General features: G+C 48.2%; 1 protein-coding gene across 1 annotated transcript; it reads left to right on the top strand.

The window, feature by feature from the left end:
• Positions 1 to 21,652: 21,652 nt before the first annotated feature.
• On the top strand, positions 21,653 to 55,073 carry LOC128948614 (serine/threonine-protein kinase pim-1-like; the record flags this gene model as incomplete). The annotated part of the gene is made up of 5 exons (XM_054293386.1): positions 21,653 to 21,895; positions 53,500 to 53,580; positions 53,704 to 53,754; positions 53,952 to 54,318; positions 54,961 to 55,073. Coding segments are annotated over exons 1-5 (855 nt in total), but the record flags the coding sequence as incomplete, so codon positions are not given.
• Positions 55,074 to 71,465: the final 16,392 nt, after the last annotated feature.

Raw genomic sequence — 71,465 nt, 5'->3', positions numbered from 1 at the left:
GTCACATGGAAGCAGTGAAAAGGTTTGGCAACCCAGAGCAAAAAGGAAGAGCCCCATACTTGGGACACAGAAAGGCACTGAGTCAGGCAGTTCCTGAGCTCACAGAGCAGCTGGGGAGGAGAAAGTGGAAACTCCCCTTGAAGACCTGCCTCTTCAACACTCCTTTTTTCAGGCATATTCCCCCAGTACGGAATTTTCAGAGCTGACATAAATGTGTGTGGCAAAGGAATTTACAGCAGCCCTTGCCTATGTAGGTAATTGCTGTGGCCATCTTGCCCCATGCAAAACAACATGTGGAACAAGGCATCACTGACAGCTGGGTTTATACCTGTTTGTTCTAAAGAAATGAACTTGGTGAATCATCAGTTCCCCTTTGAACAGAGAAGACAAAGAAGAAAAGTGGAAAATAGGCAGCTAATGCCTCTAATGTAGAGCCTTCCAGGTGGCTGCTCTGCAGAAGCTCTGATGGGTCAGTGTCCCTTCATGCCAACCGCAAAGCTGTTCATTTGGGAAATCAGACAGGGCCCAAGCAAACTCCAAACTCCCTTTGCCTCTGAACTGTAGCAAAGCTGTAGCCCAGGACTTGCTCTTCAGACAAGCAGCAGAGAGCCAAGGGCTCCTGGGACTGTTGGGAAATGCTGATCCCATTCCAGCCTGTTGGGGATGGTGCATAAGGACTGCACCAGCACAGCCTCTGGTGGGTGTCAGCTGGAGTGTTCCACAGACAAGAGCAGCTGTCAAGGCACTCAGCGCTCTCTTGTGCAGGAGAGACAGAGACGAAGCTGAGGAGAGTCCCTGCCAGGGCTCAGCCTTACCCAAATGAGCAATGGATTCTTCCAGTGCTTTCACAGCTGCTCCACGAACCCTGGGATCCTTTGAGTTCATGTTCTTTGTTATTCCTTCCACCAAACCAATGATCACCGGGTTCAAGGCATCTTTCAGGGCTCCTGTGATTTCAGCCAGCACATCCAGCGCCCTCTGCTTCACTTTCTTGTGGCTGTCAGATATTCTCAGGACAAAATAATCAAAAATCTGTGAAGAGAACAAGCCACATGAAAGCTGGATTCAAATGTTCTTGTTTGAAGAGTGGATGTAGCAGTCAGAAATGTCACAGATGAAAGTGATCCTTTCTGTCAGGTCAGCACTCGCTTGCACTATTTCACTGTTTTCCTGTAGGCCACTCACTGGAATGGTAGCACAGCCTCATGCTGGTTGAAAGCTTTTCTTCTGTTTTTAAGAGGTTTGGCTGGGGACAGAATAGTTCTTATGGTATTTCTCTCCATCTATAAATCATTAAATCAATTCCATTTATTAATGCTAAAGACTACCTTTGCTTTGAATGCAAGCAGATGTTTACAATGCCCAGCTTTCTATACAGTTGCCTCAAGTACTGAGGGCAATTATGATTTTGCCAAAACTATGGCTGGCGGAGATCTAAGTTTTCTTTTGTTTGTCTCAGAACCAGTGTCTGGAGAATTGCAGGGCTCTGATCAACTCTTCCAGGATCCAGACCATTTCTGTAAGTAACAGGCGGACTTCTGAAATGTAAGGTGCTGTACAGCTCTCATTAGAGCAGGTTCAGTCCCTTGACAGCCTCATTATCAGGCACCTTTTCCTGGAAAAAGGGAAAAAGCAGCTACTGGGAGGAGAAGGCAGAGATGAGTCCTTAGCTGTTTTCCTCCTTTTCCAAAGAGAAAAAAAGACCTCCAAGAAGGGTGAGCACTGTCTTTACCAAGAGGAAAAGGAACAAGGATGGAAATGAGTAGCCAGAGCTGTGCCTGTGTAAGATAAGATGGAGTATATAGAAGTATTCTTTAAAAAAACATCTGGGTTTAAACCAACCCAGCCTGATACTTCTCTTCCCTATGCAAACCTATTTTTGGTCTAGAGAACAATTGCCGTGCTTTCAGGGGCTGGATTCCCTTCACTTAACCCAACTGGAAGTAGGAGAGAGCAGCAGTTACACCAGCAGAAAATTCTGCCATCATCTGATGAACAGCATCAATATGCACCTGCCAGACAAATACAGCTGGACTGAAATAACTTGTCCTGAAGCCTGAAACTGAATTACATTTGTCTGGGTAAGACGGACCAGCGGGTCCCAAACAGACAGGATGGAGTGCCAAGACACACTGAATTAACTTTGCTGCTACAGGCTTAGGAAAGGAGCTAAAGGAAAGGAGCAGTGAAGATACCTTACATACTTGGGCAATGTTAGTGGAGATGAGCTGGGGGCTGGTTTTGCACAGGTCTCGGAGGAGTTCCACTCCTTCCATCCTTGTCTGAAACCCCTTGGCTTCCAGGAGATGGTAAAGCTTCTGGAGCAGCTCTGTTTCTTCCACAGCTGGAGGTGACGTGACCTGGGCTTTTGCACGGGGTAGGAGGTGTCCATCAGAGGGAGATTTCGCCCTGGAAAATAAAACCAAATGAGGACCTGGTGGTGATAATTATCGTAGCATGGCATCCCCATAGTGGAAATAATTAGCATTGACTCCATGATTCCAGAAGGCTGATCAATCACTTTACTATACTATACTATACTATACTATACTATACTATACTATACTATACTATACTCTACCATACTATACTATACTATGCTATGCTATACTTAACTGTACTATACAGAAACTCATCGCCCTTACAGACACTCTGATACAGACAGACCAGATTGGCCAATTGAATCCAAAACACCATCACCAGTGGCCAATTAGGAAATCACCCTTTGGTAAACAAATCTCCATAACACATTCCACGTGTTCACAACAACAGGTGCAGCAAGTGAAGATAAGAATTGTTTCTCATTCTTTTCTCTGATCTTCTCACAGCCTTCCCCAGGACAATGCCTGGCAAAGTTGTGCCTGCTGTTCTCTGTGGAGAGAGCTGCAGCCACACACAATACCTTCAGTTAATTGTGAGCAAAACATCTTGAGCAGCTTTCCCAATTTTGTGATTTCAAGCTGGAAAATCATGAGGCTCTGAAGAACAATGTGGACCTCATGACAATCATTATGGGAGACAATCTGCCAGTGACATTCTCACCACTGCTCACTCAGGAAAACCAAGGTTGAGCTGCATCTGATCTATCTTCAGATGGCTGCCAGGGCACACAGGTCACATTACTTTGTGCAGAAAGAGAGACACTACTTCCAAGTTTAAATGCCTCCTCATAAGGGACGTGTGTGTCTTAGAATAAGGAAACTCATCACTCTGGAGAAGTGTCTCTACAACCAGGCATGACAATCTGGAAAAGTGGCTCAGATGCATCTGAAGAGATGAACAGGGCCATATTTGAAGGATTCAGAAAATCAGTAAGGGAGATAAAAACAGAAGCCAGACATCCCAGAACTACACTTACCTTTCATTTGCTTCCCTAGAGACCAGATGCACAGCTTAACAACCCCACTGGGAACAATTCTCCTGGATCAACCTGTCTCTTCCATGAGCACAGGAAGATGCTAGCTGTGCTACTGAGGCATGTGGTCACTTTCCTGCCACTGCTGAGCAGGACAGAGCTAAATAAATCCCCTCTGCTATCAGAGGAGAACAGGTAAAAGCAGCTCTGCAACTGCCATGAAGAGACAGCAAGGAGCAAATTCCTGTCTTAAATGCTGATTGCAGCACAGGGGGAAATAAACCAAACATGCTGTCCATCAAGCAAATTACATGAAGGACAGGAATATCAAGACAAAAAGTCCACATTGAGACACCTGTTGACTGAAGTTTTTCAGGAATTGCCTTGCTCCTTACTACTCAAACTTGGTGCTGTTTGAAGATAAGAAAACCATGATTCAGCCAGGCCAAACCACATGGATGAGAACTGCATCTTTGTAGAATGGCATCTTGCTTCCAGACTGAGATTTCTCATGAAAACACCCATCTGAAAAAGACTCCACTCAGATGAAAAAAAATCCTGTTTGAATTTACTTGTCCCAAATCAGGCAGCAGAAACTTGGCCCTCTCCCAGCCTCCACAACACTGCCCTTGCCACTGCACTGGATCGTCTGAGCTGCAACCAATGGGTGTCTGTTTGTCTCTCCATTTTTGTGGAAATCCCTCCAGAGAAGTTGTGTTCAGCACAATGCACAAGTAGACATTTTTTATCCTAGAGCATTTGTAGGGAAAGGAAATAATCTGTGGCATTGGTCATCTCTGCCAGAAAGTTTTTCCTGAGGAAGAGGCATGTAAAGCTTGTCATGTGCTTTGTCACATCTGACAAAAGTGCTCAGTATCGTTTGCTAGCAGACAATGTGGCCTGGGGCTCTTCTGAGCCATCGTTCCTCTCCTTCACCGGCTCCTTGACAGATGGGCCTTCAGCCTTCTGGTTTTCCATCCCCTACAAAGACACAGAGAAACCCCATCAATCTTTGGAATATAAAACAGGAAATTCCCTGTTGAAAACACAAGTTAGAACCAAGATCACTGCTACCAAGGCTTAGGGAAACATTTCCTAACTTAGAGATGAAACAGACCAGAGATTCAGTGATGCCAACTCTTTGTTTTCAATAGCCCAATACAGGTTATGGGTGCTACCAGACTGACAGCAGTCTAAAATCCCAAATTCCCTAGTCTTGAGCAGAAATGGGAAAAATGCAAACTGGCAGGCAACGAGTGTTCATGAAGGAAGCAGCAGAACAAACTGGACTCTTTGGAGGTTGGCCCAGTGTGTTGGAAGTTGATTTGGTTCAACACTCACTCTCCCTGTGCCTGCATAAAGGCAGGCTTCTGTGGAAAAATGGCTACATGACAGAGGTCACGTAGACATTCGCATGTTAGCCGATCAGGAGCTGGGAAAGTACCAAACACAGTTAGTTTGAGTTTTTGCACCTGCAAGATAGCGTGTCCTTGGGCCTAGCTGGGTATGATAACAAGTAGACAGAGAGACATGGGAAATAGGGAATGTAGGCCCAAACGAATGAGGAAGAGTTGATGGTATAGTTTAACCAATAGATCGCTTGGCTTACAGAATATTCATAAGCTTATTACTTGCTGTATAAGTGTCTGATGCTCTCTTCAATAAATGGAACTTGCTTATCACTCATAATGAGTGTCCGAGTCTCCCCTCACCAACAAATGGCTCATCCCCGACAAAGGCCTCATTCTGCAATAGGTAAGCAACAGAAAAAATTAAGAGCATATAGGAGTGAGTGTAGTCACAAGGACCTGGAGAAGAAAGAGCCCCAAAAGGCCAGACATGATGTAATATCACCCATAATAAGGGTAAAATATATGTTGCTATTCATCGTGTATCCAAAGAATTATGGAATGGTTTGGGTTGGAAGGGACCTTTAAAGGTCATCTGGAATGACAGAGTACTGACAGCAAGAGAAAAGTATCTTAAGTGCCAGGGAAAACTGTGTTGAAAGCAACCTAAGATTAGAGCCAAAACAGCAACACCTTATCTTTGAACTAAAGATTTATCAATCACTAATGCTGTCTGCCACTAAACCAGGGGCACACTCAACCAGAATCCTCCACTCCAGCTTTGCCATGCTGTGCTATCAGAGCTCTCCATGCTCCCCAGCTCCTGCAGAAACTGGACTTTGTGATGTGACCCCAGCATGGCAGCAGCCCAGGTGAAGCATCACCACTCCTACAGAATAAAGCAGTTTTTACCTGACTATCAAGCAACATCAAACTTCTCTGGGAAGCACTGGGTGCAGGAAAATCAGGGACAGAAAAGGGATGTGTCTGTGGAGCAGAGGGCTGGTAAAAATTCTCATTAGGTTGTTAACAGCTGGTTTCATTAGTCTGCCTACAGACAATCATAATTACTTAGTGGCTACTGCAGGGTGAAAAGCCATTGCAGTTTATTAATGTTCTCAGAGCTGCAAACCTGGCAGTGAAATTATTTTTAAAGTGGCTTGTAAAGTTTGTCTCTTCTCAAAGAACGTGTCAGGCTGATAGACCAGGCTGTGAAATTTATGCCCCAATAAAAGAGAGTTTGAATGCAGTTTAATGGCACCTTGAAATGTTCTGCTCTGAGAAACTGTCCCCAAAGTCCAGGTGGACCTTTCTCCATTGGAACTCTTAGAAATTTGTAGAAACTATAACTTAGGCATTAATTTTACAGGAGCATTTATAGCCCAAGGGTCAAGAGCAAAGCCATAAAATGCTGCTCAAGCCCTGAGCTTTCTCGAACCAGAGGTAAACTTGTATCCAAAGGTCTGTCTGTAGACCAAATTTGCTCTAGTAGAATTCTGTTTTAGAGCTTAGCCTGCAACAAAGGTAGACTTTTATCTCAGCTTAGTTAAGCTGAGTTTAGCTTAGTTAAGCTTAGTTAAACCACCATAAATTATAATTTCCCCACTATAATACATGTTTTGTCCACTCCTAATTACTCTTTCTTCTTGCCCTAAGCACAATCCTTACTCATACAATACATTTTATGACTCTCATTAAATTTATTATTCTACAGACAAATGTTAAAGTTTACCTGAATGAGAGCTTTATCCAGTTCCTGCCAGAGCTAATGGAGAAGATATTTCAGTTTATTCAAAGCAGCTGTTATCTCAAAAAGAGGATGATGCTTAAATTATAATAAAAGTTCTGCCAGAAACAGTATTCCTTTGTTTCCCCCAACCATTCACTAAAAGCCCTCAGTCACTTAGGAACTTTTTAAATAATTTCTAGTATTCACTACATGGCCAATTACTAAAGGAGCTCTGACCCTGCAGTGCAGTTAATGACCATCTCTGACATATTTCTTACATGTATTTTTTTCCCCACCATTTTCTTCAACAGCAGCTAACCAGGTGCCTTGCCCTTTTTATCTCCTGTTTAATCCATTTACTCTCATCCTCCATGGCACAGCACACGATGTTTCCACAGAACCAGCCTGCACCAGACACTATTTCACAACTCACCCATAAAATCCCAATCTTTCACACTTCCACCTCTTCATCTTCCCATCCAGGGAGGGCAGTCAAGGTCAGCCAGATGCAAACGAGGTGTTTGAAACTGAGGTGTGATGAGGCACTGATTGCTTGATGAGCACAGGAGGAGGAAAGGTCTTGGCTGTGCCTTAGTTCTTAAATCATCCTCAGTTGTGCAGGAAAATTAAGGACAGAGCAGTGATGCTCCTCTGACCAGCTTCCCCTTGGCATTGTTCCTGTCACGAAGTCAAAGACAGGCAGGTCACACGTATTCTCTTTCTCTGACTCCTGCTGGGATGACAACATTGAAAAATAAAAAAAAAAATATAATGATCAGGGCTTTTCATAGTGTGAACTCAGGATTTCCCACACTCTTGCAAAGGGGGAATTTTCCTCAGGCAAAGGATATGAGAAGGAGCCTCAAATTGTCCAAAATCCCAGTAAAAATATTTTTTCCTATGGAAAGCTTCACCAAAGCTGGTCACACTTCAGGCCCTTTGTGCACCCATTTCCTGCTGTGCATCTCCCAGTGGGGTGTTCCCACTGCTCCAAGGACCCCACACAAACCTTACAGCCTCCCACAAACACACCCCCAGGAGCTGCACCCTTGCCTCCAAACCTGGGTACCTGCATCAGCCACCTCTGTGCTGAGCTGAGCCTGGTTCTCCCCAAAAAGAAGGTGCTCAGTTTATCCTTGAAAAGATTGACAACAGCATTCTTGTCTTCTTCAAAAGAGCCATTATTTCACAGCTGTAATCTCCACACTGAGACTTTATTCCCTTAAAGTGTCCAAGTACACAGGCAGCATCAAGGAAGGCACTGAAGTGAGTCAAGTTTAACCCCAAAGAGCTCTCAGCTCCCTGTGAAAGCTCAGACAAGCAGCAGAGAAAGAATGAATGCTCCTGTAATGGCATCTAACAGCCACAGGGCAAGGGAGAAGTTGGGTTTAGAGAATGAAGAAAAAGCACTAAGTAATAAAAGGTGAGAAAAATCCATCACTCGAACAGGTAAATGAAGGTAAACCACTTGAAGAGACAGATTTAAGATGGAGAGAAAAACCCCACAATTAATAGTGTTCATGACACCCAGAGGCAAAACAAGCCCAGGGGATCAGGAAAGAGGTAAGCCTGTGCTCCGAGGAACAGCAGAAATGAAGTGAGAGCTCTGGAGGGACCAAAAGAAAGAGGCACTCTGAAGAAAGGAAAAAATGCCTCCATACAAGGTGCTTTGTTTTTTTTTAAATCAAGAGTCTCTTTTATGATTTTTTAGAAATACAGAAAAATAAAGGTCAGGAGAAGCATAGTTGATTGGGAACATTCCTGCATAGCAGACAAGATATATCCTTGTGCAAATTATTCCATGCAGCACTCACATATTTAATTACTTCTTTTCCTCTTCCTGGGGAAGCAGAGTTGCTTTATTGACTCCAAGCAATATTTTCTCCCTGCTCCCTGGCTAAGAACAAGCTCCCACCTTGGCAAGGGCTCACTGGTTTACTTAATGCTCATCACAGCCATGCTAAGGAGAGTGGAGCAGGTTAATTTATCACTTGTTACAATGATTAACTTGTCCAGCTGCCGGGTCCAAGAGCCCCAGAGTGCCTCAGGTTATACAGGGTCACAGAAGGAAAAGCTCCATTGCATTAAGCTGCTGCCACACTGGCCCTCTCTGCCTGTCAAATACACTCAGATACTCTTGCACTGCCCTCTGAAAATCCCCCATAAAATACAAGTGAAAATCCCTCATCACCTGTGAGAAAGCACAGCTGGGTTCTGCTCAGAGCATTTCAAACTATGGGGTATTTGTGAGCTCCCCTTGCAAGGGCAGCATCTCAGGAAAACCAAAAGTTTCTTTCCATGGACTCACCATACTCAGGACACTTCCCCTAGACCAGGTTGCTCCAAGCCCCATCCAACATGGCCTTGAACACTTCCAAGGGTGACACAACCACAGCTTCTCTGAAACCTGTTCTGCTCCACCCAGATCTAAAATCATACCCAATTTAGCAGCCTCAGACACAGATTTCTATTAAATATCTACATTTTTCTAGGAAAGAAATATGGCAAACCTTGTTTGCATCCAACTTTGCAAAATCAACACAAGCTCTTCAGAAAGAGCTGCCGCCCACTTTTCTTATTTTTCCCCATTTGGTGGAACATTTTCATTCTCCTGTTGTTTGGAGCAATATTTTAATATATCTGGCTGAGCTGCTTAAAATAGTACAGCAAAACACTTGTGTGAGGGGTGGAAAACTGAGCTCTTGCACATCTAGTGTCTCTGTTGTTGGAAGTCTTCAATCCCACTTCTCTGGTGGGATGAAATAGGTGCTACTAATCCAATTTCTAAAGTATCATGCATCAAGCTGACACTGTTTTAAGACTTTAAAAACCCCAGTCAATTTAAACAAACCTCTGCTCCTTTCCATTTTCTCTGTTCCACAGTTTATGACAGAAGACAGGAGAGAAAGATTGTTTTGCGAACAATGTTTTCAGCACTCTAAAAATAATATAAAAACTGCTGTGCCACACTCTCAGCTGTTACAGCCCCAAAAAGCACAGGCTGTCTTTGCTCACAGACTCACAATTGTGGTGGGATTTCTACCACACCAGAGGACAATCAATTTTTTGTTTTCTCCTAGAAATAACTACAGCACTTCTGGGTAGCAAGGCAAACATGAGCCTCTTTCAATGGCCCTTGAAACTGGCTATCTGAAATGAGGGACACAAAGCCAAAGGCCAGCTGAACCTGTGATCTCTGAATGTCTTCACAATCTTCCCAGGAAGATGAATGGCAATCACTGTTCTGCCAGGGAAACTGCATCTGCTGGGAATGGGGTGTAGAAAATGTGCTTTCTGCTCCTCTCAGAGCCAAAATTCCTACACATTTCTTGTAAGTCCCTCTTAGAAAAGGACCATGTTCAGCTGAGTGACAGTGAAGCAGAATGGCAATCCAGGAATAAATGTTCCTGTGCACAACATCCTCCATTCACATGGATGCTTCCTCACTGGCACACAGGAACAAGGAAGGAACAAAAATGCATCATTGTACATAAAGTCAGATGTGTTGAGGGATGAACAGATCTCACAGGCAAATGGAAACCTCCCCTGAAAACCCAGTCCAGGGAGAGCCTGAGCTGTTTTGTGGTTCTAGGCATGAAGATGCTCAGGATCTTCCACAGATGCTCAGGATTGTGCCTGGATCTTGCTCTGGAAATGCCAGTGGCTCAGCTGAGAGCTGTGGGGATGATTTACACTGCACTGAGAGGAGCCACAGTCCTGCAAGGGTCTTTTATCAGGAGCAAACAGCAGCCTGAAGGGTGGGGAATGCTGGGTCTGAACCACTGCTCATCCTTCACCTTAATGTGGAGCTGCCCCCAAAGTTGCCATGTATCACTTTTTATTTTTCTCCTGTTGGGTATATTTTGGAGCAGCTGTTTTATGTGGCTTTTTATGGTGATCCTGTGGGAAGCAGCCATTTGCCTGATGTGATATCCTCACAACTAACACTAACTCCTCATTACCTTTGGTTTTATTTGGGGTTTTTTATTTGTTTGATTGGTTTGCATGGGTTTGTTTATTTGGGTTTTTGTCTGTTTTGGTCTGAGCTTTTTATTTGCTTTTTTATAAATGACTGGTTAAGTTGGCATAGCCAAACTCAAGAAAATGTAAACCAGGCTTGACTTTCCAGAAATTACTTTTGGCTGGGTTTAGCTGCATCCCTAGACTCAGGATCACCAGTATATTTGCAGGTTTTGCTCTGCATCATCAGCCTGCCCAGACTCTGCTTGGTGTTTCACAAATGGAGAAGACAGTGGACATTATGCCAAGCTTCCTTTCAAACAGAAAAACCATCAGCATGACAGAAAAGAAGAAAAAAATAAAATTCACCAGTTAGACCAAGTGTCCCACCATCTTTCCCTCCACTGTTATTAATTTTGTACATTTAGAGGCAAATCTGGGTCTAAAACTTCCATCTCTCAGTTCCTGATGCTATTTGCTACCCTTCAGCCTTGACGTCCCCTGATCTGACTGACTGCTGTCCAAGTGGGACTGGGGATGCTCAGCCTGAAAAGAGGAGACATTGGGAGGCCCCACTGTGGCTGTGCAGGACTGGGAGGGTCCCACAGGAAAGAAGGGGACAGAGAGTTCAACAGGGCCTGTGGTGACGGGACAAGGGGGATGGCTTTCAACTGCCGATTGATTGAAGCTGGATCTAAGGAAGCTGCTGTTTTACACTGAGGACAGTGAGGCACTGGCCCAGGCTGGGCACAGAGGCTGTGCATGCCCCATCCTTGGGAACAGGGCTCCCCCAAGGTCTGGGGGAAGATTGCTCAGCTTGGAACAAGATGATCTTCAGGGTCCGTTTCAAGCCCAACCATTCAGGGATCCCCAGTGACCACTTCTGTTGACCCTGGAATCTTGGGATCTGTGTGATGTCACATCCCATGTTCCAACTGGAAGTGCCACCACCCAGCACAGAGAACAACTCAACCACTGGCCCTTGTGTCAGCCAACTGTTCGGTCCGCTCCTGCTCACCCTCGTCACCGTTCTTGCTGCCCTTCTTGTCACCTGCCCGCTGCTACTCCCATCAGTGCTGAGAGCTCCCTAGTGCCTGGATTTTGTCATCCATCACTTCAGGATGCTCACGTTTATGCTTTGTCTCATTTGTCAACTGAGGGAGGTACGGTGCCATTCCATGGAGGTGGACACCTCCAGCTGCCCGAGTGGGCTGCAGCTCTGTGGGGATGGTGTGGGACAGGGACCCCACTCTGAGGTTTTGCCACCTCTGCAGGCTGTCATGGACAGAGAGGAAGAGATGGAGGTGGACATCCAGACTCCTACAGTGGAGGACGTGGAAATGGAGGAAGAAGAGACTGAAGAGGAAGAGATGGAGGTGGATATGGATATGGAAGAAGAGATGGAGGTGGATGTGGAAGAGGAAATGGAAGTGGATGTTTATGAGGAAGAGGAGGAGATGGAAGTGGAAATGGAAGAATACACTGAGGACATGGACATTGATATAAAAGATGAGGAAGAGGATATGATTTTGGGATGAAGACCAATGCCAGCAGCAGGACAGGCACGTGATCCCCACAGGCAGAGTGGGTCCCCTGCTGCCCGACTGGAGCTAGGCTGGTCCCTGTGCAGAGACATGGCACCTCGCGAACTGGAGTCTGGTGGCCACACACTGCCTGTCCTGTGCTCACTTTGGGCCACTCAAGCTCCATCCCACAGCCAGCCAGGCTCAGCTCTGGTAGCAGAGTCCTGCTTTGCCCACATGTGCCTACCTGGGGACACATGGAAGAGCCCTCTGTGCCTGACTGCAGTGACCACGGCACCTGCTTTTCTTCCAGCACTGATGAACATTCCAGACAGAGATGCCACCCTTTTGTACATATGTTCTACAGTATTTTGTCTTTAGGCATAGGATTTAGGACTTAAGACTTTTAGAATTTTTTTATCTTCTACAAATGAATTTCATATATTTTAGCTAGATAGGTTCTTATGTATATACGTTCTACGGATTGTTGTTGTTACAAGTGTTCTTACATTGTTCAAGTGTTCTGTATTGTTGTTGATGTTCTTCTGTAATAAACAATTTTTTTTTCACACCCCGTTCTCTTACCATTTGCATTGGGCACAGGCAGCATTTGCAAAGTTGTGGTTTCCACTTGCTCCAGGTTCTCAGGGCTGGAGGTCCCTGGGGGAGCTGGCACAGCCACCCCAGGAGTGGGGGCACCTGTGCACAGAGGGGTCCCACTGACAGAGGTCACCCCCTCCCTGCAGTTTCTCTGGACACACCTGGTAGCTGCAGGGGCAAATCCCAGCGTGCCCTGTCCCATGGGATCCCATGTTGGAGCAGGGCTGAGCCTGCCTGCTCCTGCAGAGCCTCAGCCATGGCTCTGCCCTTGGGAGCCCCAGGGCTAAGGAGGATGCGCTGGGCTGTGGGAACCCCTGTTCCTGAGCACCCTGATGGGCTGGACCAGCCTGGAGGGAGCCCCAGCCCTACATGGACCAAGATTTCCCTTGGAAACCCCGTCTGTGCCCAGACTCTGGTACAAGCACAACAGGAATTGATCCTCCTAGTTAAAGGTGTTAATTGGCACAAATTTATCCCTTGGACTTTCTAGTACAGTAAATGTCAGCACTTGTAATCCCTTTTCTGCACTCCCTGGTCAGGCACCAAAACATCTGAACCTGACAGAACATCTTTAATTAGCACCAACCTGCAGAGAGCTATGGGGGAGAACCTACCCCCAACAGCCAGAGAAACACTTGACATTGATAGTCCGGGGCAGAGCTGAAACTAAAGCATTTTAATGCCAAGAGAGAGGATTTTTTTATTAAACAATAATGAAAGCTTTTGGTCTCCTCACCTGCCACAGATGTGTATTGCCAAGGTTTGCTTCTGGGTTATGGCTGATTTTTATTAATCTGTTCAGAACTCTGCTGCTGTTCCTGGCTAAGGTGCAGAGATGATATTTCAGAGCCAGATGAGCTCAGCACAGCTTGTGCAACACACAATTTCCACACCAGACATTCACGCCATGCAAACTGATACTTTTTCATCTCTGTGCAAAGATGAGTGTTAGGACATCACTGACGTACCACACACTTCTCAGAGCTGTCCCTTTCATCCAGCTCTCCCCAGTCACTTCACAGACTTCACTCCAAGCAGTTTATCTCTGATAGAGTTCAGTGGCACATGGGATTTAATCCTGGTTTTTCTTCATCTTCTCCTGAGCTGTCTCCAGACACAGTGTGTGGGCACTGTCTGACAGCAGCAGCATTAACGTGTCTCCTCCCTGACACTGAGGTTCATGTCACAACTTTTCACCAAAAACAGCAAATAAATGATTCCCACTGTGTCCCACACAGCTCCATGGGGAGTTTGTGTGGCTGCAGTTCCAGCACCAGCCCTGGTGCACAGGAATTTCAGGAGGAGATACAGAAGGAATCAGCCATTCACAGAGAAAAACAGCAGTTTGCATGGCCCAGATCCCCACAACACTGCAGACTCTGGTGACCCAGACTCTGCATTTACACTTTGGCCTCTGTGCCTTCCTTTTCTTCTCACTAAACTCCTCCCAGTTTCCCTCATGCTCAGGTTCCCAAGATAATTAAAAGCAGCATTAGGAGCAGAGATAGATGACGGGAACTGTCCCAAGGCTTGATAAAATTTATCTTTTCAGAGAATTCCAGCCAAGGAGAGAGGAAAAGCCTGCATGAAAGAGGTGTGAAATCAAAGCAGTAATCAAATTTAAGTATAATGAGAGAAGCTGAAGAGGTTTTCAATGTTCAGAACAAGATTAGCAGCTCCAGGCACAGGAGGGATGGGACAATTTCCCTGCTGTAACAACTCTGTGATGCAAATTGCATCTCAAACCATTCTCCCCAACTCTGGGACCTCTTCAGCCACAAACGTGGTGCTGAATTTTTTAAAGCAAAGTGGAAGCTGGTCAGGGAGGTGGTTTGCAAATAAATAAAAACCACAGAGGACAGCTGGGAAGCACCAGCTGGAGCAGAGAGAAGCAGAGCCTGGCCCTGAGGTGCAGCACAGCCTGAAACTCTAACAAATTAAAGAACTTACCACTTGGGTTTTTTCCCCCCAGGAGCTACAGAAGCTGCTTTACAGAATCCCTGCCTCCTTCACACCGCATCAGCCTGCAGGAGAGCCCAAGGATGAAGATTACAGCCCCTTCAGCTGCTGCTTCCACCTCCTGACTCAAATCTCACCAAAATCTGTCACCACTGGGCCTTCCCAAAGCCTCAGATTCACTCGGTCTGTGCAGGATTTCAGTTCTGAGGAGCACGAAGGGAGATAAAGGCACTTGCAGACACCAGAGAAGCAATTGCTGCCTGAGGTGCATTTCACTGCCCAGGTTAGTGCCTCTAAAACCATCAAAATCAGCCCCTTTGACAGCACCAAGCCAACAGCAGGACATCAGGGCCTGCACATGGTTGGAAATGCCATTTTTTAATATTCTTCTCTCCATCTCTCATTTCATGGTGCCATTGCAGGAGTTAATCCCATCACTTGGCAATCAGCTTCAGATGGATTTTTAGTGCTGAGCAAATAAGAGGCAATTTTACTTTGTCTCCAATGAATGAAATTTCACCTAAATCAGACAAACTCTGTGTTCTGAGGCTGGCCAGGCACTAACCACTGCTAGGTCCCCAACCTGGATGTCAAACTGCTTTAATACTGAAAAGTTAAATTTATTTGGCTTTGTGTACAAGATTAGTCTCTCTCAAAAGAATTGGAATCCATATAATTGCATTTCCAAGCACTAAACTCAGACCAGCCACAAAGAGCACAAGAGACAAGAAAAGAAATAGAGATTTCTAAGGAGATGGAAATTGAATGCTGAGTTTTTTCCCATTATAGAAAGTTTCATAAATTATCACCTGCCAGCTCCTTGCCTTCACTTGTGTGGCCACCACTGAATACACTCACAGATAATGTGAAAATGTTTGTCCTACTGAAAAGTGGGACTAGAAGTAGAAAAAGGCTCAGATATCTGAATTAAGACAACATATGAAAAGAGCTGCCTTATAATAGCAAGATATGATGGACAGCAGGAATGGCTGAAGCCAGCAGAGATAAGTCCATGAACTATTCATGCTACAAAGATTTCTGACAAAACCCCCAATAACCCAAATACAACGTTTTGTCTGGCAGAGCTGATAGGAACCCTGTGCATTTAATTCAGTCATTGGCAGCAAACAGAGATCAGCTTGAAGCTCCTTTGGTCCACTACTACTTATTTTTGCACCCAAAAAATGTAATTACATCTACTCTTTGGGAAGAAATTACTGCTTTGAGTGGTTCAATGCAAAGAGATTCTTCCCATACCCACTCATAATCAGTCACCCAGAGAAATATTTTCTAAAAAGATCTCTTCAAAATTTTGGAGTGACTTTCAACATAAATAACTGGGTTATTTTGCTCAAAATGATAAGGGAATTGAATTGGGCTCCCTCATCTTAAAAAGAAGTGTTTCTTCCTGGTTCTTCACAAAGAGGAACAAAACACTGTTGCAGCAGACTGAAGGGAGGAAGAGGTTTTTTTCTCCCTGAGCTGCACAATAGGAGACAATTTTGTTGCCAAGAGGCAACAAAACCCAGCCGATTTCCAGTTCTTTTAGTGTAAGGGAAAAGCTCTGAGGATCTCAGCTGTGGGAGACACAGAGTGGCAGGAGCAGGGGATCTGCTGGGGGGTTTTGGGGTGGGGGACAGATTAAAAAATACTCAAGCAAAACCTGTGAGAGTTCAAGACTCCATCCCTCAGAGGAGAAACTCGATTTGACCCAAATGCCATTCAAATCCAACCAACACTGAGGCATTTCCCCAAGCTCTGCTGAGCCATCAGGTACAACCCAAATCACTCTGTGGGACCAGGGCAGCAGATCCCAGGCATGGGACAGGGATGCTCCCCTGGGAAGTCACCTCCATTGCCCATGGGACTCTCAAAATCTGCTTCTAAAGACCCCAACATCCAAAAAACTCCACATTAAAAGTCTTTAATTTGGGGTTTCCCTTCTCCATCTGTCTGCTGTCACTAGGCAGCTGCTCCACTTACACACCCTTCTGATGAGTATAAATTTTCTCCTGATTCCCAGCCTAAAGAGGAAGTTATTTCCATTTATTCTTCTGCAAGTACTGGGAGCTTGTACCTGCTTTGCTCTTTCACTCCTGGTGTGCACATAAAATGCCAAAGCCAAGAGCATTTCCTTGTTTAAATCATGTCATTTGTCCTTATTATTTCTTTCCCATAAAATTGCATGGATTCGGTGCTGGCTCAACACTCAGAATATTGACAGCACAAAGTCCAGTTCTTACACTGACCTCTCCAAGTTTTGGACCAAGCTTGCAAAGAAGGAAATACAGCAAAGAAATTCCAAACAGGGGCCCTAATAAAGGTAATAAAATGCCACCTGTGTTTGCTGCATGGAAGAATAGTGCTGCTTATTAAATCATTACAAACAATTAAAGCAGCCGAGGGGAGGAAGACAGCGCTATCGTTTCCAGCTCCCCAGCCCTCTGCCACTGGCAGGAATTTCATAAAGCACAAATCTCCCAGCAGAAATACCTCAGCAATTGATTTGCTGCTCGTGGAACACAGCAGGCACACACCCTGGTTTTCCTGACCAGAAAAGTAGAATTTGCCTCGATGTTTTTCCCTCGATGTTTTGTGATGTCAAATCCCCCTCCCTGCCCTGAAGTGACATGTTTCTGTAGGGTGACAGCCCTCTGGAGAGGCACAGAGAGCTTTGTGTCAGTGTAAGGGATCCCCACAAGGGCAGATCCCTAATTCAGGCTCCATCTCTGCTTACATGCAGTTCCTAGCAGAAAATTCATTGCATTTCCCCAGAACAGGTAATTTCAAGCACAGAGCTGTTCTGCCTTCCACAAAAGCAGCGTTCCAGGGATTGCTTTGGAGACCAGCATCAGGAAACATAGCAACACCTAACAGCCAGGACCATCCAAACCCACTTATCAGCTCACCCCCACATCTCCTGGACTCACTTGAATGCCCAGGAGAGTCTGAAGAGCCAACTGTTTTCTAAGAAATGGTTGTGCAATCAAAAGGTAAATGACAGGGACAACCAACCCCACACAGGTGCCCCAGGCAGGAGAAAGAGCAGGAGGGATCCATCCCTTACTGACAGAGGTGCAGCTCAAGTGATGCTCTCTCACTGTTTGGGTTGTCTTTGTTACTTTTACATTAAAAACACATCCTCTCAGGAGACAGTCTCATTTAAATCTTCTACCTCTTTAGCTTTGTACACTCAGCCCATTACATTGAAAGATTTTATCTTAATTTCTTCTCCAGGAAAGAAGTAATTGATCTTTTATTTGTGGCACTTTAAATTGGCATGTTGACTACAAAAATCCACTGCTCGTCACATCAAAAGTTGATCCAATAGTGCCAATTACTCCAGGAATGGGGATCTTTAGAGGGATGGGTGGAAAGGAACAGGATCAAAATGGATGGGTCTTCTCAGAGGAAGAAGCAGAATCTGGGAAGGCAGCACAGCTTTAAATTAGGATATCTGCTGTGCATGGCAAGACAAAACACAGCCCATTCCTCATCCTGGCTCTGGATGTGGTTCAACCCACTCGTCCCCAGCTCTGGAGGTGTGGTGGAGTCTGATGCTCACTCCCCTGGCAAATGACAGAGCTGAGTTGATCTCAGCCTGGAATCCCTGAGGGTTGACAGCAAGGACTCCTACCAGATGTAACTTGTGTTTGCAACAAGCACAGCATCCACTGGCAGGGAATGATTTGCTCTTCATCCTTCCCACTCTCCAGGTATTTCTCTAGGAAAATCCACTCTCTAATGGGGACAAAGCAGTAGATATGGAAGGCTCGGTGTGCCCCAAAAAGCCACCAGCCTGTTCACCCCACAGCTTTGCCACTCACAGCCACCAGCTCTGCACAGAGCAGGCAGCAAACTGGTGACTACTGGCACTGCCTGTGGTCTGAACTGGGAATGGTGGATCACCATCAAGCTGCAAGTGTTTTCTAGTGGGAAGTATTTTACCCAGTTCCATACAGATTCTGGTTCTGGGTCAGCCCCACAGCAGCTTTGGGGAGTGTTTAGGTCAACAGGATCTCCCCAGGCTGCAGCTGGAGCTTGGGGCCTCCTTCCAAACTACAGCACAGTAAAAAAGATATACGAAGGTCACAATGAAAAATCCTCTGCTGAGCCTTCTTTAGTGTCTCTCAACTCCTAATTCTGATTGTAAAATGCTATTTAGGAAGATCAGACTGATCAAAATCAGGACACCTTTGTGGATTTTTGTAAAAATGTGTTTTGAAGCTTTAAGATGACGGATTTTCACTGAAGTCGTTATTCCTCTTACAAGTTTTTCAGCATCCTGTTGTTTTGACTTTCCACTCTTATCTCTTGCCAACTTTTACCTGCCCAGAGCCAATTGTTTTGCTGACAGCTGCCATGCCCATGTGCCATTTTCTGAGCATCACCTGCATGAAGCCTCAGGGGCTCACTAAGGAAAACTCACTCCTTCATATTCTTTGCAGAACCAGGGAAGATCCTGCTTGGAAGATCTCTTGCCCAATAGAAAAAGAGTTTTTTATTCAAACCTACTCTATGTGCCATCACTGATGTATTTTTGACTCAAAGAAATTTGTTTATTTTCTGTTCTTAAATCAGGAGTGAGCAGCTCCATGAGCAGCACCACAGCAGAGGAAACACAAAGAGGCTGTTACTCAAACACCATCTCTGAAGAGGTTGTGCTCTGCTTTTCAGATGAGATTAAGAGCTCAATTACAGTAGAGAAAAAGGCTTTCATTAAATCACACATAGAACATAATAAGGACAAATTACAAAGCTCTTCAGAAGCAAATCTGTGTCAGACTGCTGGGTAAGGAGGCCCTTTAGAGGAGGCCTTCAGAGGTCTCTCCTGCCCTTCTGAAGAAATGAGTCCTGCACACCTCATCTCACCATGTTTTTGAGGAAAGCTCACAACCAGATTCCTATGGGGCATCCAGTGTGCAAATCCCATGGACAGAAATATCCACTGGCCTCTGGATTTGCAGATGTGAACCTGGAGGTGAGGGACTGGATGCTTTTCCCTCCCCAGAAACCCAAGGCACTGCATGGCAGAGCTCAAAGTGGCCAGCAAAGGGTTACCCAGAATCCTGCACCTGAGAAAGGGGAAGCCCAGGTTCAGTCACAGAGTCGTCACCACTTGATTTTGTTCCCTTGTTATTTTGCTCTCCTGGAATGTATTATGGTTAATTAAAGGCAGTTAGCTAATTGGATGGTAAGCAGATGCTGGTTAAAAAAAACCAAACCACTGTTCCCCTTTGAAATGTCAGATAGGAGATTAATTGAAATTCCCTTTGAAAAGATATCCCCAAACCTCCTAATCTGTTGATGGAAACAGTCAAGGAAAAGTCAAGTAGAAAAGAAAGAACAATGTTTTTCAGGAGGTTTCACAACTGAGGCAACTGCAACCGCCATCAAGCATTAGGATTGAGGATTGTAATTGCCACACCAGGAAACCTTTCAAAGTCTCAAAATCTTCCACTGAACAGCAGTGCCAGAATGCCCCAAAGCTGAACAACAATCCCATGAAGGCATAATATTTCCACCAAGACCAGGATGAGATGAGTAGGAGAGGATGACTGGGGCTCTTCAAAAGCCAGACCTCAGAGCTGAGACAGGATTTAATCCTGATATCCCTCTGGTTATCCAGAAAACAATCAAGACATGTGAGGGAGCTCAGAAAGCCAGAGTGCTCAAAAAAGCAGCATGTACACAGAAGAAAGAAGAGAAAATACAGCTGGATGCTTCCTAATGCTCTTCTTTGGACCGACCTGGTGCAGTGAGTCACAGAAAACTTGCTCTAAACATGAGTGACAGAACTGAAAATGCTCACTGGTAAGTGTGGAGAAATGGCTACAGGACAGAGGTCACGTAGACATTCGCTTGTTAGCCGACCAGGAGCTGGGAAAGTACCAAACACAGCTAGTTTGAGTTTTTGCACCTGCAAGATAGCGTGTCCTTGGGCCTAGCTGGGTATGATAACAAGTAGACAGACAGACGTGGGAAATAGGGAATGTAGGCCCAAACGAATGAGGAAGAGTTGATGGTACAGTTTAACCAATAGATCGCTTGACTTACAGAATATTCATAAGCTTATTATTTGCTGTATAAGTGTCTGATGCTCTCTTCAATAAACGGAACTTGCTTATCACTCATATTGAGTGTCCGAGTCTCCCCTCACCAACAAATGGCCCATCCCCGACAAAGGCCTCATTCTGCAACAAATGGTGCCTGAACAGTGACCCTACGGACTCTACAGACCCTACAGACCCTACGGACTTTACAGAAGATTTGGGCCTGCGAGCCACGGTCGGTACAGTATTTGGGTGTCAGTCCCGACGCAGCCCGGGAGGCACAAAACGCGGGCCCTGCCTTAGGCGACCATACAGAGGAGTCCTGGAAAAAGGCAAAAGGGTGGGCTTCAGTGCCCTGGCAACCTCACAGGAGAGTCCAGCTGACTGAATGCCTGGCGACCTCACAGGAAAGTCCAGCTGATTGAATGCCGTCAACGTTTTGCAAAGGGTTGCAGCAGCGCTGACTATCAGGTTAGAAGGTAATGGAAAGGCAAGAGGCTAATCACCTTTTTAGATGCTTTTTAGAGAAACGAGGATTACAGGGTATAGATTTGCTTTTTAGAAAAGCGAGGACTATAGACTGTTGACTTGGGAAGAGAATTCCAGAGATTGCTGCATATACACTTGCAAAAACGTGCGTTATGGTGCTGGCACTGCAAGTATATGCACAGTGGGTCAGCGACCCTGCTGTGATGGCGGCAGCAGCCACGGCTCGGGGCACCTGTGGAGCTGTGCCACTCCGAACTCGCCATGGGCGCTGTGCCATGGGGAGCAGCCACGGCGGGCAGCTCACCTGAGATGCTGCGCTGCAGCGGCGGTAGCGGCGGCAGCCGCAGGGGAAGCAGAGCCGCCACTGGGGGAGCGACCCGCGCCGCCATGGGTGCAGTGCTGGGTGCGGCGAATGCAGTGAGTCAGCCTGCCGGCGAGTCTCGCGAAACAAGGAGCCCAGCGCAGGGGGTTCACCCGCTCCGACACAAGCGGCGCAAGACCAGAGCGCTTTTCCAGTGCGAGCGCTTCTCCCTCCGCCCCGCAGCCAGCAGGGGCCTTAGTTTCGACTTGGCAACCTAAACAAACTGTACCTTAACAGACTCCAAGTATAGCTGCGCAGCTCAGCCGGCGCCGCCATGGACAGTGTCTCCGGGGCGCAAAACTTGGTGCGGCCAGCCGGCGCTCAGCGAGCAGCAATACGAACAGCCACAGAGCCCGAGCGAGGCAGGTGGTGCCGTGCCCGCGGTGCGGTGCGGTACGCACCAGAAAGGCTGGGTGTGCGGAACTCAGCGGCAGGCGGACAGCCCGTGGTGGGGGCCGCCGTGCCCTGCTGGCAGCCTGAAGCGACGGCGGCGACGGCGCAAAGAGGGCGCAGCGCGGTGGGGGGGGGCCCACTGCCGTGGGGCTGCGACTCGCGCCGCCGAAATGCTGTGCTGCGTCCAGCAGCAACTCCGTTAACCCACTGCACCACAGCGACACGAGCAGCAGCGGCCCAATCCCAGGGCCTTCCAAGCGTGACTACTTTCCCACCTCCGCCCCGCGGCCGGCAGAAGTTTCAGTTTTAGACCTAACAGCCGTAATAAATGTGACTCTTGTCAAAAAAAGAAAAGATCCCTACTGCAATTAAGAAACCAGTGATAATAAATAAGCGACACCAAGGAGCATTACTATCAAGACGTTCCTCACCTAAGTTTTGTTCTTCCTGTCAGAGACTGTGAAATAGAATGAGTAGTGAATGCGTGGGCCAAATTTCGGCCGATTTGGCTTAGCATCCATTATTGCTGCCTTAAAATCACCTGTATTAACATAGACTTTAACATCAGAAGCCCAGATAACTCAGTCGGTGGAATATCAAACTCTGAAATTGTATTTTGAAAAATTTAAAAATGTTAAAGACATGTTAAAGCGATTGTATAAGCAAGATGTAATAAGTGTACTTTTTGTATTCTTTGAGCTTTGCTTGGATGTAGTAGATGTAAAAGCAAGCACTGAATTCAAAAGAATTTTTCCACAGCTATACCTTGGACAAACTCCTTATGTTTAGGCGCATTCAAGTGTAAAAATGCTGTAGCAAACACATGAAAGAAGTTGTTTTAGCTTAGTATTTTAGAGTCAGGCCTGTATGTAAGTTATAGTAAATTCTACATTCTATTCTATTTCTATAGTAGGTTCTATCTGTTGCTAATAGTTTAAGTTAAATTATCTATTTAGTGCCAATAAATGTTAAATACTGTTAAGGTTGTTTTGTTAAGTTTATGTCCTGTTAGGTTTAAGTGCTGTTCAGTTTAGTTTCTGTTAAATTTAGGTGTTATTAGGTTTAAGTGAAGTTAGATTCTGTTACATTTAAATTATATTAAGTTTAAGTTATGTAGAATTTAAAGTCAGTTGATTTCTGTTAAAATTAAGTTCTGTTAAATTTAAGTGATTTTACATGTAAGTTCTGTTGATTTGAAAATCTGTTAAGTTTAAGTTCTGTTAAGGCTAAGTTTTGTTAAGGTTAAGGTCTGTTAAACTTAAGTCATGGTAAGTTAAAGTTCGTTGAGATTAATTTCTGTTAAGTTTAAGTAAAGATAAGTTTAAGTGATGTTAAGTTCTGTTAAGTTTAAATATTTTAAGTTTAAGTATTTTAAGTCTAAGTGCTATTAAGTTTAAGTGATGTTATACAGATTTATGCTTTTATGCTAGGCATTTATTTTATGACTTTTGTGCAAGGTGTTGTCGTGAACATCAGAGAAACTCTAGTTAGAAGAGACAATCAGAAGCATTTGTGAGTAGAGCCACTCCTGTTTGAAGTATATCTGCTGTTTGAGAATGGAAAGCAAACTTACCAGACAATCGACGCAGATGAAACCTGCGCACATGTTGCTCCTGTAGCTTATTTTTGTAGGTTGTATTGGCACACCTGAGTTTTGTTTGAGCCTTGTAGCAGCATAGAATCCTTTTTGTATCTGTCTTATGGCATATCCTATAAATAGTGATAGCCTTTTCGGTTTGTCTCCCTGGCTTAGATCCCTTGTTAGAGAGAAACCTTGCTAGTGGAGAACACTGCTTGTAATGTAATAGTTGTTAGAATTGCCTATTCTTGTATTGCAAAGAGTATGACGCAGTTAACCCATCAAACCTTGCCTGTGCAACAAGAAAACAGGGGAATTTTGGAGAAATGGCTACATGACAGAGGTCACGTAGACATTTGCTTGTTAGCCAACCAGGAGCTGAGAAAGTACCGAACACAGCTAGTTTGAGTTTTGCACCTGCAAGATAGCGTGTCCTTGGGCCTAGCTGGGTATGATAACAAGTAGACAGAGAGACATGGGAAATAGGGAATGTAGGCCCAAACGAATGAGGAAGAGTTGATGGTATAGTTTAACCAATAGTTTGCTTGGCTTACAGAATATTCATAAGCTTATTATTTGCTGTATAAGTGTCTGATGCTCTCTTCAATAAACGGAACTTGCTTATCACTCATATTGAGTGTCCGAATTTTCCCTTACCGACAAATGGCTCATCCCCGGCAAAGGCCTCATTCTGCTACAGAGACCTATTCTACAAAGTTCCCTTAGCCAAGGTGCAAAGCTCTGTCCTTGGAACAAATCATCTAACCATGACCCACCATCTTCCTTAATTGGAGCTGTCAAATCTTTGAGCTTTTGTATGCTTTTGTGGATGGATTCAGAGTGATCAGAAAGGTTCATGCAACACAATCCTTCAAATTCCTCACAACCATGTCCATGTGCCTGTAAAAGAAAATCAATTGCTGCTCTGTTCTGTAAAGTTGCATGTCTGACAGCACTAACATCAGCCATCATGTCACTAATTGCAATGGAAGTAGCACTGTCTTCTTTCTTCAGACAACACCCCAATCGGTATAGTGGTTTCATGCCTCGCCCGAGGCAAGTTGATGGAGAAATCAAGTTGATGTACCTCATTTTGCAGGGCCCTAGGGTCTGAAATTGCTATTACAGTTTTCTTTTTAATGATGGGCACATCTTTTTTCTCTGTGTTTTCTCTTGATGGCTTACTTAACACTAGGTGCTATCACAGTGAGTTGTCTGATGCTACATGGGCCACATTTAATTTCTGAGGGAATGTCCTGCCAGGCTTTATCTCCATAAATGAGCCAATATTCTGTTGCTCATTGTCATGGGGACTCATCTAGGTCATCTACCTGTCAGCAGTTTCACCCTTAGGGGACACTGGGGTAGTACAATTGCACCCCAAACTTGAGTATCTGTCCTCAGGATGATGGGGAGTAACATTTAACTGTGGATCTCCCTGGTACTGAAACTCAGCAAAAAATTCCATCACCAATGAACCAGGAATTCCAATTCTTGAGGTTCAGAAGGTGCTTTAAGAGGATCAGGGGCCCAATGATGCCAGCTGGTTATGGGATTGGTCTTGTTGGCAGCCTCACACCAATATTTGTCACGATTGGGTATTGGCTACTCCTTGCTTGGCACAGGCACACCGACCAAACAGGTTGCAAAGGATTTGTCTGGGCTCAAATTGGTCAAACACATGGTGTCTGAGCCTGCTGACTTGGCTAAAGCAAGGCAAACATTCATTTTTGGTTGATCTACAGGCATGTATGCATGCAAAAGCAAGCAAGCAAAACCAACAAGCGCCAGTATATCATTTGATCAAACTCGGTGTTCCTGTTCAGCTGTTTTTTGGCAAAAGCTTCCCCATCTATTTCAGTTCTCAAGCAAATCTTTTAGCACTTGTTCAGGGACTGGCCAACTATAGGGCACTAACCTTCAATTTTTACAAATTTGGATATCTTAGAATTCTTTTGAAAACAATGGACACCACGCTTTTGCTGAAAGAGCTCTATGATACAAACCATTTTCACAGTCCAAAAATCAACATCAAACTCAAGATTTGTAGCTTTCACAGGTTGAACAGGGAACGTCTGGCATGAACCGTAGCTTCTCCGTGCAGCTCACGTCTGCGTGCTCATTTCCCTGCTGGTGGAATTGTCGCTGTGCTCTTTCACATCCTTCGTGGGGACCCACTTAGGTCCAGCACCTGTGCAAATACAAGCATACCCTTTGCCCCAAGCGATTAGTGCAAATGGTCCTTCAATTTGTCCTAACTGAAGGTTTCTGATCAAAACTGAAGGATTTTCTTTCAATTTTTCCTGTGTGCTGTTTGAAAAGTGCCTAAAAATTGGAGGACTAGGTCCTGCAAATGAGCTATTCAAAACATAAAGACGTCTAAAGCTTTGCTCAACCTCATCTGGGGTATTGCTTCGGCCATTCCCCCTTTTGTTGATCTAGAATGGGTTTTAGAGTGGTGCATCCTTTCAACAATTGCCTGACCTGTGTGGGAATAGGGAATTCCAAAAGTGTGGCGAACATCCCGGTCCATCAAAAATGTGGCCAATTTTTGATCTGTGTATATGGGACCATTTGTCAGTTTTCATCTCGTGGGGGATCAGTTTGGCGAGCTGTGGACCCAGTGACACTGACAAGGACAAAAGCAAAAGACAAGAGGCGCTCTCTCTTCCCGGGACCAAAATCCCACAGCTTTAATGGAGAACAGCTCCAGGAGAGAAAAGGAGTGTCCAAGGGAGGAAAGAGGATGTCCAGGGGAGGAAAGAGAGCGTCCACCTCGTGGCAGAAGACTTTAAACCCTTGGGGAAGGGGGTGGTAGAAAGGAACTGCCATAGTTCAACATAATAAATCACCACACTGTAGTTTTCTGCATAAATTGCTGCACTTGTTGCAAACAAAATCCTAAAATCTCCCCAAACACAACCGTGCAGTCCCAAATGACCACAGTGTGGGAGAAAAACCACTCAACCCCCCTGTATACCCAAGCACCAGGTGTCACAGGGAGCACCAACCCCTGCAATTAGAAAGTCCACACACACAGGCTCATGGGAAAAGGAGTATCTCTTTATGAGGGAACAGAGTGCTCACTTTTCTCAACACAACACACACCATCCACCACATCAGCATCCACCCACATCATCTTCCTCAAACATTCACACACTGAAAACACAACCACAATTACAACACACAGCAAAAATTGCAGCAATAAAACAGGATTTGCTCAATTCACCCCCAGAATTGCTAGCAGGTCCTTATTGACACAGCAAATGCTTTCTGCCAGCAGCCAGACCCAAACTCAAACGGTACAGGTGTACGTTGTGCACAGGACATCTCTGTGTGTCTTGTGAACAGCCCTTTCCCTGTGTACGCCTTACGGGTTACTTTATACAGAGTTAAACGTTCCCTTTCTCCTCAGTCCCAGCAGTCTTGTCTGTCCCCCACGAGGAACAGCCGAGAGCGGAGGTGCCTCCAGGAAAGGAATGTCCTGGCAGCACCCAGACACATCCAGAGCCCAGTTGTTCTCACTGGAGCAGAGAAGCATTCCTGCTGCGGTCACCAAATGAGGTGTGGAATAGAACTCGCCACAGTTAAAGGTAGAAGGTGGTATGTTTATTACAGCCAGGCACAGGAGGAGTTGTCTTCTAAAGACATGTGTGAAGAATCACTGGCTCTCTCTCTCATCTCTACTCATCTAAAATATCTTACACATTCATATAATTCCCAAAAAACCTAACGCATATTCATTAGATAACACTGCCTACCCTCCTTTGAATTAAAATGTATTATAATTGAGTCCAAAGTTCCTTCACATTTCTGCAGTCTTTCACTTCAAATGGGTTGGTGGGTTTCAAAGTGGGGAATGGTCTCCTTCTGATGAAGGCCAAGACGTCTTCCTCAATTTGACCTCTTTCCTTATGACATGTTGGCAGACTTTCGCACCCCTTTGCTAAAGCTGAAATTTCGGGGCCCAGGTGCAGGCTACAGTCCTCTTCTTTGTCACAAAGAAATCCGCATCCCATCCTGCTTCTTTAAACATAGTAAAGACAGGCAAGTGATATATTACCCTAGCCTTAACTACCTTACCTGCAAAAAATTAACTATCCCTTATTATTTCTACTCTTCTTCCTATACTCTTTCCCCATAACTAAATCTTGCTAAAATTTTAACTCTTCCAGTTCTTTTAAATCCTAGATTCATTGGCCTCATCTCACACGCCAGCCATGTGTGAGCCGATGCTATACCTGGGAAATTCCACTCCTGAGCAGGAGATACAAGGCCTGGTTCTGAGCTAGAAGGGTGAGAAGGATGAGATGCACAGCATTTTGATCCAGGGGATGTCCTGAAAGTGCACTGCCTACCTGCCCCTGCTGCCAAGCACCACGCTCCACCTCCTTCTCCTGCTCAGCAGATTTTTAGGAATCCAGTGGTTGCTGTGTATTATTTGCTATTGCAACAAATAGAATGAATTTTCTTTTCAAGCCCCGTTTTGTCCTGGGTTATTTTGTGCATGGGTCTCCTCCTGAACCTGTGACAAAGGCCAGCAGGGACCTATAGGACACTCCTATACTCATGTCAGTAAGATAATTAAAGCACTCAGAAGTGCTTTAAGTATCAATAAGGCAAAAGGTATCAATGAGTTAATAAAACAATTTGGGGGAATATTTAGCCTGTGAGTTTCAGCAAAGTATTGAATATGTCTTAGATCCATGGATACAAAGTAGTAAGTGAGACTGCTGGGTGTGCACGTGTTAGGGATGTGATTCCCCACACACCCAGTGCTGGGATCAAGGATTGCCTCTCTTCTAACCCTGAGCTGGCAGCAGGGATCAGGCTCTTCTTGGTAACATTCATTTTGAAGACTTCTGTTGAGCAGGTAAGAATGGTCAAAATGAAATCTTGTCCAGCTGTTTCCCTTTGGTTTACCTGTTTGAGGGTTAAAATTCTGTGCTGCAGGTGTGCTGGGTGTGTGCAGAGCAGTGCAGCCCCAGAAACCCCTTGGCTTGCCCACAAGTTGTCATGCCTTGTTGCCAGGTGTGCCCAGCTATGGCAGGAGAAGGAGCCCGCAGCGCAGTGGGCACCGTGCCCTGCCCAGCTCCCCGCTCCTGCCTTGGCTTCCCCTGGCACACAGAAGCCTCTGGAAATCAGCACCGCCAGTGGCGTTCCCAGCTTGGAGCAGCTGCTGCTGGTGGGCAGATGCTGCCAGTTCGACTGCTGCCAAAGGGGAAGAAAGGCAGAGATGTACAGGCACCAGAGCCCTGGGCATGTCCAATAAAGGTGCAAATATGTGGGGAGATTTGTTAGGAAGCATTTCAGCTGTGATGCCAACAGTGGCTTCTCTCCTGGTTCTGTGTATTCTAGACAAGTAATGCAATGGTTGGCTCTGACAATTAAGAAGTAGATGTTATGTGGATGTTCAAATGTGCAGTGATGGTATTGTAATATATCCTCCCATAGTCCTCTTTCCCGTCCCCCTTGTAACAGCCTTGGTAGTCAGAGCATTTGTGGAGGGCTGGCTTGTGACCAGCAGGCAGCACACCAACACCTGACCTCCAGTCAGGATGCAAGAAAGTAATCTCCGCCAATGGACAGCAGAGAAAGACTTGACTGACAAAACTTTTGGAGGGGCTAAGGGTATAAAAGGCAGAGCATCCTTTTTGTAGATGAGCATATGGCTGCTAGTCACAGAGACTCCCAATGCTGCAATTTTTCCTTATTCAGTCCTTTGTTAAGGTTTAGTAAACCTTTAAAATGTTAAAAGTGAGAGTCATTTCTCACATCTGTAATGCTGTGGGCCATTTTCTTGGTCTGGTTTCCTTTGCTTGTGTCCCATCTGAGTGCTCAGCTGGGGTACAGGCTGTAGGTGCTTGGGGCACCCTTGGTATTCCTCTTGGATCCCTGAACAACAGGGTTTGGCCCATGAAGGGAGTTTGTGCTGCTTTGTGACAGAGAAGAACTTCCCAGGCTCATTTGTGTTTGCTATAGGGAAGGTTGGTTATTGCTTTGCATAAATTCACAGACTAACATGCTTTGTGATGCTTTGCTTTGTCATACTTTACTTTGTGATATCAGGGCATGGTTGCCGTATTTTCATGGTGACATCAGAAGGTTGCCTTGGTTCACGGAAGGTCTCAGTGCCAGAGCAGCCCTAGGGCTTGCTGAGATCAGGCGCATCTTCCTGAGTGTGGCCTTTGTCAGCGTGTAGCTGCACTCTGACAGGAGTCTTGGTTTCTGTAGTGTTGGAGTAGACTTGAACAACAGTGCTACAATGATTGAGCAACTCACTGCTGCAGTTTGCACTGTGTATGGCACTGTTTATTCTGCCTATTTCATTACCAGCCTGGCAAGTAAGTAGAGGTTTCAACTCTGTTTAGATTAGGGTGTAACCTAACCTGGCTTTTGTATGTCTTCCTGTTCTTTCTTGGTGGCTGAGTTTCTGATTTTGAAAGAGAAAGAGCATTAGGATGCCACTGGTTTGGTAAAGCTCCTGTCAAGGCATTCAGCTAAAAAGGGGGTGTCTGTAGCCACAGGGGCAGCATTTGCAGGGGAACCTGCAGGGCTTCTGTTCCCTCCACGGGAGAGTCTGTGGCAGCAGAGTCTGTCATTTCCTCAGTTTGCTGCGACAAGCAGGACAACTTACAAAATGCAGACTGGGAGGCCTTCTCAGAAGGCCTTCTAAAGACTTTGTAGTTCTCTCCAGAACTCAGGGAAAGCTTCTTTTATTCCAAATTTTGTAATGAAAGGGTTTGACTGTCCGTTTTGACCCTTGGCTGAGTGCTAAAAGAGTGATTCCCTTTGCAGTGAAGTGCAAACACCAAAGCAGTGAGTGTCTGCTCCTGAGCCTGGAGCTGCTGCTGTGCTGTTTCACAATAGAACTGCCACAGCTCAGGGGGGTTTGGGGCAAGCTTTTCTGGGTGACTGTTTTCAGCAACTTAATGGGAATTAGTGCATGCAACTTCTTTTTTTTTTTTTAAAAAGTACCTGAAAGACAAGAGAACAAAAGCTGCTTTATCTGTTGGACAGAACAGAATAGAAGCATTGAGTGTTAAAGAACAATTTGCATTTTCTTGATCATATTTGTATTCATTTACTGGCTAAACAGGCTGAAGTGTAGGCACAACCAAGATTATTGTACTGATCTCTTGCTGGCTGTGTGAAAGAACTATGTCACGTGGAGGGATGTTGATCAAGAAAAATACTCTCTGTTTGGGTTGACTTCTTCTCTTCTGTGAGATTCAGCAGCCCAGGCAGTTTTCTCACAGCACTTGTTCATTTTCCGTTGCCCACTACAAGTCACCTGAAGCGTGTATTCAGAGGTGCTGATCCTGAGGTGAGTGAGAAAGGAACATTTCATGTTCCTGGTGCTTAAGAATTGTAGAGCAAGCTGTGAGCTTGGCCTGTGGCAGTAGAGTGTAGAGGGCCCGCTAGGAAGGCTGAAAGAAAATCCATTTCCACGTCTGCAGCAGCAATAACAAAGGCATCTCTGGCTATTTCCTAATTTTCCATTTCAGAACTTTCAAGGAATGAAAAGCTCATGTTGCAGAGAGAATGTTGCTTCTCGATAGTAGCCAGGGCGTAATGTCTAATTCAGAACTACTGGCAATTCTGTTGAATTAACCCATTTAAATTTAGCCACAGTGACTTAGAATCCCATTGTTATCAAAGTTTCTGATTTGTCCTTAGTAGAGCTGGTTGTAGAAATAGAGCTGAATAGAATAAAGTGCTGAATAGAAATAAGTTTATAAATTATAGGTAACTTTCTGTCCCTCACACTGCTGTCTGTCCAGAGATCACAGAACCAACAGCAGTCTCTCCTCTGGCCCCCTCTGCTCATGGAGAGGAGGCCGAAGAGGAGGCAAATGAGGTGGATGAGCACCAGCCTCCATCAGTGCTCACACCACAGCCTGAACATTCTGAGCCAGTAAGTGCCAGCTGTGTGTGCTGCTGCCTTTAGTGCAGGGCAGAGCTGCAAGTTTCTGACCAGCCAGCACTTTACTGTTGCTAGCAGGGCTGAGGATGCTGAGTGCTGGAGTCCTGCCAGGACCCAGTGATTGCCCCCAGCCTGTGACAGCTGGACAATGGGCTTTGGTCTGTCATGTTTAGGCACCAGCTTCCTGGCATTTTGATAGGGGCCAGCCTGAAGCACGAAGGCTCCCTGTTCCCAGAGCAGGGAGCATGTCAAAGACACTGTGCTCAGCCTTGTTGGATACAGAGGGGACACTGTGGCGCAGAGAGACCTGTCCCCCTGCACAAACTGGCCAAGTAGCTGCAGGCACAAAAAATGTTGATCTGACCACACAAGTTCTTTGCAGCACTTTGTCCCCACAAACTTCTTGGGTGTGCTTACTTGGGAGTATTTCAGAGACACACTGGGGATGTAGAGTTGCTGCTTGAAGTCAGGGATTTTGGTGCCTTTGTTGCCAGGTTGCTCTTTTGCCTCTTCAGGCAGAGCAGCCAGTAGCAGAGCAGATAGGTGCTCTGAGTCTGCCTGTTTCTTGGTCCTTGATAAGCTGCAAGGAGATGACTGTGTTGTCCATGAAGCTGTGAGGGGCCATTCTTGTCTAGTGTGGCAAAAGAAACAAAGTGACTAGTTCTGAATACTTCTTCTGAGGCAAAAACCAGACGCTGACTTTGTCTGTTGATACTTTCTATTGTGTAGTCTGCTTTGAAAACTGTATTGGAGCCCAGAATGGGAGCAAAGCTGCAAGTCCTTGACTGCTTTCTTGTAATGCTAAACCCAGGATGTACACCTTGCAATGGTGCCTGCTGGATCTGAAGTGAAATGGGCACCTTTGTGGCCGGGGAGCTGCGTGGCCCAAAAGGACGCAGGGCTGGCGGCCTTGAGCAGCTGAAGATGAGGCAGCGTGGGGCCAGGGGGCCAAGAAGGCCAAGGGCACGGTGGCTGTGCCAGCAGCAGTGGGGCAGCAGGAGCAGGGCAGTGAGCGTGGCCCTGTGCTGGGCAGCGCTGCGGCCACAGCTGGAGTGCTGTGTGCAGCTGTGGGCCCTGGGAAGCAGAGAGTCATGGAGGGGCTGCAGCGAGTGCACAGAAGGACAGGGGAGCTGGGCAAGGGGGTGCAGCACAAGGTCAGGGAGGAGGTGCTGAGAGAGCTTTAGCCTGGACAATGGGGGCTCCTGAGGGACCTTCAGGCAGACTTCCATAGATCCCTGCCTTAGATCCATAGATCCAATGCTCAGCACAAGGGCTGTTTCCCTGCCAAACATCCCTTCACTGCATCCAAGTGCTTTAGACACTGGAGTAGGTAACACTTTCATATTTTGTTTGTTTGTTTGCTAGAAGGGGAAGCCTTGTGTAATTTCCTCTTTCTGCAGGGAGCAAGGGAGCTTTTTCTCAGTTTTCCTGCCCTTTTCCAGCACTGGCAGAAACACATCACTTTCAGGGTAACGGCTCCCATGTCTTTTGGCAGCCCAGGGAATCAGTGTGTATTGTGTTTGGGAATTGAGAGGAAATCAATGCCCTTGCATTCCAGCTGGTGCTCAGAGATCACAGGAGCTGGGAGGGGCTGGGCTGCATTTCTGATTCCAGCCACTTCAGCACCACCAGTGTGATCGAGTCCAAGAGAGGAACTTGCCCGAGCACAGAGGCACAAAGAGTACAGTTCCCAGTGCAATGCTCTGGGTCTGGTTGCATTCCATAAGGACCCACATGCTCCAGATTCCCCAAGAGTGTGCTTCTTTGAAGCAACAGGAGAGCAATCTCAGGATTGTAGTTGAGTGGGGCACTGGCTACCAAGTTCTGATGTGTGTAGCAGCGGAGAAGACAGTAAAGAGAGATTTCAGTCATGAGATCTGTCTGTCTATCTATCTATCTATCTATCTATCTATCTACCTATCTATGTAACATTTACATAATTAAACCTTCCTAGCTTGGGTCCAAGGCAGCTGGAGGTGCAAAGGTCACCTAAAGCATCCCTTTCAGGAGAGGATTAGAGACATGCTCCCTCGACCAATTCTGAGCAGTTGGAGATGTTTTCCCCTCCAGATATGGTGGTTTTTTCCCCTCAGAGTTGTTTTCCTCCTCCGGCCTCTTCTGCCCTCAAGTCCCCAGTTAATTCTTTAAATTTCTGCCTGTCCTAGAGAGGTGCAACAATTCCATGTTTAGGTGGTGTTTGGTGACTGTGGTCACACATGCATTATGTGACACATGATTTCCTTCACTGGCATCCCCAGGGCTGTGCAAGTGCATTTGTTCACGGGGCCTTAGGAGAGTCTTCTCTTTCCCTCAGCAGCAGCAGCAGCAGCAGCAGCAGCAGCAGCAGCAGCAGGGAGCAGTGGCAGGGTCAGGAGAGGAGGAGGTGCCTGCCCTGGCCCTTTGCTCCCGGGCCCCAGGCCAGGAGGGCTCTGGCTGCAGCAGGGCGCTCTTCGGGCAGCCCCTGGCAGCCTCTGCACGGAGCACGGCACGGAGCTGCCCCCTCCTGCTTGTGCCACTTTTCTTCAGCAATACCCTAGCTCCTCCTCACAAGGAAAAAACTCCAGCAATCTAAAAAGAGATCATTCAAGTACAGTTCTACCTGCCTTTGCATTGTAGTTCAGGGCATGCATTTTTTTGTCTATAATTTCATTATTTTTATGAAAACATGCATTCACATCTTCACATTTTTGTGGTTTTAATTATTCATATACCTAAACACTGTGTTTTAAACTCTTGATTTGTTGCAGTTGGTAATTTTGAGGTAGTATATTTTAAAATGTCACAAAACAACACCTTTTGGGTAGTTTTTCTCACTCTTAAAAAAACCCCATACGCCATTTTAGTCTCTGTCTCTCCAAGTTGGTTCATATCGGCCTATTTTAAATCAGGGCTACAATATTTTTATAGGATTTAGAGAGGTCCAATGAAATGCACACCAGTGATTCCTCTTGTGGAACATCAGGGCCCTACCATAAAGGCCCTATTTACTTTTTTTTTTCTCTCATTAGCTCAACTGCAAACACATGTTTAGTTGCAAACTTACACAAGATGAGCAAAATCAAAATGATGTGATGGGCCTTTGGGAGCTCCTTGCTGATCTTTCTGCTTCTTCAGCTGAGCAAGGCTCTGATGCAGGCAAAGAGATTGCACTTAGTGCTACACAACCATTTGGCTGGAACTCTGCTGATTTCTAGGAACAGCTGGAGGCCTCTCTCTCCCCAGGATGTTTTGGCTGAGCCAAGCTTTGCTGGGTTTTGGCTGCAAATACCTTTTGCCCTTGCTTTCTTATATCCACAAGTACCATGGCTGGGCAAAAACTGCCACGTGGGCCATCTTCCAAAGGCACTTTGGCCTGGAGTTTGTGAATGAACGAGAGCCTCATCCACTTCCAAACCACATGAAAAAAATCATGAAAGAGAACTTCCCATCCTTAACAAACAACTGACAATTCACAAGTGGATCTAGAGCTTCTTTACGCAATGAAAAGGAAGGCAATCTTCCAATGGAGTTGTGCTTTCGCGAGTTTTTCTTCTGACTCCCACTCCCAGCTGGCACTGGAAAAAGTCACGTCTCTGCAAGCGTCAGTGTCTTCTGTCTGCCTTGAGTTTTTTTGCTGCAACAATCAGAACAGGCATCAGGCTGGAGAGAGGCTCAGCTGATGCTAGCAACAGGAGCTGCCCCAAGGAGAAAAAAGACATGAACTTTTACCTCCCAAACCCATCTCCCCAGAGGCTCAAGCAGGATTCCTCTGGTTCCCAGAAATACAAAGAAATAGGGCTGAGAAGACCCTTTGCAGCTATGTGTTCATGCCCAAGACTTGACTGATGCCATTTGAGTTTTGCCTTTTTTCTTTTCTGTCTTTTCTGTATTCCCTGCACATCAATTTAGAGCTCTGTAGGCTACTCGATTAGTGACTACTTTTCCCAGTCCTTTTCCATGGCCTGTGCCTAAGCAGAAAGACAAACTTCCAGAGCTCCAAGCGCCAGGGGGTAGAAGGCCCCAGTGTTATCTTGGTTCTTCCTGGGACAGACCCCTCCAGGGAGCTGGTGGACTCACCATCCCTGCAAGCCTTTGAAAGAAGACTGGATGTGGCACTTGGTGCTGTTTAGTTGAGGTATTAGGCCACAGATTGGACTCGATCATCTTGAAAGTGTCTGTCTTCCAAGCCAGGGATTCTGTGATTCTGTGACTGAGGCAGCTTTTCCTGCAGCCCTGGAAAGGGCTGCGGGGGCCCTTGGCCAAGGACGGGGATCAGGGCTCATGGAAAAGAAGCAAAGGGCTCAAGGCGAAGGCTGACAGGGCAGAGCTGCCCCAGCGCGGCGCAGAGCGAGCCTCGTGTCCTCCTCCTCAACCTGGCCCTCTGCGCTGCCCTTTGCGGCACCGGCGGTTCCTCTCGCTGCGGGGCTCCAGGGCGTGCCCGGGGCCGGGCCCCTCGTCTTCGGGAAGCGCCGGAGCCTCGGAGGCGAGCGGCTGCTGCCGTGGCCGGCAGGGGAGATCTGCGGCTGCGGCCTCGGGCACGGCGAGCTGCCGCTATGGCCGGCTCCTGCCGCGGCTCCTGCCTCGTCTGCGGGCTCTGCTCCTGCCCTGTGCGCACAGACACGGCCGAGGGTTGCCCGGCAGCTCCATCCCGCTCCGCAGCGGGCCCGGCCGGGCTGCTGCTCTCTGCGGCCTCTGCCCGCCGCTGCCGGCCCCGCCGCGCTCCCGCCTGCCTCTGCCGCAGCCGGGTTCACACGGGGAGGCAGCACATTACGGCTGGCTCGGAAAAGCCCTGCCCGCAAACCGCCCGCCACAGCCTCGGCCTCAGGGCACAGGCTGCTGGCGTCCTCGCAGCTGCGAGCCGGCCCGGGCCGCCTGCCGGCCTCGGCCACAGCTCCCGCCTGTGTCTCCACGGCCGCGGCTGCTCGGCACAGCGGGCTGAGCACAGCCAGCGCCAGCAGCAGCTCCACACGGGCCCAGGCCCTGGGCACTCAGAGCCCACCCAACCCTGAATTCCAGCCCTGAGGGGCTTTGCGTCCCAATGCATCCCCTGGGGACAGCAGAGTCGGCCGCTGAGCTCAGCCCATGGTGACGCCACCAAGTGACCAATGGAAAATTCACCAAATCCTCATCAGAGACAAGACAAAACTCCCATAGTGCCTGACAGCCTGAAGCAACTGCCAATTCCAGATCATTCCATCCATGTATGAAAAGAGGCTTTTGCATTAAAGCAGAAAAGACTTATCGAAAAGGAGGGCAGGAACAAACAACAAAGTTATTTGGACTCATGCTTCTTGTGTCTGTTAGAAAGGCCAAGAAAATGCACTCCTTGCTCTTCTGACACAGCTCTCTCTGTTCATGATGTGGGACAGCGAGAGCTGATGATGTGCAGGAGCTGATGCAAGGGACAGGGACGAGGATGCAGCAGGCACAGTGCCAAGCTGACAGAGGGATGATCTCTGGCAGTGGCACTGAAGGAGAAGAGTTTGCAGGCAGGACAGAAAATGGCTCTTTGTTTCACCTCTTCTTTCAGTGCTGCTAAGAATGTAGCCTGGAGCAAGCTGGGAACACCAGAGCCTGGAGCCCTTTCCAGGCAGGGCTGCATCAGACACAAACCAGCAGGGGACTGAGGAGCCCCTGGGGTGGCAGTGAGCAACCTGGGGCTCTGCTCACTGCTGCTGGCATTTTCTATTGAACCATCTCCAAGGACTTCTGTTGTGCTCTGTATTTCTAAGGGTTTTCCCCCTTGGTTTTTTTTTTGTTGTCTCCTGCACCTTTTTTTCTCCACGTTTTCCTATCCTGTCAGCAGCAGCCCTTGTCCAGAACTGGCTCTAAAATATCAGCAAAGTAGCTAGAACGACAATGGGTGGAATCCTGCGGCTCAGGAATTCGTATGCCAGAGCTCTGCCTGTGCCTCATGCTTTGTCAGGACCTCCTTCTCTGTGCAAAAACTAGGGATTAGTGGGGTCTTTTTGCCAAAGAGCTCCTGAGAAGCAAATGTTGTGCTAGGTTTCTCAGGAGTGTATCCGTTAAGTTCATTGCTGGCAAACAGAAAGTAAGGCCAGGGTAGCAGAGCAGCTGGGAGCTGGTCACTCCATGCAAAGGGCTGGTGCAGGATGTGGGAACACCAGGTTCCAGGATGGGCGAGCAGGGTCAATGTGCTCAAGGTGCTGCCAATGAGGTTTGGGTTCACTTAGAGAGTAGTCAGGACTGGCGAGCACTGGAAGATCCAGCTGCAGTCCCCATCCATGTCCCTTTCAGTGCTGGCTTTAGGGTGTCTGCAGCCTGGATCCAGAGCGCCCTGGGGGCTCCTGAGGCTGCCTTTGCACTCAGGGTGAGGATGCCCAGGAGCCCCTGAGGCCGGCAGTGGGCACCAGGGCTGGGGCTTGTGGCCTGGCAGGTGTGGCTCTGGGGGCTGTGACATGCCAGGCCGTGGGTCACTGTCACTGCCCTCCGCAGCCCTGGCTAGCTCTGTGATGCTCCAGAGACAATGGCAAGAGTGGGGAACTGGCTAGGTTGGGGTTTTGCCTGAGCCAGAACCTCTAGGCCAAATGCCGAGCAGTAGAGACCCTTGGAGGACTGAGTGAAGGAAGCAGAGGAGGCTCTTCTGCGGCATAAAGTGCAGCAAATTCATCAGGAGAGGCGGGGGGAAGGTCGTGCAGGCAAGAATTCCCAAAGGGAACAGATGTTGCAAAAACCCCCAACATCCCTGTGACCGGATTTTTAAAATCTTTCAAAACAGGGAGTGGACACCATACAGTAATCAATAAGTGACTCTTGGGGTGTGGTTTTGAGGGCTACAACAAATCAGAACAAGGGGAGGAGAGAGCGTTGGCATAGGGATTGGATCTTAGGGTGAGGGACAGGGAACTTTCTGGAGCAAAGGGTAGGGTTTTGGCTGATAGATGGGGCAAAGGGGCTGGGTTGTCTTGACAGACAGGGAAAAATCTGGTGAGGAGGGAGGGGATTCCTCGAGGGACACTTGGGTAGGAGGGCATAACATAGGGGAGGAGCTAACTGTAATAACTCGGGGAGCACTTGAGCATACCACTATATAACAGAACATTTGACTCAATAAACTAACACAGTGCAACACAGAAATTCAGGCTTTCAGCAGCTGAGAGGTGGCACTGTTAGAACCCGCAGCAGCTGGTGAAAGCCATCTCTGTCCTTCAGGTTCTTGCTGTGTGGGAAGGTGCTGCGAGTTGTGGTGGCTGCACTCCCCCTTTGCTGGGAGGATGATCTGTACCAGGGCAGAGCAGAAAGCTGCCATGGTGAGCAGAACATGCTCAGAGCATTACAGTTCAGAGAGTGGCACTGCCCCTGAAGGGCAAAAAGCTTGAAAGCATAGAATTCTGTGCAGAACCATTGCACAAATTTTCTCTTCTAGAACATGCCCATTTTTGTATGCTGTAGATGAATACTCTGGATTTTATACAATACATGGGGTTTTTTTCTTAAGGTTTTTGGGAGAACTCTCAAGTTTATTTCTGTTTGTATTTTATATCTAGCATGTATACAGTTTTTTTATTATTATTTTTCTTCAGTAAATACTTAGGGAAAAAATACCTAAGCATTTTTTAATCCTTTGGGATATTGTGATTAATATTCTTAGAAAGAAAACCTTGTTGAACAAGTGTGAAAACACAGAGAGAGGGAAAATAGCATAAAAGTCTTTTAGAGCAGGGTGTGTAATAAAGACTGCAGACCTTAGTAATTCCTCCAAGTGCAGAATTAGCAAGATATATTACTGTGATAAATAGGTATGATTTGTGCTGATAAAGATTGAAACAGTAATCAATAATGATACTGTAATTAATATTTGAGAATAATAAAATAGTTAAAAGTTGTGATGCCAAGGAGGAGAGGGAGAGGAGGGGCTCCACGCCCCCCAAAATGAGCCTTGCTTGGTCTTATCCTAGGCAAGCTGTTACAGCTCCAGAGCTCAGTCTCCTAGGGGACTGGGTGCCAGAAGCCAGCTCGCTCTCAGACCAAGGCCGCAGGACAGCCCTAGCAAGCAGGGAATATTCAGCTCTTAGTGATTAGGCAGCTCTTGTGATTTCAGCATTGCTTGCTAGGTAGCTTTTCCCTTGGCCTAAGGCTCCAGCAGACAGTAGAGAGAGAAGAAGATGCCGGCTGTTCCACAAGTATGGCTTTATTGGAGGGGTTCGTGAAGGGTCTCAGCTCTTCTTCTTCCGAGTTAGTAGGGGTACAGTATGCTACTTTTATACCCTTGGCCCGGATCCAATCCTGACCAATGGCAAAGGTGTTAGAGTGACCATAAGTGACCAATAGTAGGGTTAACAACATATTGCCTTACATGGCTATAGGGATAAGGTACAAGGCGGATGTCCCTGGAGACAGGAAACTTCTTTGCTGCTGTGTCAGCATTCTATTCTCCAAGGGGCCCTGGCTAAAGCTGAGGGGTTTACTACACCTCCCCCCCGCCCCCTTCCCAGCAGATGTTCTCAAGGACCACAGGAAAGAAGCTGAAGATACAGTTGCTAAAAATGACGAAGAACCTGGTTGGGTACCAGAAAATGCTAATTAGAAGGGATTTATTGCCTTGATATGTAGATGCAGTGATACGTTAGTCTTGGCTTACATTGTACTGGCTTGATGCGCATGTGTAACCCAAAGGTGAATTAAAAGACAAAGAGGAAGAGGAGAGGTCTTCATCCAAAAGGACCCCCAAAGACTTGTGTGAACACCAAACCGAGTGGTGGCGCATGTGTGATAAGGGTGGTAATGAGGGCGGAGATAGAGATATGATGAACCGAAAATGAGAAGAGATGGTATTGACACATGACGTATAAGGGGTGATTTTCATTTGGCAAGCTTGTACGTGAGGTGGCAAGAGTCCCAGAACTCTGCCCTCCGTACCCCGCGGTTATCGTTTGCTTATGCGCTATTATTGGAACCAAATTATCTCTTATTTTTATCAAATTATATTGTATCAAATTTTAATTTTTTTATTTTAACTATTCAATCAAAATTGTTACTACTTTTAATACTGTTTGGCTTTTTTATGATGGGATAATTGAGCAAACGTAACAATTTTGGTGCCGATACCCGGGACTCTTTTAAATCCAGGGAGGTGGATAGCTTCTGGGAAGGAGCTCCCCACCAGACTTTTAAGTGGTCCCAAGGCTAGACCACTCTCCCTTGGGAAAAGAGGGTCTTTTTTACAATAATGCATAAGCAAATTAGTTCTTCAGAGTGCGCAAGAAAGGCTCCCATCAGAGTGCTGGCTTGTAGGAGAGAGAGTACCCATAGAAAACTGCTTTGTGCACGAAGACCCTTGTGAGAAAAGGAGGCTGTGAATATCATGAGGTTTTGGGTCGGGGGGCGGCTGTATGCATGTGTGAGTGTGTGTGGAGTGTCTGAGATGGGGGCTGGGCAGTCTCGGACCCCCGAAGCGAGTGGGACCTCCCAGTACCGCGTTTTCGTGCTGTCCGAGAGGAGGCCGGCCGGGAAAGGAGGGAAATGAAAGAAAAGTGAATGAGTGGGGACCCCGGGAGGGTTTGACCCAGGGGGAAGGAGGGGATCCCTGGTCCAGGCACCTGTGGGAAGGTCCTTGGGCAGGAGGGATTGACTCAGTGGGGAGACTGAGAGAGTGAATGAAGAGGTTCAATTTCTTTGGATGGGTTGGTAGCAGGCAATTTAGTATGTGATTAGATGGTGAGAGGACGGGGCTAATAGATTGAGAAAGAGGAAGAGATAGGAGTGGAACAAGTAGATTGCAGAGGGAGAGATAGGAGTGGAACAGGTAGATTAAAAAGTCAGTGTGGCAGAGTAGTAAGTGAGGAAGTTGAGTCATGAGGTGAGTGTGGGAAACTAAGACTCTCCTGGTACCGGGAATTTCTTAGTTTGTTGCTGCCAGAAATGGGTCAGGGAAAAAGTTCCTTGACCCAGGGGCTGCGAATTGTAGGAAAAATTCGCAGTGGTTTGAGGTATCTGGGAACCGTGAGGGGGGTTCTCAGGGGGGGAGCATTCCTCAGGACAGCCCACTGGGGATGATGATACGGTTTTGGGAGGAATGAGAATCCCAAAGAAGAAAAAGTAAACAGAAAATAGTTAAGTATTACATGTTTAAATGGACAAAAGAAATGATCTGGAAAGATAATTTATATTGGCCCAAGTTCAGATCATTTGAGGATTGGATTTGCCAGGCTCTAAATATGTATGTGAGTTGAAAAGACCTTGTTAATCAGGAAGAGAGTAAGTATGCTGCCTTTTGGAGTCCTGAGGGGCGGCATCAGGAAGAAGCTGGAAAAATTAGAACACTGGCAGGACAGGGGACTTCAGGAGTTACTGAGAGAAGCACAAAGGGTGTGTGTGAACAGAGATGAGGAAAAGCAGAAAGCAGATGACAGAATTTTGGTGGTGGCAGTTAGAGAAATGCAGGCAGCTTTGAATACAGAAAAAAAGAAAAAAAAGAAAAAAAATCTGCAGGGAAAAACAAACTGCAGATGTCAGGATCTATTTTTAAGAACACAGGACCTGTGTGTTTTTTCCCGCCACAAGAAAGGGCACTTACGAAATTCTTGCACTGCCTTGAGGGGTGTAGGACCCACCTGTTTTACTATTATAAAAAGGAGCACCTACAAAAAAAGTTGCGGGAAGAAACAGCATGATGAGGAAACTTTTCATGAGGTCAGGGGCTCTGTTTAATGAAGGCGACAGAAACGCCACCAGAAGAGCCCTTGATAAGTTATATTTTCAGTAAATATAGGAGTTTCTCAGTCGACAGTGACAAATTTACCCCAGGGATGTGAGATAAGTCGTGAGCGAGTTTCAGTAATCGGAATTACGAGAGAAGCTTTCCCTGTTCCTGTAATAAAAGGAGTGCAAATTAAAACAGATGATAAATTTGGAGTAAATGATTTATTGTTGATATCAGAGGCCGAGAATAATTTGTTAGGCAGAGATCTAATAATAGCCTTAAATTTACAGATAAAACCCTGTGAAGGAAAACTTAAAATTTATTCTTTAACTGAAGAAGATAATCTAGAAATTAATGACACGGGTTGGCATTCAGGTGTAGTGGGAAAAAGTTTAGGGTAAAGGAGTCTGGTCCCCTTAGTCCCTCCTGGTCAGCACAAGCCTGTGAATTGTATGCATTACTCTGTGCATTATTAATACTAAAAGGGCAAGAAGGGACTATTTTTACAGACTCCAAATATGCTTTTAGTGTAGTACATACTTTTAGAAAAATTTGGAAAGAAAGGGGACTTATAAACACTCAAGGGAAAGGGTTAGTACACGGGGAATTGATAATTCAGATACTTGAAGCTTTAAAAGGCTCAAAGAAAATAGCAGTAGTTCATGTAAAGGAACACCAGAGAGGGAGGGATATTAGGGTCAGAGAAATAATTTGGCTGATGAAGAAGCAAAAAGAGTGACCTTAAGAAAAAGAGATACTGAAATAATGATCTTACAAAAAATAGAAATTCAGCAGGAGACACTTTCCCTTCCGCTAGCAGAACTGGCAACTATAAAGAAATTAGGAGCAACATTTAAGGAGGGAAAGTGAGTTTTTCCTGATGGCAGGATTATGATGCCAAAACCAGTGGCACATTAGATCTTAGATAACTTGCATAGACGGACACACTGGGGAACAAGAGCCTTTTGTGATCACTTTTTAAAATTTTATGGGTGTATAAGGATATTTGAAATTGGAAAGCAAATTACCCAGAGGTGTCTCACCTGTCAAAAAGTAAAAAAGAAAGTGTTAAAAACCCCTCCCTCTGGAGGATGCAAAAGAGCCTACAAGCTATTTGAAAAGATCTAGGTTGATTTTATAGAATTGCCTAAAGTGGGTCGGTGGAAATATTTGTTAGTTATAACAGATGAATTAACTCAGTGGGTTAAAGCATTTCCAGCAGCTCGGGCTACAGTTCAAACTGTAGCTAAAATATTGTTGGAACATGAAATTCCAAGAATGTGATAATATGGTGGGATTTAAGTTGATTTATATTAACCCTGATTTATTAAGAATGAACTAGGCATCCTGGATGGCTGCTAACCGCAATTCCCTTGAGCTCAGAGGCAGAAGAACGCCGGTGGAAAAAGAATAAAAGACTTTCTGAATCAGTGGGAACGGCCTAAAAAGATTGAAGATCTCCTTCAGGGTCATGCACCAGCAACATTATTAGAATTGATTACAGAACTGCAATTCCAGAAACTGCGATTGATAACAGCTGTTGTTGAAAGAGAGCAGAGACAAGTAAAACATTGGGAATGCAGTAAACATGGTTTAAAGTGTCATCCCTGAATATGTATTGTTTGCACACTTTGCTTTAACTCATGGTGGAAAGTAAGAGAGAAGAAAAGAAGAGACAATTTATTTGCTTGCTTTGCTATGGTTATGTATTTAGCCCGCTAACTATAGAACGTATTGTTAATAATTTTTTTTGAGATACCTTTGAGACTGGGAGATGAGACCCTTCCAGCAGCAATTAGATTAATAGAAAACTTAGATCAATTGGTTCTTGCTATATTTGCTATAGCACAAATAAGAGAACGAGCAACTCATAATATTATAGACCAGTGTCTCAAAATTGATAGTTGTGGTGGAGAAGAAGTCTATACACCACATCATAGGCGCATTCCAGGGGCACATTGGCGCCACAAGTGTGCCTATTGGAGATGGTGACTTAATGCATTCCCCGCCCCTGAAGCACAAAATAATTATAAAAATCTTCTTGTAGTTGGCACATCCCTGAAATTTTGGAAAATACAGGTTTATGGTATTCCGGCCTAATCTTTTCCCTGTTCTTTTTGTTTTAATTATTGCTTCTTAACCAGCTAGAACTGGGAAACGGCATTTAAAAAGAGACAAGCAAACTCTGTGGGGCTATGGGTACCAAAAATACTAAAAGCACCGGTGACTAGATGCCGGGATATTACCTTTGCTACCGAGAAGACTGGCATCTCGGCCCTTGGCTGCAACCCAAGGGGCCTTGAGAAAGGTAAAATGGTAGATTTCCTGAGGATTATTTTCACTGTGATCATTCTGGTACCCTGGGCAGTTGGCCAAAGCCAGAAAGCCACACTGGACAGAGTTTCAGCAATGAAAAAGCAAACAAGGCAAAAACCAAGTCCCAGCAATTGCAACATTTGTGACTATTGTAATCAACCTGTGTGGATTAAGGACAAGGTGGAATCTGTGTTTGTAACACACCCATATGCTAGTTCTGCCTGCTACAATCGCAGCAGTGTTATAGATGTTTGTATTAAGGAAGGAAAGATGTATTGAGTAGAAAAAAAATTGGGATATAATGGACGAGCTCCTTATCCCCCTAGTAATCAGATTGGCCCTCAATATGAAAGGTTTTTTTGTTTTGAAAGAAATCATAATAAAGATGATCCAAGTATAAGAATAGGAGGCCGGGCACTAAAAGAAAAATTGAAAAAGAAAATAAAAGAAAAAAAAAGAAACAAAGGGGAATAGAAGAAAGAACAAGAGAAAAGAGTCAACAGAATTAGCTAAATTATATAAACAGCTAAAACAGTACTACAAAGATTGGAATTTGCCAGCCTTGAATAAGAATCGGTTTGTAGGATTGATGCAAAGGATTGCTACAGAATTGGAATTATCCAAATGTGAGATTTGTAGAGGTCTAAAAAATGGCTAAAAGATGGCCGTAGAAAAGTGAGAGCTTAGTTCCAGAGCAATTTTTAAAGTAGAACCACACCCAAATTTCTGGAACATTGAAGAGACCTGAAGGATGGATTTTAAGCCATCAAGTAATTGGAACCATTTGTATAACTTGAGAAGGAAGGAAATTTAATAAAATAGTAGGGCATACTCCTTGTCAATCCACGTTGGTGGTTAATATGGATAATCATTCAAAAATTTGGCGACCTGAAAACCCCATTGGATATTGGGGACCAATAAAAGAAATAAATTGTGAATAAGATGAACAGATTAATGTATGCTGGTACAGAAGTCCTGGAGCTAACCCCTACCAGTCCATCAACAGCCTGAGGTCTTATTGGGAACAACCTGAGAAAACTGATAAGAAATGGAAAGCCCCAGATGGGATATATTAAATTTGTGGGCAACGAGCATACAGTGAGTTATCTCAAAAATGGGGAGGAACTTGTACTTTGGGAGTAATACAACCCTCCTTCTTTGTTTTACTGAGGTCTAGGAGCAATGTGCTAGGAACTCCACTGTATGAAACCCTGCAGTGGAATAAAGGAGATTTGAATTTAAATTTTCCAACAGCAGGAGGGAATCAAAACTGGGGGGAGGACAAATAGCCTGCAGAACGAATTATAGCATATTATGACCCAGCAACATGAGCTCAGGATGGGTCATGGAGATATAGGACCCCAGTTTATCTGTTGAATCGATTAATAAGGCTCCAAGCAGTAGTAGAGGTGGTGTCAAATCGCACCTCTGATGCTTTAAAAATGTTGGCCAGGCAATATACATGAATGTGGGTGTTTGTGTACCAAAACAGGATCACCCCAGACTATCTGTTAGCAAAAGAAGGAGGAGTTTGTAGGAGATTTAATGAATCTGAGTGCTATGTAGAAATTAATAATTATGGAGAAGCTATCACAGAACTTGCAAAAAAGATTAAAAGAGTAGCTCATGTGCCGGTACAAAAGTGGAATTCAATCTTGAAAACAGATTGGTGGGGTAACCTCTTTAGAAGTGTTTGGAGGAAAATGTTAGAATTCATGTTGTTATGCTCAATTCTAGGACTTATGTTTCTGCCTTGTATGATTTTGTATTTTATTAGGCTAATTCACTCAGTGATTCAAAAGATGCAAATTTCAACAATGTCTTTAGATTCAGAATCAGCAGAAAAAGTAAAACCAAGATCTATAATGGTATTAAAAGCTAAATCGACCCCTGTTAAAGACAAAAAGGACTTAAAAAGATTGAAATAGACCAGGACATGCTAACTAAACTTGAAAGTGTGAAAGACTAGAAGCAGTAATAGAAATGCTAGAAAAGTTTGAAGCTGAAAAGAGACAACAAGAAAACCAAAATTCTGAAAAATATAAAAGACATCAGGGCACAGCTTTTTAAATGCAGCACGAATCATAATGATCAAAAAGAGAAATGAGAGATTTGTGATAAATAGGTATGATTTGTGCTGATAAAGATTGAAGCAGTAATCAATAATGATACAGTAATTAATATTTGAGAATAATAAAATAGTTAAATGCCAAAGAAGAGAGGGAGAGGAGGGGCTCCATTCCCCCCCCCCCCCAGCAGATGTTCTCAAGGACCACAGGAAATGAGCTGAAGATACAGTTGCTAAAAATTACCAAGAACCTGGTTGGGTACCAGAAAATGCTAATTAGAAGGGATTTATTGCCTTGATATGTAGATGCAGTGATACGTTAGTCTTGGCTTACATTGTACTGGCTTGATGCGCATGTGTAACCCAAAGGTGAATTAAAAGACAAAGAGGAAGAGGAGAGGTCTTCATTCAAAACGACCCCCAAAGACTTGTGTGAACACCAAATCGAGTGGTGGCGCATGCGTGATAAGGGTGGTAATGAGGGCGGAGATAGAGATATGATGAACCGAAAATGAGAAGAGATGGTACTGACACAGGACATATAAGGGGTGATTTTCACTTGGCAAGCTTGTACGTGAGGTAGCAAGAGTCCCAGAACTCTGCCCTCCGTACCCCGCGGTTATCGTTTGCTTATGCGCTATTATTGGAACCAAATTATCTCTTATTTTTATCAAATTATATTGTATCAAATTTTAATTTTTTTTTATTTTAACTATTCAATTAAAATTGCTATTACTTTTAATATTATTGGGTTTTTTTATGATGAGATAATTGGACAAACATAACACTTTCCATTTTCATTTCACCTGTGGAAAGCTGTTTCACTTCCCCAGGAATCTTCTCCACGCTCCTGTCTGCCCTTTTCAAGAACCTTTCCTGGAGAACGAGGTGCAGCTTCTGTCACAAGATGTGCCCCCAACTGCAGCTTCTCTTGGCTTTCCACACCGTGAGCAGCACGACTTCTGCAGCAAAGCAAGACAAATGTTTGGATTCCTTGACAACTTGTCCTTTCTTTTCCTTGTGGGCTGGACAGTTGTGCCATTGCTGAGTTTTTCATTGTGCCTGTTCTAACCCAAGAAAACAGGAGGTTTTGTTGGGGACTTGCTGGGAATGCAAGCCTGATCGAATGCAGAAAGAATCTCCAGGACACTCTGGGAGCTCCCTGGGCTGGGCTCAGGTTCCCGCTGGGACTCTGCAGAGGGCAGGGCTCCAACTGGGATCAGCAGCAGTGCAAGATACCTCTGGGCATCTCCATTTTCTGCTTCTCCGAGGAAGCAATGAAGGCAGCCAACTTCAGTATTTTCGTTCTCCTGGTGGATTTTTTCATTTGATTTGCCACTCCAGAGGCAATTTCTGTGATGGTCTCTGTAGGTTGATTCTATTTCAACAGCACCAGCAGCAGGGCTGTGTTTGAGTGCTGCAAAAGTGGTCTGTGATGCTTTCATTCCCCTCGACTTGGTGCTCAAGGACTTGTGAGCATTTCAGTCTCTGCTAATCATGATGCCTGTGACAAAAACACTGAGTTCACCATCACAAAAGCACAGTGGGCAGCAGTGATTGAAAGAGGCAAGTGCAGATGTACTGATAAAATTCAGGTGGCAAGCAGAAGAGGGCCAAGAGCAACCGTGATCTGGAATTCCCAAGGCAAAGGCACCAGCAGCCTCCTGCTGTCAGCTCAGGGTGAGTAAAAGAGCCTTGAAAACAGCGCTGGAGCCCGATCCTTTCTTCCTCTGAGGGCTGGCTCAGGGCAGCACAGGCGGGCCCTGAGCAGTCAGGGCTGTGTGTGGGTGCTGGCTGCTCTGCTCCAGAATTGAGCTGTTAAAAGCCCTTGGGAGCCGAGGCAGGAGCAGGTGGGAAGGGGCCGGCGCTGCTGCTGCTCCTGGCCGGGAGCCCCGGCTGGGCCGGGCCGGCGCCCCCTGCGCTGGGGCTGCTGCTGCTGCCAGAGCCGGGCGGGACTCGGGGACAGGGAACGGACACGGGGGGACAGCAAAGGCCTGGCGGCTGCAGGGATGGTGGCGCTGGGGCCAGCGCCAGCACAGAGCTTCAGCCCGCAGTTAACCCCGAGGGAAATGCTGGGGAAACGCTCCATTTCAGCTTTCTTTGCTTGTTGCTGTAATGAAGGGACTGAAATGAAAGGCGAACAAGCAGGGCCCGACCCCTCCTCTGGGAGGGGCCCCAGGACTGGGCCTGTAAGGGGCCGTGAGGGGCTGTGAGGGGCCGTGAGGGTGTTATGAATCAAAAGCTTGACTAGTCCAATATTCAAGCAGCAATCAATTTATTATTTAATATGGTAAAGTATGAGCAATACAGTGCCAGGTACAGTGGGGGAAGTTTTCCCTCCAACTGCACACCGATAATTGATGGTTACAGGTATTTACAGGGGTACCCATCAGTTTTTTTCAGCAGTTTCTATTTCCAATCTTTTACTCATCAGCAATTTTTATTCCAAATTATTACATCACAATTCTAAAAACTATTGTGATTTTAATTTCTCAGGATGTATCTCAAAGGAGAATTCCCAGATGGTGACGGTCCAGTTTCCAAAAGAAGAAAGACTAATTCCATCTGGTGGAGTCCAGCTCCCCAGATGTGTGTCCACCTTTTAATTGCAGAGACTCTAAATCTCATAACAGTGATGTCCAGCGTCCCTTTGGTCGAAACCATAAACCCTTGAGGTGATGTTCATCTTCCTTTTTCAAGCTGTTTTTCTCTGCTTCAATAAGGCGTGAGATAAGCATATTTCCTTTATATATATTCCAAAGCTACAGTTTCAATAATACAAGTAATATTCTAAAATTATACTTCAAAAGGTTATTATTGCAGAACTCTTTATGGATTAAATGCACGCAAAAAGCAACATCTATAACACTTTAATTCAAATGCACCTAAATCAACTAGGGTTAATTTGCAAACAAAAGATAGGTTCAAAAGTCTTTTTCCATGCTTTATTTTCCTCAGTTATTACTAGAATTCACAACTATCCCATTGTCGGTATCCACACATTTCTCATTCACAAGTACACACATTGCCTGTTTGTACCTGACACGAAACACAGCTTTGCATCTCACAAGGGGTTGTGAGGGGCCGTGAGGGGCTGTGAGGGGCCATGTGGGGCTGTGAGGGACCATGAGCAGCTGTGAGGGGCCCTTGCCCCTCTATGGAGACCTGTCATTCCTGTCCAGGAACCCATGGCTGAAATGGAATTCCACCCCAAAACTCCCCATATATCCAAGGGTTGCTTTCAGACAAAAGCTGCAAGGACAGACAGGTCTGGCTTGCCTTGGCCTCTGGGGACTGCTTCTCATGTGCTTTCAAAACCCTGGAGTTCTGTGATTTCCTTCCTATAGGAAAGAACTGTCCCCATTGTCCAGGTGCTCCTGGCCTCAAGCACTTGACCACTATACAGGGATGCAGTTTGACAAGAAAGTCTCACAGATGTGTATGCTTGGCTGAAAGATTTTTGAATGTAATGTCTGAAGATGAATATAAATGAAAGCAAGTTTTGATATAAAAGAAAAGAATTGATGAGCCAGTCTTTTTGGATAGCTAAGAAGGTAAAGTGTTAGTTAGAAGGGGTTTTTCTGACTTAGAGCAAAGGATAAGCCCACCTCAAACAAGAAGATTTTACCAAGCAGAAAGATAGCACAGGCAAACAAGTCAGCAAATTTTGCAAGTAGAAAAAAGGTCTCAGAATTTTCCACTGCAAGAAAACTGGAAAACAACTTTTAGCTTAAACTGTAATGTACTAACTTTTAGTGATTGGAGAATAGTAACATGAATATGGTAATGATAGTAGTTATGATTGGCTATAGGTAAAAATTAATGTATAGATTGGTTCTATTGTGTGAAGATGCTCAGCAAAGAAAAGTATATAATGCATTTGTAACCTAAACTAAGGGTCTCCAGGCCTGCAGCTGGAGCTGACAGCTGTAGCACAGCTCTGTCACCCATGACTCTGGACTGCTGTATCACCTTGGATACAATAAACTGCACTTTGAAGAGCCGCCTGGAGTCCCACATCCCTCATTTCAGCTCTCACAAACTGGTGTTGCCCGGAACTGCCATTGCCCAGATGCAGAAATTTCCCAGTGCTTGCAAAGCCCAAGTGCAGCAATTTGCTGGCACAGAAATACAAAAGCTGGCAAATACCTGGGGCCGGCACCACCCAGATCTGGTGTTTTCCAGCACTGCCAGTGTCCAAACATGGCAATTTCCTGGTGCTGGCACAGCCCAATTCCAGCAAATTGCTGGCAAAGAAAGCCTAAATCAAGCAAATTCCTGGATTTAAAAGGGATTTAAAGCAACCCAATCTCATGTTTGCTGACACCGCCAGTGCCCAGATCCGGAATTTTTCAGATGCCTGCACAGCATAATTCCAGCAATTTGCTGGCAGAGAAGGTTCGCATTTGGCAATTTCCCGGTGCCAGCACATTCCCCACCCAGATCTGGTGTGCACTGGCACTGCCAGTGCCCACATCTGGCAATTTCCTGATGCCAGCAAAACCCAAAGGCAGCAATTTTCTGGCAAAGAAAGCCCAAACTTGGCAGCACCCAGATCTGCTGTGTTTGGGTTGGTTTAAAAGAAGGAGACCTCGGCTTAAGGCTTTGGGAAAACCCTCTTTAGGGTGAGCAGGAGCTCCCGCCCATAATCCTCTTGTTCAGGTATGCAGATTGTTACTAGAAAGTTCTGAGTTTCTTTGCTACCATTGGTTACTTTTTGCCCCAAAATTGTAATATTCTTAATCATTCCTTCCTCTTGGATCCTTCCCTCAGATCCCACCTTAACCCCTCCCCATAAATAAATGTATAAATATCCCTGCTAGATCCTGGACCCAGGCTTTTTTCTGCTTCGCTCTCTGTACTGTGCACGCCATCCTGTTTGTTGTGTTTGCCTTCAGTAAAGTTCTGTTTCCACACAACCAGATGAAAGCAGTCTCTGTCTGTAAAGTGGCCAGAGCTGGTTCTCAGGGAAACCACTGGTCAACGGTCCGGACGAGGACCAGAAGGTTTCACTGGTGTTTGCTGGCACTGCCAGTGCCCCGATCTGGAAATTTCCCTGTTCCAGCACCACCCATGTCCAGCAATTTGCTGGCACAGAAAGCTAAAACCTGTGGCAGCTTCCTGCTACTGGGTCTGGCACCACCCACATCTTGTGTTTGCTGCACCAGTGCCCAGATTTGGAAATTTCCCGGTGCCAGCAGAGCCCAAATCTGGCAGATTTCTGTCACTGGCAATGACACCACCCAGATCTAGTGTTTGCTGGCAGCGCCAGCACCCAGATCTGAAAACTTCCTGGTGCTGGCACAGCCCAAGTCCAGGGATTTGCTGGCACAGAAAGCCAAACTTTGGGTATTTCCAGGTTCTGGCACCAGCATCATCCAGATCTGGTGTTTGCTGGGACCGCCAGTGCCCAGACTTGGAAATTTCCTGATGCCTTCACAGCCCAGGTCTAGCAATTTGGTTTTAGCTAGCTGGGGCAGAGAAGTTCCTCGGACTGTGACTTTCCTTTTTCTTGGAATTGTTTAAACCCGCTCTGGAGGGAAGTCTTTTCCTCAGCTAGAAGGGGGAGGGGCCACTGGAACTTGCTTTCTAGACTGACCCCTTTTGGAGGTTTCCTTCCAAAATTTGCCTGAAACCAGCACAAACAGTCACAATGAAAACTTCACCAGTGGCACAACTCCCCAGCCCAGCAGGAAAAGAACGGACATGTAAAGTTCTCCTAACATTTGTTCTGCTTTGCTGCAAAAGTCCTGCTGCACACACTGTGCACTGTGGAAAGCTAAGAGAAGCTGCAGCTGGTGGCAAATCTTGTGACAGAGGCTCAACCTTGTTCTCCATGAGAGATTCTAGAGAAGAGCAGACAGCAGATGATTCCTGGAAAACTGAAACAGCTTTCCAGAAGGGAAATGAAAATGAAAGAAACAATCCAAGATGTTTTCCTCTATTTATTCTATGCTCCTCTTTTCCATGTTGCACTGCTTCTCCATCCCATTCATTCCAAATGCACCTCACCTCTAAAATCTGTGACTTGGCAAGTTTTAGACACTCTAAAATCCCATGAGCTACACACAGTTTTCCTTTCCACACAGGAAAGCAACACTGGAGGTGTAAGTGCAGTGTTTGGGTCAGGTAGGAATCCTACCCCAAGGGAAGGTGCCCCGACAGTGTCTGACCCTCAGCAAGGACAATGCTCAGCAGCAAGCGAGGGGATCGCTGTGCCAGTGTGCAGGAGTCAGGACTCTGCATCTGGGCTCAGCGCTGCAAAGTTCCCGTGTTTGGACAGACGGAGGGGCTGTCCCCGGGGCGCGCGGGGCTCGAACGTGGGGCTCGTGGGGCGAATGGGGAACAGACACGGGGACGAACGGCCCCGGTGCTTCAGTTGCAGCAGCGGCAGCAGCGGCGGCAGCAGCAGCGGCGGCAGCAGTAGCGGCAGCAGCAGCAAAACAGATAGTTTTGAATAGTCTTTCTCTCTCTCTCTCTCTCTCTCTCTCTCTCTCTTTCTCTCCCTTTCCCGCTGTTGGGCACCCTACTCTCGGGGTCCCTTGCCCAGCGTCCCTCTCCTCTCCCCGCCTCCCTCTCCCCTGCCGGGCTCGGCCATGGCCCCGGCCCGCCCCCGGCCCCGGGCGGGGCTGCCCCGTGCCCGGCCCCGGCCGTCCCGCCGCGGTCTCGCCTCCGCCCGGCTCAGGCTGTACTGGCGGTGGCGCTGCTGGGCGGGCATCAGTGCCTGGGGCCGGGGCGGCATCGCCGCCCTTTGCCTCCGCCTGGCCCGAGCCCGGCCCCGGACCCGACGCAGGGTCAAGTCCCGACCCCGGCCCCGGCCCCAGCCCCAGCCCCGCCCCCGGCCCCGCCCCCGGCCCCGCCCTCGGCCCCGGCCCCGGCCCCGGCCCCGGCCCCGGCCCCGGCCCCGGCCCCGGCCCCGGCCCCGGCCCCGGCCCCGGCTCCTCCCGCGGCCCGCGGAGGACACAGGCGGCGCGGCCGCTCCCGCCGCCTCCCCTGCGGCTTCCCCGGCCCGAGCTCCGCCGCTCGGCAGCGCGGCCGCCAGCCCCGAGCCTCCCGTGCCGCGTTCCGAAGATGGAACGCCTGGGCATGGCCGGCCCGGGGCGGGTGAGGAGCGCTCGGGGGCCGTTGCTGGCCCCGGGCCGAGCGCTGACAGCCGCGTCCCGCCCGCAGGGACGGCGCAGGAGGCCCTGCAGGAGCGGTACAGGCTGGGATCGCTGCTGGGGCGCGGCGGATTCGGCAGAGTCTTCGCGGCCACGCGGCTCTCGGACGGCGCCCCGGTGAGCGGCGGGGCCGGCGGCGGGCGCAGGAGGAGGGGATGGAGGAGGAGGAGGGCGGAGGGCGGAGGATGGGGCTGGCAGTGCGGGCGGCGAGCTCACCCCGCTGCTGCCCTTGGCTTGCAGGTGGCCATCAAAAGGGTGCCACGGAACCGCGTCCGGCACTGGGGCGAGCTGGTGAGTGAGCGGGGCCAGCAGCCGGGGCTGCCGGCCGGGGATGAGCCGGCGCCCGGCACGGTGGGAGCCACCAGGACGCCCCGAGAGAGAGCGGGCGTGGGGCCAGCGCAGGGCGCAGAGCATCCCGGCCTGGCTGAGGGCTTCCCCAGGCCTGGCACGGCACCGGCCCCACTGACGGCATCGTGCTCCTCCCGCAGCCCGACGGCACCAGTGCCCCGCTGGAGATTGTTCTGCTGGCCAGGGTGTCCACTGGCTTCCCCGGTGTGGTCCAGCTGCTGGAGTGGCTCGAGCTCCCCAACTGCATCGTGATGGTGCTGGAGCGGCCAGAGCAGTGTCAGGACCTGCATCATTTCATTCGGGCACGGCGGTTCCTGCCTGAGGAGGTGGCACGGGAGCTGTTCCGCCAGGTGCTGGAGGCCGTGCGGCACTGCACCAGCTGCGGGGTCCTGCACCGCGACATCAAACCAGAGAACATCCTGGTTGACCTGGACACCGGGCAGGCCAAACTCATTGACTTTGGCTGTGGCACCTACCTGCAGGACACAGTCTACACTCACTTTGCAGGTGAGCCTGCAGAGGGCTGTGCTCTCGCTGCTGACATCTCATGGCCCAACATCTCCCAGCCCAAGCTGGCTGTGGCAGCGGGGATTCTCCCTTTTGCTGCCAGTCAGGACACTGAATCTTCAGCTGGGTTGCTTTAGAGCAGGGCTGGGTGGGCAGCCATCTTCCAGCCCTGCTGGCAGCCTTTGCCAGCCACTCTGCCCAGGACTAGGGCTGGGCCGGGGCAGCCAGCCCAACCAAAAGCCCCGTGGGTTGGGGTAGCAGAGAGGGAGGGCGGAACCTTTGCCCCAGCCACTTTGGTATGCAGATGACAGGAAGGGCTTGGGCTGCTTCACTCGCCCTGTTTCCCTTGGCTTCATATTATTTTTGGGGAAATGCAGGCAGGGAGGATAAGGGCATGTTTTTTCCCCAGCATGGAGTGGGTTTTTCCTTTGCATGTCATGGTCGGGCCTAGCCAGGGCTGCCCTCTTCCAACACCAGAGGCTTCTTTTCCAACCCTAACTTTGTGCACAAGTCCCAGATGCTGGCGAGAGGGCAGTGGTCACGCTGTGTGCCCCTGATGCAGCCCCCGCACACCCAGGGATGCTGGGGCCAGGCTCTGGGAGCAGCAGCATCCCCCTGATGAACTCCATCTGTATTCCATAGGAACACTGTCCTACAGCCCCCCGGAATGGAATGACTTTGGCTGGTACCATGGCGAGGCAGCAACAGTCTGGTCCCTGGGCATCCTACTGCACCAGATGGTCTGCGGGGAGCACCCTTTCAGAAGGGGCCAGAACCTCAGCTGGGGCCAGCTCCCGCTGCCACAAGGGCTCTCTCAAGGTGGATCCTCTTCTCTGGGCATGGGGGGAATCCCAGTGCTGGGAGCCAGCAGCGGGCTAGTGGGCATCCCGCTCTGGCAGCTGCTGAGGAGGTGGCACATGTCCTGCTCTCCTCCAAAACAGGGAATTGATGGGAAAGTTTAGGCCCAGCTCTGAGCACATCCAGCATGGCCTGGGCGTGGGAATAGGGGGGCAAAGCAGACAGGAGCCTTCTCTGGCTGACCGGCAGTTTCTGCTTTCTCTTCCCAGAGTGCAAAGACCTGATCAGGTGGTGTTTATCCGTGAACTCCTTGGACAGACCCACACTGGAAGACCTGTTCTGTGATCCTTGGATGTGGGATATTCCTCTGCCATAAAAGAAGGGAGAGAGCCACAGGCACACTTTGATCCAGGGCCCTGGTAAGTTCCTGCTCCACATATGCCTTGGCAATGAGAAGCAAAGGAACCCAGAGCTTTTTGTGCTGCCTGTGTCACTGCACCGGGGTCATGGAATGGGAACACACAGCCCTTGTGCTGGAGCTGAGCTGCTCTGCCCAGCACTGGTGGCCGCCATCCCAGCTGGTTTTGCTTGTCCTGGTTCCCTGACAGCTGGGGCCCTGGGCAGAGCCCTGAGAGGCTGGTCTGCCCCCAGGGAAGGAGAAGGAGCCCCTGGAGAAGCTGTACCGGGTGGGGATGCTGCTGCTGCTGCTGCTGCTGCTGCTGCTGCTGCTGCTGCTGGAGACAGCGAGGGTGACATCAAGGATGACAAGCTCTTCCTCAGCCTGGCCACTGGAGGCTGAAGGTGGTGCACTTTAATTCTGGCACCTTCTTCAAAGCCAAACTCCACAGGGAATTTGCAGATGAGTCCCACCCGGGAAATTCTGCCAGATCTGGGCATAACCCAGCGTGGCGGGGAACCAAAGGCTCCCCCTTTGCTGGGGCAGATGCAACTCATTCTTCAGTGGCTGCCCAGCTGCTTTTGGCAGGGTGGGGCATGGGCTGGGGTGGGTACGAAATGGGATTGGGCTCCTGGCCTTGCCAACAGCCCCCAGCACCCACCGTGCCCCGGGCTGGGGCTGGGGCTGGGGCAGCCAGCCCGACACAAACAAAGCCCCATGGTGGGAGCAGAGGTGGGACTCCAGAACCTGTGCAGAGCTGCTTTGCTGTGCAGGCAAGGAAGGGCTTGGGCTGCTCCACTGCCCTTGTTTGCTTTGGGGTCACCGTGATTTTGGGGGGCAGTGCAGAGGGGAAGAGAGAAAGTGTGGGTTTCCCACAGCCATGGCTGGGTTTTTCCCTGGCATGCAGGGGTTGGGCCTTCCTCAAGACCCTGACAGAGATAAGACTTTTTACCAATTTTCTTGTTTTCCCATTTTGTCTCTAAACTCTTTTCAATAATGTGTTGTTTGTTATTCCAGAGGAAGCGTTCCAGGTGGTCCAGTGTGGATGGGGAAGTGCTTGGGAGCAGCTGTGGTGTGGATGGGCCGTGCCCTTGGAGAAGGCTGAGGCCGTGGTTTGGGAGCAGCTTTTCTTCCAGCCATGGGTGGTGTGAGGTGGGTTCCCTGTGTGCTTGGCAGGGTGGGATCAGAGCTTTTGGGAGATGGCAGCGAGCACAGGAGCATCCTGCTCCGGGCAGCTGCTGAGGGCTGGAAGTGCCGTGGCTGGCTGCAGGCTGGGCACATGTGCTGCCCTCCTGCTCTGTGCCTTTGGCAGCAGGGATGGGCAGCTCTGGGCACAGCTCTGGGTGCAGCCAGCATGGCCTGGGCACCGCAGGCCTTGGCACAAGGGCACAGGAGCCCTCAGCTGATGGGCACTTTCTGCTTTCTCTCCTTGCAGCCGGGCTCTGCGGGTGCTGAGGCTGCTCTGGGCTCTGCCAGGGCTCTTCTGGGCTCAGCCCTGGGCCCAGCTGGGCTGGCTCTGCCCTCACATTGCTCTGACAGCTCTGCATCAGACGAGCCCATTGCGAGCACAGTGCCTGAGCTTTCTGCTTTGGCAGGTGAGTGAGACTCTGCTGCAGGCCCAGAGATTGCAGCTGGGGACACACATGCAACTGGCAAGGACCCAAATTCTCCACAGTCCCAGCTGAATGCCTGGATCTATACAGGGTGTTTTGTGTGTCCCGTTCTTCCTTCTTGATTGGCTGGAATTGTGCAATTGCACTTTCTTCCTCCTCTAGAAGTGCCACGAGTGGGCCAAAGCTGGCGAGTGGGCCGTGTTCCTGAGGTACTGCAGTCTGGAGCTGATGGATGGAGAATTGCCCTTCTGCACTGCCAAACCAGAGCAAAAAGCTGTCAGTGGGAGTTCGTGTCTCTAAGAAACTCCTGGCAGTTACAACAGGAATGTGCAGCTCATTTGCAGGGTGAGAAGGAAGGTGATCTTCTAAAGGATTTGGGGTTTGACAGAGTTTCCATTCCCAGTCCTGCTTGGAGCTGGAAGGGCACAAAGCAATTTCCTCTTGCTTCGAGCACAATTTCAAATACCAGTGTTGGGAACAAAGCCCAAAATCTTTTAAGAGGCTGCTGAGGTCAGTAAGATGGATCCATGCCATCAGCACATTTACAATGTAAAGAACTGAGTTCTCTTTTGAAAAAGATCATTTACCTCTTAATGCAAAGAATGTGTCTTTGCCTTTATGTTTTGTTTTTTTCACTAACATTGTGTTATGTTTTTTCACTAACACTTGGATTTTATTCTTATCTTTTACAATTTACCTAGTTTTTTCCTTTTTCCTTTTTTTCCTTCTAAATAGAAAACATGTCCTACAGAAGAAATGTCCTTTGCTCCTGGTTCCTGTGTGGAGCAGCTCCCTTCCTGCTGGCTGAGCTGCTCTGGCAGAGCCCGGCAGCTCCTGGCCCTGCAGGGCTGAGGCTTTTCCCCGTTGCTGGGCACAGACTGATGGAGCAGCACTGCTGAACACGGGCACACAGAGGGACCAGCAGCAGCTGCCTTTGGCCACCTGAGGCTCCAAGGCCCAAACTCTGAGCAGCCAGGGCTGGAAGAGACTGGCAGGATCTGATCCCTGACTCTGGGCCAGGGCTGCACAAATGACCCCACGGCAGCAGCAGCAGCAGCAGCAGCAGTAGCAGCAGCAGCAGCAGCCACAGCAGCACATGGAGCTGACTTTGAGCACAGCCCCTGCCCCTCTTCCCTCCCGTGTGCAGCGGTGTCACAGCAGCCTGAGGCACCTGGGAGCCCCCAGTGCCAGCAGGGACTGGAGATGGCAGCCCTGGGCTCCTGGAGGCTGTGCAAGGAACAGAGCTGGGCACTCCCTGTCCATGGGGAGCTTCCAGATGGAAAAGGCTGCTGTGCCCAGGCAGCTCCAAGGGCACAGAAAGGAGGCTCTGGAGCACTGGATCTGTGCCAGTGCCACAGTCCTGGGCAGCAGCCAGCGAGCCCTGGGGAAACAGAGGGCACAGCACGAGGGACAGAACCAGGCAAGGGCAGAGACTGGAGAGAGCCAGGCCTGGGAGCAGGAACAGCTGCTCCATTGCACTCTTGGAGAAAGCTCTTGGCTGGTTCAAAGCGCTGAAAGACGTGAAGGGCAGAGAGGAGGCCACAGCAAACAATGCTCCTGTTTGCACAGCCTCCCCTCTCCGTGTCCCAGAAGGAATTGCATGGACTGTGCTCTTCTCTCCGATTCGTCTCGTTCAGCATGAGCACCTCAGCACCAGGAGCTGAAGGAGCTGAAGCCTCAGGCCACAAGAGCTGGGCAAGAGGAGACTTTCTGAGCAAAGTAATGCTGCTAAAATAGCCCCAGCTGAATGCAGTGGATATTAGCATGGAACCACAGAATCCTTTCTGTTGGAAAAGCCCTCTGAGCTCACCCAGTGCAGCCACTCAGCCAGCAGTGCCAAGCCCAGCACTAAACCACGTCCCTGAAGTGCCAAGGTCTGGACACCAGCCCTGAGTGAGGCCTGAACAGCAGGCCCTGAGCCAAAGATGGCCCCTGGATGAACCTTCCAAGCAAAGGTTATCTTTGTATCTGCTCCCTGATGAAATATGCATGGTCATTAGCACTGAGATAGATGTAGCCACTCATTAGGGAAACACGGATTGACCTTTGTGTATTTAGAAGCCAGACAAGGCCATGAAATCTGACATCTGGCCTTGTTTGGGGCTGTATGGTCAAAGTCAGCTCCCTTGGTTCCTCCTTGAGCCCTGGCCAGGCTTTGGGAGGAACCCAAGAGGAGGATGAAAGCAGATGTTGCCACACTAGCAGTGCTGTCAGTTTGTTCAGTCAGCACTGTCAGAGCTGGGCCCTCTCCCAGCGGGGTTGGAGCCTCACCTGGGGCTGGAGGCACCTGCAGGAATGCCCAGTGCCCAGGAGTGGCTCTGCAGCCCTTGGCTGTGACAGCTTCCCCAGCTGCTGTGTGGGTCTGGGGGATGGTAAAGGTTGAGGGTAAATGCTGCTGGATCTTTCTTAATCACTGCTGCAATCTTTGGTGGGGATGGTTGGGTGCATTGCTGAGCTGCTCCTGTTGCGATTCTTTGCTGCTCTGAACTGCAGGAAATGACACTGATTCCTTCAGCTGGAGTCTGTGGCTTTGGTGCTGACCCTGCCCACTGGCAAAACAAAACTGGCACAGTCTGGCCAGATGCCAACAAAATGTCTCTTGTTCAGGGTAAATGTGAGGAATCAGTGCCATCAGAAATTCCCAGCTGGGAAGCCCTTTCCTGGAGTTCCCTGGCTCTGGAGTGGGCTGAGGTTGGAGCCCTGTGGGAGCAGTGGGGCAGTTGGGTAAAAGAAGCTGCACCCCTGGATGTCTTCAAATGCATCCAAAAATTGCACATGGAAAAGGAAAAGACCGTGTGGGTTTGGGCAGACAAAGATGAATTTGTTGAGAGTACATAGGAAACAGCACCTTCAGAAGGAACAATGATTGTTGGAATGCTCCCACATGGAGCAAGAGAAGAAGGTTTTAATCTTGAACTGATATGCATTTGTGCAAGTGAAATATCTATATACATAATAATTATATATGTATTTATAGTATAATAAGACCTCAATATATCTATTTAGATAAATTTATTTATGTCTGTATCTATCTATATTTCTATATCACTATCCATCTATGAAATTATATAATAATGTGAAATAGTGCTGACAATACTAATTTGGTAGCTTTGGCTGCTCAGGGATGTAACACTAAATACCCTACAGAACAGGACTGGCCAGGACCCTAATGTCAGTGGTCAACTTTTTGAGATTGTATACAATGAAAAAGGGAGAAAGGGAGAAAATTGGCTATTTTTGCAGGGGTTGCTGATACTGTGGTGCAGGGTGCTTTGTCTGTTCCTGTGAAAAATACAGTGATTTTGCCTGCAGGGTTTTTCATGTACCAGATTATGCACAAGCTGCAGGATTGGGTGCGCGGGTGAAGGGGTTGTTAAAAGAGCAGTTGGAAAAATAAGGAGATGGGAACCTTTGTCCATGGAGAACCCATCTCCCAGATGTGCTCCATGCCCTTCACAATGGCCCACTGGGGAAATGGAACCCCCTGGCTGTGCACGGCTGCCCCCAATTTGCAAATCCAACCATGGGCAGTGAGACTTGGGCTGCCTGGGAAATTGTTCTGGCTGTGATGGCCCCTGGCAGGGCCAGCCCAGAGGCTGCAGGGCTGGGCCTTCATGCACTGGAATTCATTAGGAGAAATTCAAAGCCAATGACAGCTATCAATTCTGAAACAGGAATTCAGATTCCTCCAGGACACTTTGCTTTGGTAACTGCTCCCTTGGAGCTTGGCCTTGCAAAGTGTTCCTGTCATGGCAGGAGGAAATGATGCAGAATATCAAGGAGAAATTACAGTAATTCTGTAAACAATAGTGACCAGGATTGGATTAGTCAACCCTGTGACAGGGTAGTACAATTATTGAGACTGCATTTTTAGGAATGATTGTGAAAAAAGGAGATCCACCTCCAATCACCACTGTTTGTGCAAATAAAGGGTTTGGGTGCAGCAGTCCTAATAATGGAGCCAGAGTGTGGGTCCCGAGGCCAAAAGGCCCTCCCAAGGCAGCTGAAGGAGCAGCTCCTGGGAAAGACAACTCTGAGTCCTGAAACCTGGGCAGGAACAATGGGAATGTGTCCCTGCATCCAAGGATTCTGTGTGAGAACAAGGAGATCTGACAGGATATGGTTTTACACATCCTGCCAGACCAGATCTCCCTGTATGCCCCAAGGGCCCCTTTGGAAAATTTTCTGATCCACAGGGCTCCATGTGAAGGCTGCTGTGACACTGAGGGACTTGCACAGCAATTCCATCCAGGAGCCTGGGTGCCCCTCAGGGACTGGGACCCGGCCCCTTCCAGCCAGAGGGGAAAGGGCCCCCCAAGCCTTGTTAGCCACAGACAGCATGGTAAAGCTGAACAGCAAAGGGCCTGGGGGCATTATTCTGGAATTAAAAAGGTGCCAGCTCCATGCAAAACAGAATTCTTGTTCCTAATTGGAATGAGATTGAGAAAAAAGAATGAAGAACGGTGTCACTAAAGTACTGCTGATGTCTGTAAGGTGTACCTTGATAGTCAGCCAGAATCTTTGTCTGCCACAAACACCTCTGGTGTTTCACCAAGGGATTGGTCATCAAAATGTAATGATGGGTTATGATGGATTGCTGAGCTTCTTTTGTAATTCATTGCTAATGATGATGTGCTTTGCTGAGCTTATCCTTTTGTAAATCTTTGCAGCTGTGCATGATATAAATGACACAATTCCTTCAGTTGGTGTCTGTGTCTTTGGTAGTGACCCTGCCCACTGGAGAAACAGGGCCCCCTGTTGCCTAAGTGTTCCCTGGGAAGGCAAAAGCCCTCCCTCCAAAATTCCCCCCTTCCTCCCTGTTCCCCCCTTCATACCCTGAGCATGATGTGCTCTGGTCTGGGCTATGCCCGGGGTCAGTTGGGGTCCCCTGTCCTGGCTGTGTCCCCTGCCCAGCTCCCCCGCAGCCCCAGCCCCTCCCCAGCGTGGCTGGACAAGGGGCAGGACAGGCCTTGTCTGTGCTGCAGCTCAGCAAGAACAAAACCATCTCTGCGTGCTCAGCCCTGTGCTCAGCACCCGGCCCAGCAGTGTCTCAGTGCCAGGGGCTGTGCCCTCAGTCCCTGCCAGGGGTTTCCATGGCAACTGCCAGGCCAGGTGACCCAGGTGTCCCTGCAGTGCCGGTTGCCATGGAAACAGTGCCCAGCCCTGCCCCTTTCTGTCTGGCTGACCTGGCCTTTGGCCCTGGCAGTGCCGTTGGCTGCTGGTTCCCGGTGCCTGAGCGGCCAGCGTGGCACAGGACAGGTGGCCATGGCACAGCCCCCAGCAAGGGATCCCCTCTGGCTCTGGGCACTGACACCAGCCCTGAGCAAGGGCCCAGGGCAGCTTTCCATGGCCACCAACCATCACAAGGGCTGCGGGCATTGGTTGCCATGGCACCAAACCAAGGAATGGGTCCCAGTGGCCATTGCCATGGCATCTGGTGGCACCAACGAGTGTCACTGCAATTGTACCTGGAACAGCTCTGGCACTGCTTTGTCCCAGGGTTGCCATGGCCGCTGAGGACAGCAACAGCTCTGCAGGCAAGTGGCCATGGAACCTGGCTGCAGAAATGGCTCCTTGGGCTGGTTTCCAAGGAAACCTGAACTGATGGGGGTTGCCATGGCACCCAAACCCAGCAGTGGGGTCATTGCAGTGTCCATGGCAACAGTCCCTTGCAATGGCACCACTGCATGTTGGGATGGTGATCCACCCTCACAGCTGGCCCAGGGCAGGTCTGGAGTGCTCCTGGTGGCAGCTTGGGCTTGGCACACACTTGAGGAGGATGTCTGTTTGCAATGGGGAAACTCAGGAGTTTTAGATTGCTTCAAAAATCAAAGAAGGAAAATCCCTCTTTGGCTGTGTGCAGCCAGTTCTTCAAGCAAAGCAGGTTCCAGGTGAGTGAGGAGAGACACAATGGGCTTGGGGAATGTGGAGCAAGGTTGTCTACACTGGCTCAGAGCTCAAGGCACAGCTTCTCTGAGCAGGCCAGGGCTCCTTAGGAGAGTCCCTGGATCAATATCAGTCACTGAATGCTGCAATCACCTCTTGTGTAATAGGAACAGCAATAAAAGACACCCTTTAAAATAGGACTACATATTTCCTGGAAGCTCTTTGAACTATTTCTCCATAACTGTCAAAGGAAACCGTCCTAATGAACTGCACTGGAGCAGAGGGAAATCAAGGCAGAGCCAGGGTTTGTCAGGACTTGCTTGATCCTCATGAGGCTCACTGTGCATTTGGAGCTGAGCCCTTGAACATCAGGGCCTGGGAGGAGATTGCACAAACCTTGCCAGGAGTCAAAGGCAGAGGAAACACCCCAAGTTTCTCCAGGCATTCATGGCTCCCGCTGAGGTCCCTCTCCAACACAGGCTCCTCATGCACTCCTTGCAGGAGAGAATTGGTGGCCAGGATGGCACAAAAACCTCTCAGACACTCAGTGTGGAAAGGAAAATCCAAAGCACCTTCAGCACCTTGAGTGTCTCAAAGCATTAATGAGCCCCACTGAGTGTCAGTACAAAGCTCTCCAGGGACTAATTAACGCAGATAATTGGGGCCATGATTGGACAAATATCTCCCAGAGTCTATCCAAAGGGAAACACCAAGTACCTTAAAAGAACTGAAGTACCTTGAAGCATTAATGAGCCCCACTGAGTGGTGTTACTGACAAAGCCTCTCTAAGAACTAACTACAACACATAATTGGAGGCCATGACTGCACAAAGCTCTCAGAGACTCCAAAGCAAAAGCAAAACTCCAAGTCCTTTGAAAAACCTGAAGTCCCTGCAGGGAGCATTCAGGAGCCCCCAGGGCCATTGCTGAGCAAGGCTCCCCAGGGACTCCTTCCAGCAGATCCTTGAGGCCACTGGGATGTGGGCTAGAGGGAGATGCTGAGGACAGGACAAGGGGGTGACAGTGCCCAGCCTGGCTGGGGCTGTGCCAGGAGGCCCCAGGGCCTCAGGACAAGGTGTCTCCTCCCAGCCCTTGGTGACACAGACCCTGCTGCTGTGCCCCAGGGCACCAAGACTTGGCTTCTCTTTGTCCGCAGCTGCCATCAGTGCCTGCAGTTCTCTGCTCTGCCTGAGGCCTGGGGACACTTTCCCTGTCGTGTCCCTTACAGGGATCTCTTCAAAGTACAAGAAACTTCAGTGTTTCAATAGAACTGAGTTCTTGAGGGTTCTTGAAGGTTCTGTGACATCCCAGAACTGGCTGTGACATCACAGAGTAGGGTCTGAGGCCATAGAACACAGTCTGCCATCATAGAGGGTGGCTCTGTGGCATCAGAGAGTTGGTTGTGACATCACCTGGTGGCTGTGGAACATCATAGAGCAGGCTGTGACATCACAGAACAGATTGTGACATCAGAGGGTGACTTTGTGACATCAGTCTTCTGTGGCATCACAGCACTGCTGTATGACATCACAAGGTGACATCGAGTTGGCTCTGTGACATCAAAGGGGCAGTGTCACATCACAGAGAAGGCTGTGTGACATAACAGGGGCTCTGTGACATCACAGGGGCAGTGTGACATCACGGGGGCTGTGTGACATCACGGGAGCTGTGTGAGGTCACTGGGAAGGTCACTCTGCCCCGGCCCCCCTCACAGCTCCCCCCAGAGCAGTCCAACCCTGCTCGTGCACAGCGGGGTCCCCTGTCCTCCCGGGTCCCCCCACCCCTGGCCCCGCAGCGTCCCCCAGAGGATGTTCCACGAGATCGACCCCAGAGCCTGACACGGGGATGGGGGTCGGAGCCCTGGGGGTGGCACAGGGGGACAGGGACCTCCCGGCAGGGTCCCTGTGTCCCCCAGAGCCAGAGCCTGGGCCAGAGCTCCTTCACCCTGTTACGAATGAGGGCTTGAGAGCGCTGAAAAAATCCCCAGCAAGGGAGCAGCAAAAACCAGATTTAATATTAACCAACAGCAGCACAAACTTCCTTGGCAAGAGTCACTCTGCTCCTGACTGGACTCTTCAGGCACACCAGGGAAACAAAGCAACAACAAAACCAAACAGAACCCAGGCAATCAAATCAGAAATTAACTGAGAACTGTCCCTCTGTGTGTGTGTGTGTGACACAAGGACAGCAAGGGCAAGGATAAAAGGAACACGGCCTGAAAGCTTAACAGAGCTCAAACTTAACCGGACATTACTTATACATTAACCTTAACTGAAACTTTCAACTTCACAATTTAGCAAAAGAGCAGAGCGTAACAGCATGTAACCTAACTTAAACCTATGACTTCGCAATTTAACAGAGGTATAACATTTAACAATATTGAACTTAACATAAAATTTATATTAAAGGTAACCACTTAGCAAAAGAAAAACTCTCAGCAGCATTTAATTTAACTTAGGCCTCGTGATTTAACCTTCCCTACAGGCCTGACTGACTCAGCTATCCAAGGCACAACAACCCCTCAGAGAGCAGCATTTCTGCCACATTTCCCCAGCACAGGCACTCGTGTGTGCACACAGACACCAAGAGTCAGTGCAAGGCACCTGTGAGCAATTCCCCTGAGGGCAGGAAATGCTCACTGTGGATCCTTTGGCATCTCCCCAGTGGGCAAAGGGTTGAGCCTGGAGGAGTTGGGGGAACAGCCCAGGCTCTGTCGTTGTTCAGGATCCCCGAGTGCAGCAAACGGGAGAGTTCCCGGCTGGGAGAGGCCTCACTCAGAGGGAGTCGCTGGCCCAGGAGACCTCCAAGGGCTCCTTTTGGAGCGCTGTTTGCAGGGCCCCAAGAGAGGGGCTTCAGTCCCAGCAATGGTTCATTCTGGCCGCACTTGGAATCAACAGCTTTCTTTGGCAGTGTGAGAACAGGGATGTTGTGCCACGGAGGGAACAAAAACAGTTCCCAGGGCTGCTCCTACAGAAACCAGGAGCTGGTTGGGCAGCAGCAGTGGCTGGAGCAGTGTTTGTGATGAGCTGCAGAGGAGCTGAGCCCAGGGGCTGTTGGCCAAGGCCGAGGCCCAAGGAGCATTTCTCAGCTGGCAGGGCGGCCTGAGAAGGGGAGGGGGGAATGCAGCAGCACAGGGCCATGGAACCAAGGGACCATTGTGACACTGTGGGGCCCTGTGAGACCAAGGGACCATTGTGACACTGTGGGGCCCTGTGAGACCAAGGGACCATTGTGACACTGTGAGGCCCTGTGAGACCAAGGGACCATTTTGGCAATGTGAGGCCTCATGGTGTCATGGAGACCACTTTGACATTGCTGGGCCTCATGGAACCAAGGGGACTGTACTGACGCTGTGTGACTCCATGGAATGTAGGGATCATCATGACATTGAGAGGCCGCATCGGGCCAAGGGTCCATTGTGACACCACCGGGCCTCATGGAACCATGGAGACCATTATGACACTTTGTGGTGTCATGGAACCAGGCAGCCATTGTGACACTGTGGGACTCCATGGAACCAAAGGTTCACTGTGACATTGCAAGGCCTCGTGGAACCATGAAAAGACAATTAAGACACTTTACAGCCTCATGGAACCAAAGGGCTATTGTGACACTGAGGGGCCCATGGAATCACAGAGACCATTGTGACACTCAGGGGACTCATGGAGACCATTGTGACACTATGAGGCCCCATGGAATAAGCAAAGCATTGTGAGACTGTGAAGCCTCATGGAACCAGTGAGACCATTGTGACCCTGGGAGGAGCATTGTGATATTGTGGGGCCGCGTGAAACCAAGACGCCTTTGTGACACTGCAGGGCTGCATGGAACCAAAGGTCCATTGTGACACTGCATGGTCTCATGTCATCAGTGGTCCATTGTGACACTGGGCAACCAAAGGAGACCATTGTGACACTGCAGGGCTGCATGGAACCAAAGCTCTAGGGTGACACAGAGTGGCCTCCTGTCATCAGTGGTCCATAGTGACACTGTGGAGCCAAAGGAGACCATTGTGACACAGCAAAACCCCAGGGTCCAAAGGTCCATGGTGACATTCCAGACCTCATGGAACAGAGGAGTCCTGTGACATTGTGGGGCCTGGGGAGCCACAGAGACCATTGTGACACTGCAAGGGCTCATGGAATCCTTGGGACCATTGTGACACTGCAGGACCTTATGACACCTGGGGGCCACTGTGACATTGTGGGACCCAATGGAACCTAGGGGCCAGTGTGACACTGCTGGAACCCATGGAATCAAGTCACCATTATGACACTGCGGGGCCCCATGGATCCAAGGAACCATTGTGACAATATGGAGCCCCACAAAACAAAGGGAAAACAGAACAAGTCTGGCTGCTTTGGCCTCCCATAGACTGCCTGACTGGTCCAAGTGACCTTTGCATGTTGAGGGTCACTTCTCATCTGCTGCTGAAACACTGAGGCTCTGTGCTTTCCTTCCCAATGGAAAAGAACTGTCCTTCTGCTCCAGGCGCCCATGGCCAGAATTGGGATTTCACCTCCAAAGGTCCTTATATCCAGGGATTCTTCCAATAGGAATATTGCCAGGACAAGTCTGGCAGGCAGTGGTTTCACAAGGGTCACCTCTCATCTGTCCCCAAAACATTGGGAAAGGCTCCATGCTCTCCTTCCTAAGGAAAGAACTGTCCTGCTTCTCCAGGTGCCCATGGCTGAGATTGGGTTTCCACCTCCAAAATTCCCTAAATCCAAACTCTGCAATTACTGACAAGTCTAGCTGGCCTTGGCCTGCTGAGGCTCTCACTTGCCTTCCAAACCTTGAGGCTCTGTGCTTTCCTTCCCATGGAAAAGAACTGTCCTTCTCAGCCAGGTGCCCATGGCCACAATTGGGATTTCACCTCCAACACTGCCTGTTGTGACAGACTGGAGGAGATCGTCTGCTCTAAACATTTTGTGTATGTGGGGGAGGAAGGGGCAGGTCCAGCCTTGCCCTGCCCTGTAAGCACAGCCCTTCCCTGCCCTGTGACCCCAAGGGCCCTCCAGTGGGTTTATGGTTTCTACCTGAACCGCGGCACACTGAACCCCCAGCACTGCCATCCCACCCTGGGCACTGGGGCCCTCTTGGCTCTACTCAGTGCTGCTGCTGTACTCGGGGCACCCCAAACCCTGGTAGGGACCCGTGTCTCCGCACTCCAGGGATTGTGTGCGACTCACACTGCCCCGATCCTCCACGCGCCCGGAGCTCCGTTCGGGGTTTGCGTGCCAATTCACCAATTCATCTGCCACCTTTACTCGAGTTTGGTGCACAGGAAAAACACCAAGCAGATATTCGTAAGAGGTCAAAATGACACAAAATTCTACTGGCAAAGTGCAAAAAATCAAGAACTTTGGAAGAGGATTTAACGCAACATCAAATTACACATAAAACACTTATCATAGCAGTAACTTCATTAACTTAGCCCATTTATCCTGGAAACATTAAAACACGCAAGCTGTTAGGGTATCCAAAAATGTTCCATATAAAGAGCATTAGAAGGAGAAGAAAGAGAGAGAGACCGAAAGACAGAAGCTCTTTAGAAAGACACACATATGACTAACAGCTCCTAGGGTTCCAGTGTGGGTGCGACACAAACTCCAGGAGAAGGCAGAGTCCATACCAGGGGCTCACCTTGTGCTCTGTTTTTAAGCCCCCGGGCCTTTGTGAGCCTCCCCCAGGTGGGATTTCTGATCACACAGGCAATCAGGGCTGGGTTAGCACTGTACCCACTGTGTGACTGATTGACAGCTCATCCCAGGGTGTCTCAGGACATTGATCTCATCCAGCCTCTGACAGTGACCATGGTGACACCGGAGAACCTCATGGAACGTGGGTCAGTTGTGACAATGTGGGTCCAAGGACACCACGGGAGATGTCCTAGACAGGTAGAATAATGATAAAAGAAAAGCCTTTTGAAATGAAGCCTTGTTCAGCCATATCAATAGCTGGCCTATCAACTCTTCTGTGTGCAACTAAGCAATTACAAGTTCCCATGTGAAGCTATTTTGAGAATGAGACTTTGTGACCATTCTATTCTGAGGGTGAAAAACAAATGCACCTGCAATAACAAGTAATTTGTCCCATGAGAATCAGTGAAGAGGTAAACAATACAATAGAGAGATTTGATGCACAAGTAAAATCTATTTTATTAACCAATAATCAACTAACTGATAAGAAATCTTTGAACGAACTAAAGGTGCACACAAGGTCTGTTAAACTGTGTAAAATGAGTTGTATGAATAAAGAATAAAGAGTTCTTCTCCATCTTAGCTTAGTCCTTTGGGATTTCAGTTCCCCCCTTCTTGACAGCTTTGGGTTCTCCCTTCTTTGGAGCTTTGGGTTCCGCCTTCTTTGGGTCTTTGTCTTCCTTCTTCTCTGAGATTTTGGTTTCCTTCCTCTCTGATGCTTTGGTGTTCTTCTTCTCTGATGCTTTGATTTTCTTCCCTTCTGATGCTTTGCTTTCCTTCTTCTCTGGGATTTTGATTTCCTTCCTCTCTGGGATTTTGGTTTCCTTTTTTGGGATTTTGGTTTCCTTATTCTCTCGGGTCTTGGTTTTCCCCTTTGCTGGTATTGGAGGTTGCTTGCCAACAGAGACACTCTTCTTTCCCTTCTTCTGCCTCTCTTCCTCCTTCCTCCTCTCTTCCTCCTCTAAGGCTTTTGCCTCCTCCTGCTCAAGCTTTTGAGCTGGCTCCTTCAGCTCCCTTCTGCAGACAAAACAGAAAACATGGCTGAGAGTCCCACCAGAACCTTGGGCTCCCTAGTCCTGACTGGCCCTGCACTTCATTCCTTGACCCTGAGGCCATTTCCGTGAATTCTCCTCAACCCACATAGGTTGGGAACATCCCAAGTGAGGGCATGGGTGGAAGGGGACCTCCAGGACCAGCCAAACCTGAGCTTTGCCATCATAAGGTGTTGACTGTGCCAGCTCCCTCTGAAGGCACAGCCAGACCCCTCCAGCCCCTGCCAAAGGCTGATCCAGCAGCTCTCTGCACTGGTGCCTGGAAACGCCCTTTGTCTCTTGGCTTCCCAGTTTAAAGCAGAGCACAGATTGCTGACATCTGCCTAGCTCTCCTACAGTTCTTACCCAGCTCATTCAGCCCCCTTCTCCCTGGGCATAGCTGAAGCATGATTTTAAAGAGTTCAGATTTCAGCTGAGGGTTAGAAGCAATTCCCATTGATCAGGATGTAGGTTAGATAGGCAGACCATAGGTTAATGATTATGAGATGCTTAAGCTGGAGCTGATTGTTCTATTGTTTACCATTAGGAGCTTCTTTCTAGAGGGAAGTGGAGGAAGTGAACTGTTATAAGAACATCTTGAAACCAGTAGAACAATGGTTAGCACCTGGGCTTGATGTCAATCAATCACTAAGCAGGGGACCTTGGATGGTGCCAGAGGGTCACAGAGACCTGATGAAGACATTCCTGACTTCATCCCTTAAGACCACTGACCCAATTCGAGACCACCAACCCAATTCAAGGGAAGAATTGCACAGGAGTGAAGGACCAATGACCTCATTTGAATACAGAGCAGGGATGGGAGGTGCTGGGGTTGTGCAGATGTATTTTATGTAAGATCTTGGGAAATAAAGAGAGGGCAAAGAACCTTGGACAACGCGGGCACGCCTTTTAGGGACGGCTCTGGTGCCGCCCGCTGGTGTTAATAAACATCCCACTGTCTAACTTTAATTAGTTAGAGAGTCTCTGTCCGTGATCTTTGGTTTTAACGACTCCTAGCCTGCTCCTTCATGAGAACAATCCTATCAGTCAGAAAGCAAAGGCTGCAGGAACTCCTCTCCTGCAAGACAGGCTCATGTCAGGCAGATTTCCTGCTGTAACCCAGCTGGGACCAAGCAAACCAGTGCTGGCTGCCATGGAAACCATTGGAAGCAGCCTCGTCCGTCTCCTCCCCATGAAACCAACTTCAGCCTGGCCTGAAGAAGTCCTGATGCACAGGCTTGCTTTAAGCACCTCCACTCCCAGCTCCACACTTGGCCTGTGTGTCCTGAGCTGGGCTGCCTTGCTGGAGCTGAGCTTCTCCTGTGCTTGCCTAAGGCTGCAGCTGTAGGGGAGCCTAAAGGACAGGAGCTTTTCTGGCTGCTCTGCCACCATAAGGAGAACCCTGGCAGATCAGCAGTGCAAGGACTTCATCTGTGGCAGGAGCAGGACCCAAAGCAAGGTTTGCTCTGTGCCCCACGCCTGCCCATACCACAATCCCACTGTTCTGGTGAAGAAGGCAGATGATGAAGAAGATGCCACTCAACACCATGGACTTCAAGACACCTCTAGATGCGGTGCCAAGGCAAGCCCAGAGCCCAGCTCCCCACAGACAGCAGCTAAGCCAGGAGGGCTCAGCACTCAAATAGAGAAGAAGATGTTCTGTCTCAACAGAAGAAGGTCCTTCCTCTCTTGGCAGCCAGGGAGCTCAGAGTGGCCATCCC

This window comes from Melozone crissalis, unplaced genomic scaffold, assembly GCF_028551555.1.
Source record: "Melozone crissalis strain CALT ecotype California unplaced genomic scaffold, PUWL_Pcris_2 ptg000139l_1, whole genome shotgun sequence".
Classification (NCBI taxonomy): domain Eukaryota; kingdom Metazoa; phylum Chordata; class Aves; order Passeriformes; family Passerellidae; genus Melozone; species Melozone crissalis.
Note: the sequence above shows the minus strand (reverse complement) of the source record. Positions and strands in the feature narration are given on the sequence as shown.